This window comes from Helianthus annuus, chromosome 12 (genome assembly GCF_002127325.2).
Source record: "Helianthus annuus cultivar XRQ/B chromosome 12, HanXRQr2.0-SUNRISE, whole genome shotgun sequence".
In the NCBI taxonomy this organism is placed as follows: Eukaryota; Viridiplantae; Streptophyta; class Magnoliopsida; order Asterales; family Asteraceae; genus Helianthus; species Helianthus annuus.
The window spans coordinates 11,854,944-11,926,604 of NC_035444.2; the positions used below are offsets into that span (position 1 = coordinate 11,854,944).

The following is a 71,661-nucleotide window of genomic DNA, read 5'->3' on the forward strand; positions in this document are numbered from 1 at the left end:
ACCTCATCCTTCATGTGAGAATAATCTCTAATATTGTCAGGTAATGGTGAGAGGCGTTCTTCTATCTCTATCTTCAATTTTAAAGTATGACACTTAGAGACTAAGCAGCTGATTCGGTCTTCATTGGACAGGTTGGGTGTTGCTAAATATTGCTCGAGTTTGGACAAAGTTACTTCCAATACAGCAAGCTCTTTCTCCTCCTCGGTCTCATAAACATAAACACCCTCGGGCTCAGAACATTCTTCGGGATGATATTGTCGATATCCCTGATACGGTCTATAGATGCGCGCTTCCATCATCTTTTTATTCCAATACTTCGGGTTTTCCGAATACACCGGGCACACATCATAATCATAAGTGTGATCGCGACCGCAACAAAAACATAGACCATCCATCCTTGCCTCACAATAAACTTCCTTGTCCCGATCCTATCCATATGAATAATAGTCATCCTCCATTTCTGATTCATAATCATCAACGTATGATGGAGGTGGAAGCTGTGAAACATAAGACACCGGTTTTCCATGTGCCCTCCTGTAGTGAGCCTCGTTGCAACCAATACATGGATGTCGTGGACCCCCGCACAATCTACACGTAAATAAGCTGAAATTTGTGTAATGCCCTGTCATCCTGCACAACACAACTCAACTACCAAGTGTAAATCATGAACATAAAAGAAATCTTTTTGGTTTTTTTTTATTTTCTTTTTCAAACTAATACACAAGATAACACACGTTGCGCACTACTCCCCGGCAACGGCGCCAAAATTTGACGTGATTGTCGTGGGTCACGCAAATTTAATCCCAATAACAACTATATAGATAGCGGTAAGTGGGTATCGAACACAGGGAGTTTGTGGAACATGTGCTATCTCAATGTATGCCTAACTAACTAGATTAATCTAAATTGCAAGAAATGTAAATTTCAATGTTTGGGTTGAATGGTTTTAATTATCTAGAGTTACTAAATTAGAATACAAATCAAAAGTAAGTTTTGTAACAGGATAAGAGGGTAGTAATCATCCTGAGTTTTAGGTTTTAAGTGACAATCAAGGTTTATGTTCAACTGGAAAGAACTACATAGACATAGCTCATGCAAGATCAATTGTTTGTGATGAAAGGGAACTAAGTACTCGGATTCCTAGAACGCGAGGTATTTTACCCGAAGACCAATCAACATATATCCAACCCTAATCCCTCCCATGATATCTCGATTGCCAACGGCACCAAGAACGTATGGTTTAGAACTATGATCAAACACACATTAACAATTTACAATCAATCAAACACCATAATAAACTAACAACACATGCACAGTCTAATATTCCAGAAATTAAAGAACAAGCATAATTGTCACAAATAAAACCTTACATCCGAGACGATCACCAAACAAACCTAGCCGCTCATAGTGTTATGAACCATCATCACAATCGAACCTTTGTCAATTGGAATCCAAAACAAAGTCTTCATGTTTAGATCACTCAAGAACACCAGAGAGAGCCAAAAATCGCCCCTCTACTCCTTCCAAAACTGACAATCATGAGAATACTCGAAAAGACACAATAAATCCGTTTTTAATGAGCAGTTACAAAATTTCGCGTCGCCTCCACCGTAAATTACGCTGTCACCGTAATTTACGGTGGACATAATAATGTTACGGTGGAGACAGTCTGATTTACGGTGATGTAATTGTCTGCCCAAGATGTGCCGCCCAACAACATGAGAAGTCCACGCGTGATGGCTAGGGCTGTAAACGAGCCGAGTCGAGCCGAGCTAGACCTAGCTCGAACTTGGCTCGAACTCGATTCGAGCTGGCTCGGCTCGAGCTCGAATTTCAAATCGAGCTGAGATTTGAGGCTCGAGCTCGACTCAATTAGAATTTGAGCTAGCTCGGCTCGATCTAGCTCGAACTAAAAAAAAACTGCAAAATTTACTACTTGAAAATGAATTTCTTCATAGTCTAAGGGCCATACTTGCCATTTAATTTAACCATATGGCTAAATATGCAAGTATAAATAGTTAATTCACTTTGTACATTGTCTTTACCTTCTTTTATAGGAGAAATAATCCCTTAGTTTTTGTTTTCTAAGCGATGTGGGACAAAAAAAAATGAAGGATGTAAACCTTATCGAGCCAGCTCACGAGCTCACGAGTCGAGCCAGACCAAGCTCGAGCTCGGCTCGTTTACAAACCGAGCCGAGCCGAGCTGGCTCGTTAACAGCCGAGCCAATTTCGAGCCGAGCTTTCTTCGAGCTTTTTTCGAGCGAGTTTCGAGCGAGCTGCGAGCCACGAGTTTTTTGAACACCCCTAGTGATGGCCCTTCAAAGAAGTCACGTGAAGTCTGATATTGTTTGTAGCTCCCAAGAAAAAACCTCTGACGGCAGCGTAGCTGATTGATGATATTGGCGGCCCAATCGATAAATTCCACAAGACCCCTTAGATCGGCCCAAGTGCACCAAGACTTGTATCCACAAGTGTCAATGTTAAAACCCATCCAAATGTCGGCCCACATGTGATGATACTTGCCGCCCACTATTGAGATGATGATGATTGTAAACCCAAAGCCACGTGATGTTATGATTTTATTATATATTTGACTGTTTGTGCCGCCCAGAACAAACAACTTCAATGATGTGCTTGTTGACTTGTGACACGGCTCCCAAAAGAATTAATTCGATGGATGTTATGTGCCTCCTCTAAGCCAAGCCATGTGCATCTCACAGAAGCCCATGTGTTAGCGGCCCATAATTCGATATAGGGCTGCCAAAGCCCATGTGAATCCTTGTACCTCCAAAACAACTCCCCAAGGTCTGCATTTTAAGGATGATGATCGAAGATGTCTGATGATGTCGGCTCCTTTTCAATCACGTGAATCCGGCTCACTTTTCAATAGGGATTCAATTAAAAATACCTATTAACACCCTCAATAACTCCCGCCAATCCTTTGTGCCGTAGCCTACGCGTTCCAATTTAACCGAATTAAGCGATTTACCTGTAAAACACACGAACACTCGTAGTTACTAAGTTCAAGCAAATAACCAAGTAAAGCATGGAATTTTAATCTTTTTAAACCATTTAAAGGTTGTCCAACGGACCACCCGTCAGTGGTCGTGGTCATTTATTTTGCGAGAGGTTGAAGAGGGAGGTTCTTCGTGGGTTTCCCTCTATGCACACTGCTGAATCTCTTGTAAAACCACTTAAAGGTGTTCGAGATCCATATACTAACAAGCGAATGAAGGCGGTTCACTGGCCTGCTACTGACAAAGAGAAGGTGATTCCTTTGGTGAGAAAGATTCCAAAAGGTGCCTTGAAATCGTTGAATTTTTGGGCATATGATGAACGACTGGGGCAGGCGGTGATCGTTTGTGATGACGATGTGAATTTCCGCTTGGTGGATCAAGTTGATTTGTTGAATGTTGATTATGAAGATCTGCATGTATTTGCTCAGAATCAAATTAGAGCTACTGAGAAGTACGAAGAAATTGCTAAAGGCTGGACTGCCGCTGTTGCTTCAGCTATTCATATTCGTACGAAAGGTTTTGGTGGGCTCAAGGATCGTTTGGGTGGTGCTCATGAAGATTGATGTCTCAAGACTCTCTATGCATAAACCTAGGGGGAGATTGTTGGAACCTTAAGGTTTATACATAGAGAATTATGAAAGTACAGGGTTGATTTTGTTAGGTTTTAACTATTTCATTTGGGTCGAAATTGTAATGGGTTGGGGAGATCTCGAGTGGGCCTTGGACTGTTTTCGGTCCATTGTGGTTAGTATATAAGTTAACCTTAGTAATAGTTTAGAGGTTAATGTTTGTGTAGAAGCTGATAGAGGCCACTCGAGATCTCGGTTTTGGTAATCTTGTATCAGTCATCATTCAAGGTGAATGCAAGAGTATTTTGATTAGATTATCGTGTTTGTTTATTTAACTGTTTTCTTGAATCCACTCGTGTTTGGATTCCGCACTTACACAAGTTATTCTTGATATCATTAAGAGATCCTATCGGGTTTTACACTTGCCCATTATTTTATATGTAGCAATTAAAGCTACATGGCTGGGTCGGATGAAGTGAATAGCCATCCGGTGGAAAACCACGATAATGCTAAAATACAGTTAACTGGTGCGGAGCTGCAAGCACTAGTGGATAATGCTATCACCAAGGCCTTAGAGCGACAATATAATGAGTATAGCGAAACTCACAGTAGAACCTTGTCTACACCACATGCTAAGCCAAAGACACATTCTGAGGCTCACAACAAACCACCACCTACCCCACCTAAGTCTAAGAAGGATGAGTCTAAGAAGGATGATGACCGACATTCTTCAAATGAAAACAGTGTTCACTCCAAGAAGATTGTGTTTGATGATGCCCCACGTGCTAAGGGTTGCACGTATAAATATTTTGTGTCTTGTAAACCCCGGGATTTTACTGGGGAGAAAGGGGCAGTAGACTGCATAACTTGGCTGGATGAAATGGACACTGTTGTGGACATTAGTGGTTGTGCTGAGAGGGATATGGTTAAGTTTGCATCCCAGTCATTTAAGGGTGAAGCCCTAGCGTGGTGGAGGTCGTTGATCCAAGCCTCTGGAAAGGTTGCCTTGTACAACATGTCATGGGAGCAATTTGTTGCTCTTATCAAAGAAAATTACTGCCCTCAGCATGAGGTTGAGAAGATAGAATCCGATTTCCTATCGCTGGTCATGAAGAACCTAGATTGCCAGGCATACCTCACAAGTCTCAACACCCTGTCAAGATTGGTTCCGTACCTTGTGACCCCGGAACCCAAAAGGATCGCACGTTTCATTGGGGGTTTGGCCCCAGAAATCAAAGCTAGCTTGAAAGCCTCTCGGCCCACTACTTTCAGATCCGTAGCGGATATATCTCTGTCCCTCACGCTGGATGCAGTGAGGCAGAGAGCATTAAGAAATGCTGACTCAAAGAAGAGGAAACGTGAAGATGATAATTCACGTCGGTCAAGTAAGAAGCATAGAGGGAACCGTGACCACAAGAAAGGGTCTGAGACCAAGAAGGGTGATCAGCAGTCGGGCGATAGGCCCAAGTGCAAAGTTTGCAAGAAGCACCATTTCTGGAGGTGCAGGTATGAACAGAAATCCCAGCCGAAGGCGTGTGGGATTTGCAAGTCCACTGAACACAGGACTCTCGAGTGCAAAAATCTGAAAGATGCAACTTGTTATAGTTGTAATGAAAAAGGGCATATCAAGACCAACTGCCTAAAACTAGTGAAAAAGGCTGAAGATGGGAAGAAGACCAACGCCAGGGTCTTTCAGATGAATGTTCAGGGGGCCATCTAGAACGACAATGTCATAATCGGTACGTTTCTCATTAATGATGTTTTCGCAAGAGTATTATTTGATTCTGGAGCAGATAAATCCTTTGTGGATAATAAGTTTTGTGAATTGTTAAAACTGCCTGTTAAAGCCTTAAATGCGAATTATGAGGTAGAATTAGCTGATGGGGCTATGGAAACAGTCTCGACTGTGTTAGATGGATATGTCATATCCATTAGGAACCACTCTTTTCCTTTATCCCTGTTACCCTTTAAGCTAGCCTGTTTCGATATAGTGTTGGGTATGGATTGGTTATCGCATAACCAAGCCCAGATCGTGTGCAACAAGAAGCAACTGGTGATCAAGACTCCGTCCGGAGAACCACTTACCATTCAGGGAGATACCCATCACGGATTTCCAGAGCAAGTGGATATGCTAAAGGCATCCAGATGTTTGAAGAAAGGTTGTGTCATTTATATGGCACAAGTAACCATTGGTGAGGAAAGACCCAAGATTGAAGATATTCCAGTTATCTCTGACTACCCTGAAGTTTTTCCTGAAGAACTACCTGGTTTGCCACCAGATAGACAAGTGGAGTTCAGAATCGACATCATTCCAGGAGCTGCACATATTGCAAGAGCACCATATAGATTGGCTCCAACAGAAATGAAGGAATTGAGGACGCAACTAGATGATCTGCTAGCCAAAGGTTTTATTAGACCTAGTTCGTCTCCATGGGGAGCGCCAATCTTGTTTGTCAAGAAGAAAGATGGTTCGATGCGTCTGTGCATCGATTACCATGAGCTTATTAAGGTCACTATAAAGAATAGGTATCCTCTGCCCAGGATCGACGATCTGTTCGATCAGCTTCAAGGAGCGAGCTACTTTTCAAAGATCGATCTAAGGTCAGGCTACCATCAATTGAAGGTCAAGGATGAAGATGTACACAAAACTGCGTTTAGGACTCGTTATGGTCATTACGAGTTCCTAGTGATGCCTTTTGGGCTCACTAACGCACCTGCCGTATTCATGGATCTCATGAATCGCGTCTGCAAGCCTTATTTAGATAAATTTGTCATCGTCTTTATCGACGACATCCTCATCTACTCGAAGAGTCAAGCTGACCATGAGAAGCATCTTCGATGTATTCTGAAGTTGCTACACCAAGAAAAGCTCTATGCCAAATTTTCTAAACGCGAGTTTTGGCTTCGAGAAGTCCAATTTCTTGGACACGTCATGAGTGAGCTTGGTATCCAAGTGGATCCCGCTAAAGCTGAAGCTGTCATGAATTGGCAGGAGCCAAAGACGCCTACGGAGATTCGCAGTTTCCAAGGATTGGCAGGATATTACAGACGCTTTATCGAGAATTTCTCAAGAATTGCAGCACCCCTGACTCTTCTAACTCGCAAGAATAGCAAGTTCAATTGGGGGCCTAAGCAGCAAGAGTCATTCGATATTTTGAAGCAGAAGTTGAGCAATGCTCCTGTGTTGACATTGCCTGATGGGATTGAGGAGTTTGTAGTATATTGTGATGCATCACACACCGGGATGGGTTGTGTGTTAATGCAGAAAGTCAAAGTCATTGCCTATGCTTCACGACAGCTAAAGGTGCACGAAAGGAATTACACCACTTATGATTTGGAGTTGGGTGCCGTTGTATTTGCACTAAAGCTTTGGAGGCACTATCTGTATGGAACCAAGTGTGTGATCTATTCTGATCACAAGAGCCTTCAGCATCTGTTCAATCAGAAGGATTTGAACATGAGGCAGCGACGCTGGATGGAAACTCTGAATGACTATGATTGTAAAATAAGATACCATCCAGGCAAGGCCAACGTAGTCGCAGATGCCTTGAGCAGAAAAGAAAGGGTGAAACCAATAAGAATCAATGCCAAGAGCATTGAAATCAAGAATAATCTGAATGAAAGATTGTTAGCTGCCCAGAAAGAAGCTGTGTCAGAAGCTAACTATCCTAATGAAAAGCTGGGAATAACTGAAGAACAGTTATCCTATGGCAAGGACGGAATCCTGAGATTAAATGGAAGAATATGGGTTCCTGTTTATGGAGAACTCCGAGACGTCATCCTACAGGAAGCCCACAGTTCCAGATATTCCGTACATCCTGGAGTGGATAAGATGTACCAGGATGTGAAGGCAAATTATTGGTGGATAGGCTTGAAAAAGTCTATAGCTACCCATGTGGCTAAATGTCTGACATGTGCTCAAGTCAAGGCTGAGCATCAGAAGCCGTCAGGTTTGCTACAACAGCCTGAAATTCCCACTTGGAAATGGGAAATGGTGACGATGGATTTCATCACCAAGTTGCCTAAAACGCAGAAGGGAAACGATACTATATGGGTCATAGTTGACAGACTGACCAAGTCAGCTCATTTCCTACCCATTAAGGAAACTTACACTTCGGACATGTTGGCCCAACTGTATGTTGATAAAATCGTATCCCTGCATGGGGTACCAGTGTCTATTATCTCTGATAGGGATACTAGATACACTTCGCATTTTTGGAAGAGTTTCCAACAGTCTCTGGGGACGCAATTGAACTTTAGTACAGCTTACCATCCTCAGAAGGATGGGCAGAGTGAGCGTACCATCCAGACTCTGGAAGACATGCTTCGTGCATGTGTGATTGATTTAGGAGGTAGCTGGGATAGGCACCTACCTTTGGTCGAGTTCTCCTATAACAATAGCTATCATACCAGCATCCAGGTTGCGCCTTTTGAGGCATTATATGGTAGAAAGTGCAGAACGCCCATTTGATGGGCAGAAGTAGGAGACACTCAATTGTCAGGTCCAGATCTAGTTTTTGAAACGACGGACAAGATTGTCCATATTCGTGACCGCCTGAAAGCTGCCCGAGATAGGCAGAAGAGCTATGCTGATAAAAGGCGAAAACCCCTCAAGTTCGAGGTTGGTGATAAAGTTTTGCTCAAAGTATCACCCTGGAAAGGGGTGATGCGGTTTGGTAAGAAAGGTAAGTTAAGCCCGAGATATATAGGACCATTCGAGATCATCGAATGTGTTGGGTCAGTGGCTTATAAGTTGAACTTACCTGAAGAGCTCAGTGGTATTCACAATGTGTTCCACATCTGCAATCTGAAGAAATGTCTAGCTGATGATTCACTAGTCATACCACACACAGATGTGCATATATATGAAAGCTTGAAATTTGTGGAAAAACCTGTGTCGATTGAGGATCGACAGGTAAAGAAGCTTCGGAGGAAGTATGTGCCTATTGTCAAGGTCAAATGGGATGGTCGTAGAGGTCCCGATTATACGTGGGAGTTAGAGTCCACAATGAAAGAAAAATACCCTCAATTATTTCAGTAAATCTCGAGGTCGAGATTTCTTTTAAGGGGGTGAGGATGTAACACCTCGAAAATTCATGTCCAATAAAATAAAGACACGTGTCATGTGGGACAAACGTGTCAGGAACCCGGATCAAATATAAGGATGTATGGTAGGATTTTTAAGAGGGTGTCATGTTATTAAAAATACCTCTGAACAACCCAAGGGCGACATGTTATTAAAACACCTCTGAGCGACCCAAATTTATAAATCCCAAGATCCTTAAATCGTTTGATAAACATCCTACATATTAACCGGTTGTTTCTAAATAAATGAAATTCCATCTTTTATATGGAAATTTGATTATTAAGAATGTTACTACAAGAAGAATCCTGAATTAAATCCTTGTAAAAGAAGTTGTAAAATAATCTAATTAAGCAAGGTCATGAATTATTAGAGTCCAAGACTTGTTCTTGGTATTTCCGTAAATTCTATCTTCCCACAAGAATCCAAAGTGAAGTGAAAACATGTAAGGGGTAAACAAGCATGCAATGGCTGAGCAAGAGGGTCCCCACAACTGAAAAAGATGGCATGGATTCGGACTTATATGATTGCATGGTCAAGGCTTGAAAGTTTGAAAATTTTTGTCCTCTGACCATCGGTTACGGACGGTAAGGGTCATGGCTTACGGTCCGTAATGTGCATACCTGGGCGATTTCAGCAAAGGCGGTTACGGACCACAACCATTCAAACATACGGTCCGCAAGAGGAGCATACGGACCGCAAGAGCTTAGGCTTACGGTCCGTAAGCCTGTCGCTGGCAGCAGAAAATGGACAGCTGCCTGTTCAGCCTGTTGCACCGCCTTATTGTTAAGGTTTTCGAAACCAGGGACTTGCTAGGCAGTATGTAGCCTATTAGGGACACATGGGATGATCTTGTAACCATCCTAGACTTGCATGTCTTGATCTTGAGCACATTTGTTCACTATATAAGAGCATGAAGTGGTAACCATTTCACTTGCTCACTTGGGACTTTTGTTCAAGACATTTTGGAGCTCCTGGACAGCAACCATCTTCTCTTAGGCTCCATAAGCATCATTAGGACTCTTGTAAGTGTCCTTAACCTTCCTTAATCCATTTTAGCTTAGTTAATTAGCTAAAAGTCAAACCGTCGTAATTAAGGTTTGACTTCGAGATTAGTCCATAATTACTCAGTTAAATCTCGAATTAAAAATACCTATAAGTAGGTAATTATGTGGGTAACAAACCCTTAAAGGGGTATTAACAGATTCCCACTCTAACCATGTTAATTGTCGAGTCAAAGTATACTTTAAAAAGTCAACAGAATGCTTAAATCCAAATTAACACATAATTAGCAATGTAGGATACATGCAACCTGTTTGATCATTAATATAACTTGGTAACTAATGTAAGAACATGTTCCAACATGTTCAACTCGACAATTTTCTGTTTAGACCTGGTTTGGAACCGAAAGTCGCATAGTTTGACTTTCGCTTTGACTTTCAGTTCTGACCCGTTTTAGTCAAGTTTAAGATTGCCTTAGAGCTTCTTTTGGACCTAGTAACATGTTAGTATAACCCTCTGTAGTTATACGGCTTAGTTCACTAGTTGTCTAATTATTATGCAAATTTCCGTTAAATGCCCATATGTTGACCATTATGCCCAAATGCCCATAAAATATGATTTTTGAAAATGTAAAAGGGTAGACATTTTAGTTACTGAATTATAGACTTGTAACCGAAATTTGAGTTCAGTTTGAGGTCCAGAATCAAAGTTATGCTCGTTAGCGTAATTAAGAGCTTCTTTAGTAATTAAATAGCATAAATCTCATATAGCCTATCTAAACCCGAATTTTTATACAAAACTTTATACCTACTGTTATAAAATAATATTTTTGGGATTTTTAAAGATTTTTATTCAATTTTAGGCTGAGCATAACTTAGTGTTCTAAGCTTAACTCGGCTAATGCCGGTTTTGCCCTTTTAGGCTATAAAATGAGTTTTATAAATCCTTTTGACCTCAAACCTTTTTCTACTGATTTATTATGTTAAATATATTATTTTGAGCCTTCTGGAATTATAAAAATATCAGCTTTCCTTTTAAAACCCGGAAATGGCTCTAAATCGCCTTTTTAGGCATTTTTACGACATAGTCTATGTCAAAACTAATTTATATGTATAAGAGTCAATACCTACTGATATATTTAGTAAAATTCTATATTATAACAGTAAACTAAAGTTTGAAACTCAGATTTCCAGTTTTGACCTTTTAGGCCTATGTGAAATTACCAAAATGCCCTTTCGGTGCATAAGATGGTTATAATTAATAAAATTCACATATATATGATACCCCACTGTTATAACATGATAAACTAAGTACAATTACTGATTTATTCAGATATATAACTCAGATTGCTAGTCTAACTCTTTTATACCCTTTTAAATGACCAAAATGCCCTTGTGAGGCGTAATTTGAGTTTAAAATCATTTGGGGCATAATAGGACATATCTTACTGATATCACAACATATTTGGTGCATATAATCTCAGGAAACTTGTATATGATTTGTATGGTTATCCGTTACGCATTTTTGCGTTCGGATCGACTTATGTAACTAGTTTACGCATAATAGCCGAAACGGGTCAAACCATATCATCTTTGTCTCAAAATCCAGAATGTGATCAATTTACCCATATTATACAAGTCTCCAAACTTGTTGGGCCTAAATCACATTCCTTCCCGGTTTTCGCCTTCCATGCGATTAAACCATATTTATTCTTTGAAACTAACCGGTCTAAGCTTAGGCTATATTAAAGACCCGTTAGGATTCTAATAGGTTATTATAAACCTTCGTTCCAGAATAGGAGACCAGTAAAAGACACTTGCATTTGCTTATTGTGGTTTTATACTTACTCAGGTAAATATTTTTAACGTATTTTCCCTTATACGGGCTTGGGGTACAGTATATAAAATACCGCTTGGTCGGGAAATTGACCCTAACTCATTAGTAGTTGGATATTATCAACGTGACCCGTTTAAAAATTAAGTTTTGTTTGTTTTACGCCTTTGGGAGATTAATGACCATGTCCCGGATATCCTTGGCATCATTTTACGAAATGGCCACGACCTTGACACGCGGGTGTAGGCGTACACCCGACAACGTGTCCATATTTATTAAGGTATAACCGTTGGTTTCCCGCCGCGGATTTATACTATGTGGTGTGTCTATTAACCTTAAACCCGGCACGAACCGGGTGACTGAACGCATAACAAACATGTAATTCTTTTACAAGATTAGATTTAATTAATTATCCCAAGTTATAAAAAGTTTTGTGCCATGTGCATTTAAATCAATTTTTACAACATTTTCAAAATGAGTCAGTTAAATTGTATTTACCAGTGTAAACTGACGTATTTTCCCCAAAAAGATTAAGTGCAGGTTCTACACGTAATAGGCTGGCTACTCCTTAGCATCGTTAGAGTCTCGCAAGCTTGGGATGCCATTCATCTGTTGAACAATTTTCCTTTTTATATTGATCCGCCTGTGGATCTATTTCAGCTACTATGTGATACTGGATATTACATTTTATATGGTTGAAATAAATCTATTTTATTGCTTCCGCTGTGCATTATAATTTGTGTTGTTCGACTATGATGATATCAACTACGTCACGATACTCCCCCACCAGGCCCACCGGTGACACGTGGAAATTAGGGGTGTGAAAGAAATCTGGCAACTATGGCGAAGTCGGTGGTTGGGACTTTCCAGCGACCCTTTTTTGGCGAAGTGCACCTATTCCCTACTAATGTCGACGTCCTGAAAACCGTGGTGAGGTCCATTTTTCTAGTTTTTTTTTCATGCATATCAAGATCGAGGGTTTGGGAATCTTGCACACAAGTTTTTGGGAAAAACTAAGTTCCAACGATGTTTCGGGTCGTTTTGTGTGACGGCTAGGAAAAAAGGGTAGCATTGGAGAGGTATTTGAGCCAAGGGGTGGCGGTAGAGGTAGAACCGCACCACCACGGTGGCGGCAACTTAAACATTTGCAGACACATGTTTAGCATGTTACTTACATTGGATTTTGATGTATCGTAGTAGAATCCGAATAACTTGAATTAGATATAAAAGAAGCTAAAATTTGAATTTAGTTTATATTCTATAGTCACATGCCTACCGCTATGGATTAATTTATGAAAATTATTATCACCTTTTACCAAAAAGGTCATGCAACATAGAAAAATACTATCAGTTTTCGCCAAAAAGAACAAGTGATATTGACTAATCACCAGAGCCACCTGAATCCCAGCAAGGCAGCTGAGTTTCCTACTCACTTTCCCGAGGGATATAAAACCATGTAGCTTTCCTGAAAGGTCTTAGTCTCACTCTTTGCCACTACTTTTATACAACCAACTGCTGGAAAGTTAACCAGCACCAAAGCAGATGCTACACCGAAGACAATTAATATCCACCTCATCGGTACCTTAGGAATTGATACCACAACAAAGGGTATACAAAGTCCTATAGTGGCAGACACATAGCTTGAAATCGCAAAAACTCTGAACAAAAAAATACTCAAGTGGGTTTGTCTTCACTCGCATGTAAACTTTGTTCAATGCAAGCGCAGTAAAAACAGCATATAGCCAAATCCCAACAACAGTGTATTGATAAACCTTGTGACCTTGTTTTGAGCTTAACCTGAGAGAGGACAGAAGCAAAAGAGTAGCGCCCCAACAAGTTCTAATACCCTTGTAAGTTTCTTTAAATTGTACATAAAATGATGAATCTGTCGATTTGGAACTTTCATAAAAAACAAACAAAGAGTTATTTAATCAGTCGTGTTTAGTCAAAACCGATGCCAGAAAAACTGTAACATACCTTAGAGGAGGGAGTGTTCTCATCCACGACATTAACCACGGATTCAGCACCACCTACGATAAGAATAAGAAAGGTTTTAATTGGTTTAATGTTCTAGAATCTAACAATTATTACACATATCATAGTCCAAATATTACCTATACGATGTAAGCGCTACTGCCATTGAATTTGATAATAATTTAAGCAGCCTAACCGATGAGCAGCGTTTAGTGTTTGATGAGATAATTGAAGCAGTTAATAGAAATGCTGGTGGTTTGTTCTTCGTATATGGCTACGGAGGTACTGGTAAGACATTTCTTTGGAAGACATTATCTGCATCCATTAAATGTAAAGGCGATATTGTACTAAATGTTGCATCAAGTGGAATCGCATCTCTGTTGTTACCTGGTGGGCGTACTGCACATTCAAGGTTTCATATACCTCTAAATTTAATAGAAACCTCGATGTGTTTTATTAAACCCAATGATGACGTTGCTGATTTACTGAAGAAAACGAAATTGATCATTTGGGATGAAGCACCGATGAATCATAAACATGCGTTTGAAGCACTTGACCGAACAATGAAAGATATCTTCAAATGTGAGACGACATTTGGTGGAAAAGTTATGGTCTTCGGTGGTGACTTTAGACAAATACTTCCAGTTGTACCAAATGGCAGCAGACGAGATATCGTTAATGCTTCAATCACGTCGTCGTATATTTGGAGTAGTTGCAAGGTCCTTACGTTAACCAAAAACATGAGGTTAACTGTAGGAGCGAACGCATCTGATATAGAGAAGATTAGAGGTTTTGCGGATTGGTTGCTTGACTTGGGCGAGGGAAAGATCGGTGACAGTGATGATTGTGAGGTGGTTATAGATATTCCTGAAGATTTGTTAATCAAGTGTTCCGAGGATCCTATGTCAGATCTGATCGAATTTGTATATCCTTCACTTCTTCAACTATACAAAGATAAAGATTATTTTGCTAAAAGAGCTATTCTGGCACCAACAAACGAGGTTGTTCAAGAAATAAATGAAAAATTGCTTGATTCGTTTCTTGGCGATGAAGTGGAGTATCTGAGTTCTGATAGTATTTGTCAAACCGATCAAGGAAAGAATGAAGCAAATGCGAGACTATATTCTCCCGATGTTCTAAATGGTTTAAAAATTTCCGGTCTGCCTAATCATCGATTAGTCCTTAAAGTTGGTATACATGTAATGTTGCTTCGTAATATCGATCAACAAAATGGTTTGTGCAACGGTACGAGACTACGGATTACTAAACTTTATAAACATGTTATAGAGGCGGAGATTATATCCGGAGGAAACATAGGGACCAGAACATTTATTCCACGAATTAGTTTAACACCGTCGGATAAAAGAATTCCTATCAAGTTTCAACGACGACAATTCCCTATAAATGTATGTTTTGCAATGACTATAAATAAAAGTCAAGGACAATCTCTATCGCCTGTTGGATTGTATTTGAAATATCCAATTTTCTCTCATGGTCAGCTTTATGTTGCGTTATCAAGAGTTAAAAGCAGAGGCGGTGTGAAGTTGCTTATACTAGACAAAGATGGGAATGTAACGAGTAAAACAACAAATGTAGTCTACAAGGAAGTTTTTTCCGAAATTTGAATTGTTTTTTGTTTTTTTCTTCCAATGTATGCGTATGTACAAAGTATTATATTTCAAAGGAAATAATATGGTTTTGGATGAAGCCGCGCATCGCGCGGGCATTAACCTAGTTACCTATATGTTTATTACTAACCCTCCTTAGGAAACATTTAAAATTGTGTAGCCCTAACACAATATGTTTAAACCATTTATCAAAATGTTGTATTAATTGGTTAAACATATCGTAAACAGCTTGACAACTAGACTTGCTTTATTACACAAGTTAAACACATCTACCCAACATAACCTACTAAATTAACATGTTAATCCAAATGCAACCTTTTTAATAAATGTGTTAGATTTAACGATCCAAGTCAAACTCACACCTTTGTCCTGCTTTTATGATAAAGTTAAATTTTAGATTTGACAAATCGGGCCAGTTCAACTTTTTTTTTTCAGATCAGCTAATCAGGTGGGCTTTAATATTTCCAGTGGATCAAACTCACATAGTTATTTCATCCTTTTGTAGGACTCATCAAGAGCTCATACTAGGTTACATGGAGGAAGCGAAGCAGAGGTCATGTGAGGTTCACATCTCTCACAAAGACAACGATCCTACAAAAAGTGGAACCTTCTAACGCTAGGAAGCAACCCGGGCTTCGCAGCTCGGGCTTGACAATTGCCAAAAAGACGGAATTTCCATTTTGGAAATTTCCTCTTTACAAAAACAAACGAGGTGTAGGGAAAAAACCCGATGACACTTTTCACTTAAAGACACCACACTCTTTATTGTCGTTTCGGTCGGTCTGATGATCTCTCTTCAAGTAGTAAACAATAATAAATACATAGATTTGACTTTTGAAAGTCAAATAACTAAAATTGAGATTGTGTACCTATGATGTTTTTAATTGACCTTCTTTTACATGTGATGATAATAAAATATTAGAACTAAAAAACTGTGTGTATGAGGTGTGTAAATTCAAAACAAATTACGATCATGAACAGATAAATTAATATTAATCAATGTCTACAATAATAAAAGAGCCTTACTCAGTGATTTATCGGTAAATGCTTTTATATATAAAAATTCTATTACTGATCAAAATTTTTGAACCCTAAACTTCTGGTTACAAACTAGATGTTCTGTTCTGGCAAAGAAAATAAACTTCTGGTTTATACCAGCAGTTTGCCAAAAAGACTTATCCAGTAGTTTTCTAAACTCTTAAAAACAACTAGTTTTTAATCCAACAGTTGCATCTCCAAGGGATTATTAAATGTGTCAAAATACCATCACCTATGCCCTAAAGAGGTACCTCCTAAGATTGTTATCAATTCTCTTAAATAGATTAGATTAGCATAATCATATTAGTAGACGAATTAGTTTATAGAATTCAAAAAAAAAAAAAAGATTGTTATAGTCTTAATATTATTACGCATATGGTTATTTGTTACATGATAAAAGAAATAATCAAGATCAATCATTCAAGATTATTTAACATTAGTTTTTAAATAATAAAGAAAACATAGGGACCTTGTAGACAAAAAGGAGGGAATTAGTTTGAATAACGAAAAGCGGTTAATAACAAACCTAATAGTGTAAAACCAAACTTATGAACATAGATGAACCACATGCTTACTTCATGCACTATTTACCATTAACCTTGTCTAAGGACACAAATTATATTGGTAGATCTATTGGGGTTGACACTCCACTCTCGAGACCGGTCGCTCTGGTTTACATGGACGAGAGAATGTACTTTTAATGGGAACACGAGGGAACTTGGTGTTTTGGTTTGATTATGGGATCATGGTTTAGAATCATGTCATAGGCGGTAACATAAATTTGCTATTTTGGCTATCGCACGGTTGGAATAGGTGGAACCTTAGTTCAAAGGTGTTTAGATCCAGAAAACTCTTAGACAAATATTTCCGCTGAGTTGCATTGGTACCAATAAATTATAACAGACCCGTGTCATCAGGATATTGCGTGAACTAACAAACACAAGGTTATTTGTACGTTTATAAGGATTTAATAAACTCACTTTCAATATGGTATCCATTACTTAAAATCATAAACACACACACATCCTTTGTTAATCCATAACTTGTTTTGGTTAACTCTCCACCAAGGGGTTTGTTTCCCCCAAACACCCACAAGAACCATAGCCACTTATGGCTTCAAAGATAGTTTTTACCAAACTTGGAAAGATTATATTAATCATCACAAGATTGATATTTACTTAATGATGCTCTTACAATTTCTTAATGATTACAATGAATAAAGAAAGTGAGTAGAAGAAAAGTGTGTTGTGGGAGAGAAAGACAAAATTGAGCAAATGATTGGGGAAGATAAAGTGTCCTTTTATAGATGTTGGCAGCAAGGCAGGGAGCGTGCTTGGACAAAGGTGATCGGCTCTTCGCTATTAGCAAGACACGGGCGTGTCTCCGAGACACGACCTGTGGTCAGCTCTTGTGGACCCCACCGGGTCTCCAAAAAATCTTTCGGGTTTGTCGTTTAGTGGTTGAGGCACAACCTGTGCCTTCAAGGAAGGGAAGTGTGTCTCGCCTTCTCGTTGGCTGGCTGATTTAATCAATCTTGAACCCTCTGTGGGTGAAAAGTCGTTTTTACCCCTGGCTACTACGACTACGACGACGACTACTAATGCTACTGCTACTACGACCACCACCACCACGACCACCACCACCACTACCACCACGACCACCACCACCACTACTACTACTATAACAACAACATTAACTAGCTGTTGGTTAATCCGATCGGGTTGATGAACATGTTGTTGATATCCTAATGTATCTTGGTTCCCTCTTTCTAAAAACCCATACCACGTATTATACCTTTCGAAACTTCCCGTATTCACCACTTGTCTGTTGCCCTGATTACCCACATAACTATCGTATTCGTCATACCCATCTCCAAATTCCCCCTGAGCCATCTCTTTGATCGAACATTGAAGCTTTGAAAGAGAACTGTTGTGGCTGAGACGACTGATAATGTGAAGTTGGGTTGGAAGAGGAAAGGTGGTTGATGAGTTAGTAGGTCGAGCTTGGTCGGGTGGGATTACATCTTCATCAGGAACAATCCTCACATATGATGAAGAGTGTTGAACATTAGATGTCTGAGTGAGTGACGGGTAGTGAGAAGATGATGACTGGTTGGGGAATGGTGGAAGGTTGTCTAAATTAGGAAACAGTGGCGATGGCATTGGTGGAACTTGAGTGGTAGTAGGTTGAGTGGATTGTGGTGGTGGTTCAGGCGGTATAGAAGTATTCGGTGAAGGTTGAGTAGGAGTTGGTAAGAATTGGGTTTGTGGAAGCGGGTTTGCGGTTTGCTTATCCGGATTTCCTGAACTCTCCATCGACTTGAGTGTCGGTGTTGGTGATTGTAAAATTTTGTTTTCTCGGTGCAGAACTCGGGTCTGTCGAACTATCCTCTCGATTTCTGGATCACATACTAGTGGTGAAGACTTTCCGGATTTCCTAGTATGATGCATACACGGAAAAAATCACATGCACAAACACAGACAAGAAACCACGCATAATTCTGAACAAACTGAAATAAACACTATTTTTGGATCTTTACTATTTTTCTAAAAACACTTAAAACAAAACACTTTGCGCACGACTCCCCGGCAACACCGCCATTTTGCCCCGACAACGACGCCATTTTGATGACTGTCATGAGTGTCATGCAAAAACCTAAATAAACTAGCTAGCTAGAGTAAGTAGGGTATCGAATCCAGAGGAGTATGGTGGAAAGTGTTTATTGATTAAGTATTTGTAACCTAGCAAAAACGTAAAGACGGTTGTTTGATTGTTTGATTAAACTAAGAATTACGAAAAAACGAGTTTGTAAATAGTTGGAGAAACCAATGGTTCTTCCGGATTTTGGATTCAAAGTAAACTTCAATTACGGGTTTGATTGCTAGAATCACATAGACATAATTGCATAATTTGATTAATTGGTTGTGATTATTCAAAGACTACTTACTTCAATTGCAAAACCATGAAAGGTTATTGTATGAATGATCAATTGAAATTACCAACCCTAACCCCTTGTCAAATGTATCCCAATTACTAGAATTCTCGGGAATTGAATGAATTAGAATTAGGAATTAAAGCAAAACCAATCGTTACAATCCAATCAATCAAATCAAATGGTAAAAAGCATCGAATGCTTAGATTACCACGTTCAATTACATGTTCAAACACATAAAATCAGTCTACTTACAAGAATCCTTCACCCAGAGGAAACCACAAAGGAATTAGCCGCTCATCTTGATGTATTGATCTTCAAACACTTGAACAACGGTTGAATTCATCTTCGGTATGGTTGATTCGGTAAGAATTATGACGATGAGAGGTGAAAAGTACCCAAAGTTGTGTACTTTAATCCCCAAAATCGTCCCAAGAGCTCAATCATTGATTAGGGTTTCAAAAATATCTTTTATACCTTTCAAAGGCAATACACACGTTTTCTCTCGGACCTCATCGTAGCCTACGGCTATCTGGCTGTAGGTTACGGTCTTCAGTTTCTGTCTCTTTTGTTCCACTTAACCGTAAGTTACGGTCTTCCACAGTAAGTTAAGGTCAAGTCCTGTTGCTGCCATTGTGATCAATCTACCTAGTCGTAGGTTACGGTCACCCAACCGTAGCCTACGATAGGATTCCACTTCCCTTGTTCTTCAATATTTCAACTTTCATAGAATGACCAAATGGACCCCAGACTTCATTCCTTCGCGTATCTCGTGCCTCCAAGGTATTTTCTAACCTGAAACAACTCCCAAATAATACCATTTGCTATGTTTATCATCCACGGGTGTTCCGCATCATCTTTACACCCTTTAACTTCATCGGATTAAGCGATTAACCTGCAAAACCACAATCTCTCGTAGTTGTCACATTCAAAGCATATAATCACTTAAAACGCACAAAACACATAAGATATAAACATTAACGTTCGGGTTTCACCCTTTCCATCAGAAGTCACGAAAAAAAAAAGATTTATTTTTGAAAGACTATTTTTTTTTATTACAAACGGGTATAAAAATAAAAGGTTTAAGTATTTAGGCTTAGTGGGATTTTATAGTATTTGGTTATCCCTTCTTTAAAACCTTCTTTGTCTACTTATGAGAGGAGAAATGGTTCTTCATTAGGATTGAAAATATTATTACAAGGTTGGGGGTATTGCATACTTTTCTTTATTTCCATTGTGGTTTTAGCGTCCCAAAGTTATAATGAAATTTGTTGTTATCTTTTTTGTAACAAGGCATGAACACTATTTATGAAAGATTGGCTAAGAATGAGGAGTGTTTCATCAAGAATAGCGAAGTCAGTTGGGATAGCAACACTATTGACTTGTACCCCTTTGTATAATGGATGGTGCGATCGGAGAGGTAAATGGGAAGTTGAAGAGGAACGTAATCATAGGCTCCGGTTTGTTTAAAAATTGCATATGACGTTAAACTTATGCGAAAACTATCATATATAGGGTGGAGATACAATAGGAAGTTTATTTGGCTAAAAAAGCTAGGAAGTGATCTTGACCATTCATTTAGTTAATCAAGGGCTAAGATTAAATGATGGAAATTGAAGGGGAAAAAAGAGGCGCGTTAGTTTGTTTAGGGACATTCTAGTCAATCCAAGGCAATAGTTTCTCTCTCCTCCAATTCCCCCCATTTTTTAAACGTTAATAACTCTTTCATACGACATTATTTTTTTTATAAAAATTGCACCAAAAAAACGAGCGTTTTTTTATCTTTAAAACGAGTATACTATTGCTATATTTAAAAAAAAAAAATTAAAAACCCAGTTGGGTAAAACGCAATAGAAAAATCCCGAGTTATGTAAAACGCAATAAAAAAAACCTAAAAAATGACATTTTTCTAAAACGCAATACACAAAAAACACAAAGAAATGTCTTATTTGTAAAACGCAATGGCCAGAAAACACAAAGAAATGTCTTATTTCTAAAACGCAATAGCCTAAAAACTCAAAAGAAATTGTACTTTCTAAAACGCAAAGGACTGAAAACACATAAAAATGTGTTTTACCTAAAACGCAATGCACCAAAAACACAAACAAATGTCTTATTTCTAAAACGCAATGGTCAAAAAAGACTTAAAATGTTTGTTTCCTAAAACGCAATGGACTAAAAGACACATAAAAATGTGTTTTACCTAAAACGCAATGCACAAAAAACACAAAGAAATGTCTTATTTATAAAACACAATGGTCAGAAAACACTTAAAAATTGTCTCATTTTTAAAACGCAATGGCCTAAAAAACAAAAGAAAGTATTCTCTCTAAAACGCAATGGACTGAAAACACATAAAAATGTGTTTTACCTAAAACGCAATGGACTAAAAACATGAAAATGTGTTTTACCTAAAACGCAATGAACTAAAACACAATAAAATATAACGTAATGGATAAAAATAGTGTTTATCACCGTATCAACTACTTACAAGTTTTTTAAAAAAAAGTTTTAAAACCCAAATAACATTATTCGTAAAACACAGATAACGATTCTGCATGTTATGTTGTAAAACGCAATAGAACAATTTTGTAAAACACAATATAATACTTCTTATGTTTTAGAAATATAAATAAGAATAACTTAAGTTCTCAAAAGCAATTGGAGATGGATACTTATGTGTGGCCAATCTAATCTGAAAAAACATTATATAATTAATACAATAGTTATTGACATTCTCAAAAAACGCAATTGTTAGTAATCTTGGAGAGTACTCATATTTGGGAAAATCTCATATATGAAAAACAATTATAAAATTAACACAACTGACATTTTCCAAAAACGCAACAAATACACTTTACTGCGTTTTATGCTATTTTATTTATCTGAATCACCTCTGACGTCATTTATATAAATATCATATCTTTATTCTGTAAAACACCTCTCCTTCATGGTTGGCGCTTACTTACAAGTTATACGCGATCAATCGTTTTCTTCCAATCTTTATTATCACCACATCTGGATGAGTAAAACTAGTAGCGTGCCGGTGGCCGGAGTTATGTTGAAGGTTGTGGTCGCGTCGTATGAGGCGGTGATGGAGAAGATGAAGTTGGAGAAGTTGAACACGGTTACGGTGGTTAGTGACGGAAGTGTGGCCGGAAAAGTAGATCTTAGTTCCGGCGAGGATGGTGCTTTGTTACCTGTTTTCTGGCGACGGCAACTGTGGTGGAGGAGATATGATAGAGATGAAATTTAAAGTTGTAAGTTGCAGGTTTTTGGATTGTTTGTGATGACGAAGTTGCAGGTTTTTGGAATTAGATCTAGGGCTTTTTGAGATAAAAAAAGTAAATGGACCAAAATGCCCCTCCACCTTAAATTTAAAAAAGACACATGTTGCTTCCTATCCTTCCTAGCCAAAATAAACTTCCTATTTAATCCTCACCCATCATATATATTTGACATATATTTCTTCAATGTAGCACGGAACAAAATCAATCATATTATTATCAAGACATTTGCCAAGAATAGAAGAATGTTCTTTGTCTAAGATTAAGTATGGAATCTCTTTAATTTTTAGGTTGGTAATTTAAAAAAAAAAAAAAAAACTAGCGTGAAACAGAATAGTTTTTAAGTTTTCAAGAGAATTAGAAGTGATACATACCTCTTTAATTAACGAGAATTAGAAGTGATATGTACCTTTTTTTAGATATTTACCTTCATTTTTCTTTTTAACTTATGGGGAATTGTTTTTCTTTTTCAACTTGGTGACTTTACTTCAGAGCATACGTAGTGGGGCGCCATCAAGGTCGGTTTTGGGCCTGTGCGAGAGGTGCCAACGCACAGGGCCCAAAACATCTAAGGACCCAAAGTTATTTAAAAATAAGTATTATATATTTTATATATAAACTTCTTGAAGCGTTAAGCATACAAACTCAACTTTAGCTCAATGGATGCAAAAGTTGCCTGAGAATTGGCATTCCAAGGTTCGAGTCCCACTGTGGTCTTTTCGGCTTCTTTATATTATGTTTTTGTTTGGGGCTTTGGGCCTCAATGGGCTAATTTCAATTTGATATGTGTGTTGTTGTGATTTTGGCTTCTCCACTCACACCAATTGTAACTTTTGTAAGCTTATTTTTTAGTTTTAGTTATGATTTTAAAATCTGAATTTTTGCGTCCATAAATTCGCAAGTTCTTTCATTTTTTCTTCTCATTTAACTATTTACATAACAAACTTTACATGTTTTCTTGTTTAAATTTTTAGGTTTTTTATTTCTCATTTAACTATTTACAGTATAAACTTAGTAGAACTCAATATTTAGCTCTATTAATTTTATTTGTATGAAAAGGTTCGTATTTTCATACTAATTTGGATATCTTTACACATACTACACTTCTTTTTGCTACACTACTTTTATTTTGTTTATTTTTCTTTAACAATTATCGTCGTATTCTGTTTTTTTATATATGAATGATGAGTTTATATTATAGGGGAGGGCCCAATTTTTTTGTCTAGCACGAGGCCCAAATTTTTTTTATCATTTTCGGGGACGGCCCTGGGCGCCATATCATGTCAAAAGTGGGCATAGCACCCCCATAGCGCCGCCAACACCACTACGACGGGCGCTATGGGGGAGAAAGTTGGAGGTCGCGCGATGCATTTCACGGCGTGATGAATCTTTCCCCTCTCACACACATATACATACATGCATACATATATAACCCCACTACACACTCAAGTTATATAAAACCTCTCTCTTACACAATCCGCCACTTGTCGCATAACGCCCCACAAGGGGCTTTATGACTATACATGACCTCACAAGTGCTAGATGCTGGATGTGGACACAAGTTGCTATCGTTTCCTTCTATTTTTAATATAGTAAACAATAATAATAAATAATTGGATTCGGACGTAGATTTATAAATATTTTTTATTATCAATTTTGTAAATTTGGAAAATCGGTTACATATTTAGTTTTAATCCATGCACAAAACACATTTTGATTTTTTTTATAAATTCGAATTACCGACTCCATATCCGAAACGGATATTAATATTTAATATCCGAAAATTTCGAATATTCAAAAATCGTATAATCTGATCTTAAACACCCGCTTATATTGTAGTAATGAGTTACACTGATGTTTTGTAAAACAATAATAAGATTTAGCCAAATGTGTTATTTGGAATACATACATCTTTTGTATGGTTTTTCTAACGGTAAGAAAAGACGTGCCAATCACCGTGATACCAGGCGCTGTGGTTAAGGTCGACTACTCGACCGCTGCCAGCCCCTTGGCTCTCCCAGATGCGCGGAAACCCGACCTCCACCCGGCCGAAGATACGACAGTGGAATAATCGGTAAAACCTCCCTCCCATCCAAAGACGAATCGGCGCCACTCATATTCGCCCTTCACCTGGATACTACATAAAATAATAAGAAGAGTGGGAGTCGAACCTAGGTCCAGTGGCGAAGCTTGAAAAAAAAAAGTTCGGGGGGTCGGAAGGTAACAGACCTAAAAAAAATTCTATCGCGTAGTTTCGAGGTGTATGTTCGGGGCGAACGTCGGTGATTCGATTCGGTTCGGGTCGGGTCAAACATTAATATCAAATAAAAAACGTTCTCAAACATTAAAACGTAAACATTGTTTAATAAACAAACGAACAAAGACACCAAAACATTAAAAAGGAGAGAGGAAGGTGGGCACCCGGTTCTCCTGGATGAGAATTATAGTTCTGCCCATCTTTTCCATAGCATAATCTAATAACAAAACAAGTTAACAAATCACCCTAAATTTCAAACTCTAATTTCTATCTAAATCAAATCACAATAAGATTAAACAAATAAAATTAGACATAGTTACAGAAAGATTCAACAAGTTTAGGGCAAACGAATGTAAATGAATTTGGTTTACTTTTTTTTTTTTTTCGATTGGGTAGACTTTTAAGTTGGGCTATATAATGATTTGATTTGGGTATATATAATATACATTCTAGTATTCTACCAAATATAATGATTTGGGCTATAATATCTGGGCTAATTAAATATTTTATTTGGGCTATATAAATAAAAAATTAAAACTGAGGGGTCGAAAACGTGTATACCTAAATTTTTTTTTTATAAAACTAGGGGGTCGAAAACGTATATATCTACAAAATCCTATACCAAACGTACATATATAATACTACAGGCCGAAAAATTCGGGGGGTCGGACGCCCCTCCCGCCCCTTAAATCCTGCGCCCCTGCCTAGGTCACAAGTAACCCCAAATTTTCCCCAACCACTTCACCACTGCATGGTTGGCATATGTTTTATATGGTGTCTTATTGAAACAAAATTGAGACTTTAGAATACCAAACAAGGTGCCATATGTAGCAAAAGGATAAAAAAACATTTTAGCCAGCAAGACATGGTGGTAGACAGACAGAGAATACATTTTGGTCTTCGATCTGGGAAAAGAAAACCTTGTTACACAAAACACAAACTGGGAGACCGACCACAACGTTGACAACAATTACACCACCACCCCAAAATTCCCCTTTTTTCCCAATCAAAAAGACTTCAATTTTTCTTGAAATTTGCAAAAAAAAATTGCAAATTTCAAACACTTGTTTACAACTTGAACAACAAGAAGAAGAACCCACATCATAATCATCTTAGGATCTTGAAATTCATCCAAAGATCTGTGCTTTTTGAATCTTTATGGAACAACTTATCAACTTCATCATTCGTCCTCCAAGGTCATTTACCTTAATCTTTACTTTACATCTGTGTTATGTTATGTTAGATACATGATGTGTATATGCTTTTACCTCAATTTTGGATCTGGGTTTTGCTGGTTGGATTCAGTAGTTGTTAATTTGTTGATGGTTTTGTGAATTTTGGTTTTTAGGGTTATGTTTGTTGGTGATTTGAACCTTGGTGTTGTGTAGTTTTTGTTTAAAGATTGTAAAAAGAGGAACTTTAGTTGCAGTGATCAGAATTATGATGTTTGTATTAATAGGTTTTTCTAGGGTTTGTGATAATTAAGTGGATAATTGGTTGAATAATTAGCACTTAGGGAAATTTTTGTTGGATTTTCAATATAGGGTTTTGTTAAGATTATGTTGATGATTTGATGTATTCATTTCGTTTTGGCCCCGATTGATGTTTCTTGAAATGAAGGCAGTCTATGCAGTGTGTTTATGCTAAGGGGGTGTTTGGTGTTGCGTTTTCAAAATAGATTATGCGTTTTCAAAATAGATTTTGCGTTTTCAAAACTACGTTTTGAAAAAGCATGTAGGTACATGCTTTTCCAAAACTGCGTTTTGGAGGCAGATAATCACTTTTTCATCCAAACGCTTTTTTAGGTTATTTATGTTTTACAAACGCAATAATCAAATAATCACTTCAAAACATAATCCCAAACACCCTCTAAATATATATTGTTTTGAACTGCTTTCGTTGACTATCGACTCGTTTTATCAACGTGTATGACGAAAAATCTCTTCTTTGATGGCAGAGCCGAGTATGATCCGAATAATGATTTACTAGATCAAGAATTCATGCTTAAAAGAAAGTGGTTTCAAAGGAAAGATATAGAGGTATGATTTGTTTATACTTTATACTGCTGTATTAAAGGTTTTTATGGTGGGAAGGGAAGTTTTTTATTTGAGATGTAAAACTGTTTTTTTTTTTAATTCGCGCCCTAAAAATTATAATGTAAATGTTTATCGTTAATGAATCCTAGTGATTCTGTTTGTGTTTTGAGGGTTTATTATATTTTCAGATTAAAAATAGCCGAGGAGATGTTCTTAAGTGTAGTCATTACGTGCCTATTGTGAGTCCTGAAGGAAAGCCTCTGCCATGTGTAATATACTGTCATGGAAACAGGTTAGTGAGATACGTCATACGTGTTACGTTTAAATAACTCAATTGTTAGTTTGCAAGAATTCAGTATAAACATCAGTAGGAAACTTTTTTTTTTTTTTTTTTTTTTTTTTTTTAACTCAAAAGGTTTTAAGCAAGAAGTTGTCTTGCCTGTCTGTATCACTAGGATTATGTTTCACCGTAAAATAGCCAATCTGTGTACTTACGAGGTGCATAATGTGATGATGTGGTAGTGGGTGCCGAGCAGACGCTAGTGAAGCAGCTATAATATTATTGCCGTCAAATATTACCGTATTTACTCTTGATTTCTCTGGGTCTGGACTATCCGGTGGAGAGCATGTCAGTCTCGGGTGGTATGAAGTAAGTGCATCCGTAATTTTATCTTTCCAATAGCATCATAATGTTCATTATTAAACACAGTGGTGAAGTATAGAAGAGGCGGGGAGGGGCGCCCGACCCCCCGAACTTTTCGCTCAGTAGTGTTATATATGTAGTTTTCATATAGAAATTTTTGGGTATATACGTTTTCGACCCCCTGGTTCTATAGAAATTTTTTGGTATATACGTTTTCGACCCCCCCGTCATTCGGGTCAAGCTTCGTCACTGATTAAACACATGACTACTTCCATTTATATCTTGTTTTCTTGATTGCTAGTTACACATACATTATTATTATTATTATTATTATTATTATTATTATTATTATTATTTTTGTTGGATTAATTTCACTCGGTAAGTTGATAAGGATTGTTTTATTCCCAGAAAGATGATTTGAAATCCGTGGTAGATTATTTGCGGGCTGATGGAAATGTTTCACTAATCGCCCTTTGGGGACGATCAATGGGTGCCGTAACAAGGTAATTTGCAAGTCAAGGTAATCAATATTTATACTTTATATTATTCAATATTTAACTTAAAATATTGATGATATCAGCCTGATGTATGGAGCCGAGGATCCGTCAATTGCGGGAATGGTTCTCGACAGTCCTTTTTCGGATTTGGTTGATTTAATGATGGAACTCGTGGATACGTACAAAATACGTCTGCCCAAGTTTACTGTCAGTTGATTATTAATATCTCTAATTTTTAAAAAAGAGTTAATTACTGTTTTTGTCCCTGTGGTTTGTCAAAAATCACTATTTCAGTCCACTAGTTTAAAAATTGCGATTTCAGTCCCTGTGGTTTCACTTTCGTAACCATTTCAGTCCTTGTGGTTTCACTTTTGTAACCATTTCAGTCCATTTATTCTGTTAGTGCAGGGACTGAAATGGTTACGAGGTGGACTGAAATGGTTACGAAAGTGAAACCACAGGGACTGAAATCGCAAATTTAAACTAATGGACTGAAATAGTGATTTTTGACAAACCACAGGGACGAAAACAGTAATTAACTCTTTAAAAAATCATAGTGATTTATCTCAGAAAGTAACGATGTCAAATACTTTCAGGTTAAATTTGCGATTCAGTACATGCGAAGAGCCATTCTTAAAAAGGCAAAATTCGATATTGTCGAGCTGAATACCGTAAAGGTTGCAAAATCTTCTTTTGTTCCAGTTCTGTTTGGCCATGCTACTGATGATGATTTTATACAACCGCATCACTCTGATCGTATCTATGAAGCTTACATGGTACTTTAGTAGCTTTCTGCATGCGACTTATTTCATTGTGTTTAAAGTTTTATTTAATAATATTATATCTTCACAGGGTGACAAAAATATCATCAAATTTGAGGGCGATCATAACTCTCCACGTCCTCAATTTTATTTCGATTCTATAAATATCTTTTTTCACAATGTCTTGCATCCTCCGGAAGATGAAGTCATGGAGAGCTTCCTTGATTCGTCTCTTGATTACATTGGCCATGTATATTTTTCTCTCTCTCTCTCTCCGTTTTTGTTACACACACATATTGCTTTTAGGGTAAAATGCCATTTTCGTCCCTGAGGTTTGGCCAGTTTTGCGACTTTCGTCCAAAGGTTTTTTTTTCGCATCTGGATCCAAAAGATTTGAAATCTTGCTATTTTCATCCAGCTTGTTAACTCCATCCGTTTTTCTTCGTTAAGTCAGGGGTATTTCCGTCTTTTTGTGAACTTAAAGGGTAATTCGGTCTTTTGAATATGTGTACATTATGCTAAATGTTGTACACAAAGTGAAAAAGATCGGATTGCCCTTTAAGTCAACAAAAAAAGACGAAAATACCCCTGACTTAACGGAGAAAAATAAATGGAGTTAACAAGCCGGGATGAAAATGGCAAGATTTCAAACCTTTTGGATCCAGATGCGGAAAAACAAACCTTTGGACGAAAGTCGTAAAACTGGCCAAACCTCAGGGACGAAAATGGCATTTTACTCTTCCTTGTATTATATACAGTTTCCATATTAAGCGTTAAAATGACTGTTAAGACTTGCATTATGTAGTGTTACTTGATATAGTAGGTATTGATGGTATTTCCGTAACTAAATTTGCAATAATTTAATCTTTTAACTGATTGTATCATTTTAGGAAATCCATGGGGTTGGATATGAAGACGATCTTTTAGTTACACCACAAGGTATTCTGTTTATAACATTTTTATCTTGAGTTCGTTTGACGTCATATATATTATTAAACGTTTTGGTGCTTTTTTATTTCTGTTGAATTGAAATTCAGCATCAAGTAGTACCGAGGATGCGATCAGTCAACTCCGCTCTAAAAGGCCAATGAGTAGGACTGAGGTTGGTAATTGGTTTTATGCATTTCCATATTTTTTTTTCTTTTTCTGTATTTTTGTTAATTTTTTTACATTTGTGGTAATGGAACTTTATTATTTTCTATCGACGTTTAGGTCCCTTCTGATATCCCGTCAACGGATAAACAATGTAATTCCGAGGTATATTTCTTTATAGTAGTAATACGTCATGAGGATTTAATCTAATAATCATTTTCTGATATTCGATTCGTATTAACTTTTGAAACAAGAAATTTGTTTTTTCAAGACTTCTGCTTTGGTTTTGTAGAACTAAAGAAAAAATAGGTTGACTTAAATAATAGAGTTAAATGCCATTTTAGTCCCTGTGGTTTGGGCCATTTTGCCAGTTTAGTCCAAATGTTTCATTTTTAACCTGTGGGTCCAATAAGGGTTTCACAGTTGCCATTTTGTCCACTGGGTTAACTTCATCCATTTTTTCTGTTAACGAGAAGGCCAATACGGTCATTTTATATGGCTGAATTGCCCTTTTAGTTAACAGAATTACATACAAAATGACCAAATTAGCCTTCTCGTTAACAGAAAAAATGGATGAAGTTAACCAAGTGGACTAAAATGGCAACTGTGAAACCTTTTTGGACCCACAGGTTAAAAATGAAACATTTGGACTAAACTGGCAAAATGGCCCAAACAACAGGGACTAAAATGGCATTTAACTCTAAATAATATTATTGTTGCTTCAGGATGAAGGAACTACAACCGAACCTATTCCGTCATCTTCTAAAACGATCAACTTTGAGTTTTCGAACGGTCATTCTTACAAACCGTCATCACCAGATGATCATGAATACGTCGAGTACCCACTTCAAAACATCGAAGGTTTGCCAAGCGATATCGAGGAAGAAGAAAGGGTAAGCTTTTCGTTGAATGGGTGGGTCGAGTCATGTTGGATTTGACCCGTAAACATTTTAGGGTACGTAAATCTGATTATACTTTACTTTCTGTTGGTAAATTGTTTCAGATGTTCATGGAAGCTGTACTTCTGTCGTTACAAGATTTCGAACCGAAACAACCTGCTGATAACGGCAAGTCTTCAGTGACCAATGCCAGTCAGAGTCCGCCAATAAAAGCCGATCCTATACGGGCTTCAACAGAAAGCAGCAGTGATTCACCTTCTCAGTTTGTTTCTCCGTGTAATAGCACATCATCAGCTGAGCAACAACCGTCGAATATGACCCCGTCTGTTGTTGGTTCGTCTGATGCTGACGTGGCAGACCGGACCAAAGCGACGGTAACGGTTGAAAGAAGCCTGTCTAGTAACATAATGGACGGGTTGTTAAAAAGATGGGATCTTAACTTTTTTAAGAGTAGATGATGGTTTCAAGAGCTCTTGGTTATAGGAAGTCTTCTATATTGATGGTTATAAATTTTTTTTTTTTTTGGTTTTGGAGGTGGGGTGGTGATTTATTGATTTGATACTGAAAAATGAAAATGGAATTGGGCATGTGATAGAAATATGGGAGATTGGTGTAATTTGTTGTACATAAGGTTCAATCCATGTTTTTATTTTTACATATAAGTGCTTATGCAGTCGCCTTTTATTTTGTATTTTAAATAAAGACCATGTGTAGCGTGCGGTACCTCACTGTCACATCACACCTTTGGGCGTGAAATGCCGCTACACGAGCGCCGTTGGGGGCGCTAATGTAAGAGGCGTTGCTTGGATGATGATTGTGAACAATGGTTAGTCACGTAACACTCACTTTTTCACTCACCGAGCATGGACACCATACATAGTCTTTTTTTTTTTTTTTTTTTTTTTTTTTTTTTTTTTTTTTTTTTTTGTAGGGGCACCCACTGGACCAAACGAAGTACTGCGAGAGTAACCCGAGTCCACACCAATTCTGGGGAAAACCCGGTAACCCGTAAGAACGACCCAAAATTACCGGTAAAATCTGTTTGGCTCAAGGATCAAACCCAGACCCAGCTTTCCTTGGATCTCCTATCATTGTCCACCAGTGCCTCACTCTGCACCAAGTAGGAGTTGAACCTACATCTTTCAAAAAATACAAGTCTTCCACCACTTGATCTAGAGATCATTGGCCCACCATACATGGTCTAACCCTAAAATTTAACTTTTTTGAAATTTTCATTTAACATACAACTTAGTTTAAGTTTTAATGTTCGATATTTAAAAGAGAGTTACATTTTAGTCCATGTGGTTTGGGCCATTTTGTCAGTTTAGTCCAAAGGTTTCATTTTTCGAATGTGGCTCCAAAAAAAGTTTCATCGTTGCTATTTTAGTCCACCGGGTTAATTTCATCCATTTTTTCTGTTAACGAGAAGGGCAATTCGGTCATTTTATAAATAATTCTGCTAACTAGAAGGGCAATTTGGCTATATAAAATGACCAAATTGCCCTTTCGTTAACAGAAAAAATGAATGAAGTTAACTCAGTGGACTAAATTGGCAACGGTGAAATCTTTTTGGACCCACAAGTGAAAAATGAAACTTTTGGAGTAAACTGGCAAAATGGTCCAAACCAAAGGAAGTAAAATGGCATTTAACTCTTTAAAAGAGTAGGTAAACATTTTTCATAGAAATTTTTTTATCGAAAACCAGACTGTAACTTTGTTGTTTTAAACTAATCTGATTATACATTAAAAAAAATGTAATATTCCGTAGTGTTCTCTACTAGGTTGCCCCTAAAGAAACAGCAGCATTACACCTTAATCACAGTTGCACAAGTAACATCTTTGTGTTAATTTGTTTAAACATTCATACAAGTTACACGAGAAAGAAAAAAAACAATCAAAATCAACCGTTAGGCAAGTTGTAACAAAAACGAATTTCATAGGGGAAACATACCGAAACAATCAAAATCAACCGTTAGGCAAGTTGTAACAAAAACGAATTTCATAGGGGAAACATACCGAAACAAGTACAATGTATTAAGTATAAGATCCTTATGCAAGAAAAAAGATAGTCCGAGCGAACAACAAGACAATAGCTCCGGTAACCATTATACACCAAACACGCCAAAAATCATGTTTTCTGTGCAGGCCTCACTAACCCTAATCCGGAACCACTTCCCAAATGCTTAAAATCTTTCGCTTCAAGATTATCCCCATGACCCGCGAACCCAGTTCCACCTTTCACCAAATTAATCAAATGCCTCTCCTTACACCCCTTATTACACACTAAACAAACCTTATCAACCGCCACAAACTTATCCGCACACTTCTTACAGAACACATGCCCACACGAACTTAAACCCACAAGCGACAACGTATTCGTTAACGTCACCTTGCAGCTAGGGCAGATATATGTTTTATCCAAAGCCGAACCTTTCTTTTCCTCGTTTGTGTCTTCGGTAAAGTGAATAGAGAAAAGGGATTTCATTTTAAGGTTTTCTTTACCTTCGGGGCAGGTTGTGGAGGTGGATGGGGCGTTGACTTTGACCGGAGCGTCGGGTGTAGCGGATGGTAGCCAGAATGCTTTCATGGTTCTTAGTGCTTCTTCTTCGTAAGATGTGGTTTTGACACTGTTTGCTCCGTGAAAGCCGTTTCGGTCGTGGTTGATGTTTTTGTCACTGTATTGTGGGAGGGCGCCGTGGTTTTGTTGATCGAATGCGTCGAGTTCTCTGGCTTTTTGTAGGGCTAACTTCTCGGCTTCTTCATCTTGTTCTTGTTTTAGTTGAGAAGTGTGGGCCGCTAGTTTCCTGTTAACGAAGATATGACATATACTCTTAAGATAACAATCAAGAAACAGCTACTATGCTTTCTAAGTTATATCACGCACACCAGGTGTTCGATGAAATGCATCAATGAAGTATCGCATAAATCACTTCAAACCCAAACCAAACGAGCCCTTATTCTCATCTCACATCTCTAATTCACCCTCCCAAACAATACCCATAACACAAATTAACCAATTAAGCACACTATTACCTTTAGATATCTTTCTTTTGTGACAATAAGCACTCAAGGATACATTCTTTACAAAAGATGTGCCCTTTATGACAGCACAATGGATCGATAACATGTGTATTTAGTTTAAGTGTTTAACTGATTCTATTATTATAGAACTGAAAATGATTTAAAATGACAAAATTATAAGCTATGTGTTCTAAGTTATGTCTCGCACACCAGATGTTCGATGAAATGCGTTAACGAATAAACTTACAAATCAATTCAAATAAACCCTTATTCTCATCCCACATCTCTTATTCAACCTCCCAAACACTACCCTTAACATGATTCAACCAAAGGTTTATCATGAACACCAGGTGTTCGATGAAATGCGTCAATGAATAAATTTACAAACCAGTACAAACTTTTTAACAAAACAAACTCTTATTCTCATCCCACATCCCTAATTCAATCTCCCAAACAAAACCCCTAACACAATTCAACCAATTAACAGCATAATTAGTTAATTACCTTTGTATATCTTTCTTTTGGGACAACAAGCACTCGAGGATGCATTCTTTACAAAAGATGTGACCTTTTTGACAGCACAGCGGATCGATGAAGGGTTTCAAGCAGAGAGAGCAAGCATCGAAGGGTTTTATGGAGTCTTTACCTAGCCTCTCCTTTTGGGTGCCGTAACCTAGCTTTTTCTTCTCGTCGTACGTGAAGTATGCTAGATCGTTGTTGTTCTTTGAGTGTCTCTGAGGCATGTTTTCAGACGAATTCGAAGATCAAAGGATTTGAAAGTCGGAACGATTCGAGATCTTGAAAACCCTAGAATTTTGTCTTCTGAGTTTAATCCCTTGTTATCCGTTGAGTACTTGTGTGTAAGGCTGTTCACGAGTCGAGTCGAGCCGAATCGAGCGGATCTTTGCTTGTGTTTGGCTCGTTTACAAATCGAACCGAGCGGAGCGGCTCATTTAAAATCAAGCCTCAAATCAAGCAAACATTTCCGAACAGTAAATATTCCGAGCGAGCGTCGAGCGAAGTTCGAGCGATTTGGACAATCGTGTCGCCCGATTTAAATTTGTTGGGAGAGATAGTGACAATGTTGTGTCTCAAGTTTTTATGTCTTAAAAATAGGCACATTTTATAACATAATATTTTTCTTATAGATAATAATATTGTGCCGACATGGAGATGATCATATTGCACAAATAATGACGTTGAGAGCAGGAAACGATCGACTTAGGTTAACGGCATGAAACACTGAGACGATGAGCAAACTATCATTTATCAATTTTAAGGTTTAACTTTTAGATTTAATATTAATTTTTTTATTGGCGTGATTGAGCTAATACATATATATATAGTTGTAAATTTGTATATAGTTGACAAAATCTAATAGAGTGGTATATATAAAACTATAAATTTAATTTATATTTAAGTATATATGTATCTATGTATATATAGGTGTGTGTGTGTGTGTGTGTGTAAAATTTATATTTGTGTATATATATGTGAATATACAAGTCTGTATATGTATATGTATATGTAAGGGAAGGTTCTATGCAGAACACTAAATATTGCGAGAACACGCAGAACAAAATGAATCACTCATTTTTTAAATCCTAAAAACTTAAAAAGTAGATGAAAATGTTATAAATGTAAGATTTATTGTTTCTCACACTAGAATTTAAAACACAATATGAAAATCTTCAGTTTTTAAATAACCTACACACATGTAGGTTATTAGTAGGCTAAATTACCTACATGTATGTAGACTATGTGTAGGGAAAAATATGATTTTTTATGTATATATAATACACATATGAATGTAAGAAACATAAAATTTAAGAAATATGAACCTTAAATCCTAAAATTTTGTGATTTATAGTTGTTATTTTTGTTCTCGTAATAATTAGTGTTATGTAATGATCCTTATCCTGTATATGTATACTAACTATAAATAATAATTCGAGTTGAACCGAGCCGAGCGGACCTTTGCGCATGTTTCCCTCGTTTACAAACCGAATCGAGCAGAGCTGCTCGTTTACAACCGAGTGTCAAATTGAATGAGCATTTTCTGAGCAATTTCTGAACGAGCGTCGAGCGGTTTGAACGACCCTACTTGTGTGCAATCATTTAGCTATATAAGGATAAAATTAAATAATATTAATGATATTAAATGATCAGCAAAGATTAAATACAAATAACTTTAACGTACAAAACGTACGAACTCAAAATTTTGCTGAAAAAACACGGTGGCATTTTCGTAATTATTAGTAACTTTCAAAATTACTCTACAAATGATCTTTTCTAGTAATTTTGTAAACTGTTCTTGTAGAGTAATTTTGATCTTGTAGGGTAATTATCAAAATTACTCTACAAGTGTATCTTGTAAAGTAATTTTGATCTTGTATGGTAATTATCCAAATTACTCTACAAGTGTATCAAAATTACTCTACAAGTGTATCAAAATTACTCTGCAAGTTTATCAAACAACATACAATTCAAAATTACTCTACAAAATCATTTGTAGAGTAATTATGATACTCTACAAAATTACCTTACAAGATGAAAATTACCATACAAAATCATTTGTAGAGTAATTATCTGCAAGTTTATCAAACAACATACAATTCAAAATTACTCTACAAAATCATTTGTAGAGTAATTATGATACTCTACAAAAATTACCCTACAAGAACAATTCTACAAAATTACTCTACAAGATCAAAATTACTCTAATGAATCATTTGTAGAGTAGTTTTGATAATTACTCTGCGAGTAAATAATTACGAAAATGCCACTGTGTTCAGGGCCGTCTTCGAGAACAATAAAAAAAATTTGGGCCTTGGGCGAAACAAAAAAATTGGGCCCGCTTATTATAATATAAACTCATCAGTTATATATTAAGAAACCATAATACGACGATAATTGTTACAGAATAAAGAAAACAAACCAAAAGTGGTGTAGTTTGATAAAAGATGTTTATACACCCATGTATATAAATATGTGATTCAAATTAGTGATGTTTTTAGGCATAACATGTCGCGTAATCTCAGTTTATAAAACGTTAATATTTTTTTTTAGAAAATGAATCGTTACAAAATCATTAACTAAAAATAAAAGTTAATCTTGGGGTTTGAACTCATGACCATAAGACTATAACCCTAAACATTAACCAAAACTAGATCAAACTGTTAATTAGTTAAGTGGATTGATAAATAAAAACGCAGAAGACTAATAGTTGAAAATTGTTTAAATAAAAATGCACCTAAGGGGATTAGAACTCATGACCTTTGTTTTCAAATTTGAGTGTCTTAACCATTGAACTAGCTTCATTTTTTGTTATTGAACTCATTTATTAAACATTTAACATAACGGTGCTCATTTAAAAATCTAGGTTTTGAAATTTTGTCAGGCCCTATAAACCCTTTGGGCCTTGGCGTCTGCCCGGGCTGCCTAGCCCTAAAACCGGGCCTGACTGTGTTTTTTGGCTTTTTCATGCCTTTCGTACGTTTTATACGATAAGATACTTTGTACGTTAAATGATTGTATTTTTTTTCATTTCTTTTAAAGGAGAAACTTCCGTAAAATATAGAATTTAGCTCTATTTTTCTCAACTTCCAACAGAATCAATACTGAGCACTTTCGGGGCATTCACTGGACCCAATGTAGTACTCTGAGAGTAATCCGAGTCGACCACCGATTCCAGGGAAAACCCGGTAACCCATCCGCCCATAGACACGACGACCCATCCGCCCATAGACACGACGGTGAAATTACCAGTAAAACCTGTTTGGCTCAAGGATCGAACACAGGTTTCCCTGGGTCTCCTAGTGTGTCACTCTCCACCAAGTGGGAGTTGAATCTGCATCTCTCAAGAGAAATGCAAGTCTTCCACTATTTGATCTAGAGATCATTGACTCACTAATGAAAAGAATAGAGTTTTCTTTTATGATATCCGCCATGCTCTTAAAATTGAGGTCCCTGTCAATAAAAATCTTTTCATGTCTCGCCTTCCAAATTTCCCAAATCGCTACTTGTTATATCGCCCCGATAGTTTTCTTCAATAACCTTGAGCCGTTCATCTCCGAGGCCGCTCCTAAAATCTGATATAACGTTGACGCTTGGTCCGGGAATGGAATCTTTAACCAAACGAAAAATGGTCCACCAAACCGATTTAGCGAATAAGCATGCCCACAAGATATGGAAAACGGTTTTGTCCCTTATGCCACATCTCGAGCATAAAACATCATCTAGAGCAACTCCTCTATTTAACAACCCCATTTTTAAGGGTATCCGGTTCCTTGTAGCCCTCCAACAAAAAATATTAATTTTAGGAGTCACCAAACTGTTCCATAAAAGCCTCTAGTTGTTGGTGGAGTAGATTGAATCGTGAATCTTTGCTCTTAAAAATGCCACAAACAAGGATTCTCGCCCAGCAAGGGCAACCCTTCCCACCAAAGAAAGGTATTTGAAAGAGAAAAGTAGTAGTTAGGAAACATTTCAAGGACCGCTTTAGCAAGGGTAACCCTTCCCCGCCAAAGAAAGGTATTTAGCCTTCCACCCAGAAAGTTTGGCATTGAACTTATCCACGATCGGTTTCCAATATTTAACCCTGTTCATATTCGCCCCTAGAGGAAGACAAGGTGTGTGTAAGGGAACGGACCGGCTTTACAATGGATTAAATTTGCCATATAATCCACCTCCTCCTCCTCACCCACGCCCGACCCAAAACACAACTTTTTCTAAGGTTCACCTTAAGGCCCAAACAAAGAAAAAACATCTTAAAATCCGGTTTAGATTCAAGATGTTCTCTTCCGACCACTCTCCAGTAAATACGACATCGTCGGCATAGCAAAGATGAGTAAAATTAGGCCTCCATTGGGTAGATTCACCCCTTTATAGCATCCTATTTCCACCGCTTTCTTCATGATAACTTCCAAGGCTTCCAACATAAGAACAAAAAGAAAAGGGGAGATGGGGTCACCTTGTCTAAGGCCCCTAAGCTTAAATTCCGAGGTTTGGGAGCCGTTAACAAGGACTGATGATGTTTTAAGAATTAAATAGAATCATGTTAGATACAAGTCATCCAACACAAACACATGACCGATTAAGTATCCTATATATGTATGATCTCGATGGTTGTTTTAACCGCTTGCAACCATAGTGGAGGAAAGTAAAAGATGATTCAAGTCGATGCAAGAATTTGAGACTACTCGAACGATTAAACACTACAATGAAATTCTGGGCAGGAGCGGTGTGTTTAGATGAAACAGAAATGACCATCGAGGAAATGCCTTTTGAAGTTACAATAACATATTTTGTTTATGCTAAGGATATTAAAAAGCTGAGAGGATTTTAAGTATAACTTATGAAAAGGGATTTCAAAAAGATGGAAATTACATCTCACTGATGAAGTTTTATGCAACAAACCAAAAAAGGGTTGAATGGAGGCAATGTTCATTATGGTTATTTACTTGATTGTTTGGTTTGTTAATAAGAAATCATGCAATTGGTCCTCGGTTTTTGCAGGAAATAGATGCTTTTCATGAGCATGTTGATTATCAAACCAAGATGTAGTCGAGGTATATATACAAAATTCTCACTTATGCTTAGAAAAATTGCATGTGGTGGTTAGTTTTTGACAATCAAACTTATTCATCAAAATATTTTGTTCTTCAAGACTAAGCAGCAGCAGCATCATCGTACTCAGGAAATTCCACCCATAGCAAAGCTAAGGTAAGGTCTGAGAAGGGTAAGATGTAGAAAGCCTTACCTCTACCCCGTAGGAATAGAGAGACTGCTTCAAGTGAGACCCCCCAACTTGATATTAGTTTTGCATCAAGCCTTGGGCATAAGACACATAACACTCAGTAATCGGGACAAAGCCCGATTGCATGTACCCCATGTCTTTCGGCTATCAACGCCACCACATGATACATGATTAACTGTCCCCCGCTTTTAACGTTATTTTAACTTTCATGAGATTGAAAATAACATTAAAATTAATGCAATTTCACTTTTGCCCCCCGAGGGCCCACACATATATACATTATACGCGCACACTGCAAGCCGGGGGTTTAGGTTTTTTTTTTTTTTTTTTTTTTTTTTTTTTTTTTTTGTGTTCCCATTGGTTCTCGCAATAAAGGTGGTTCTCGCATGAACCCTACCTATATATATATATATATATATTATATGACACCTGTTTATGAAGTAAGGTAGAGATGGATTATGCAAATTTAAGTCAAGTAACTGAAAGGAAAACCACAATGCAGCAACACATAAGAGTTCTAATAGGAAATAAAAAAAGGAAACTAACAACCAAGTTTGTTATTTCATATATTGATTGGGCGATACCAAAGTCTCGAGGTATTTCCCCAGTGGAGTGATACCCAAATCCAAATATCGATACTTGTATCTCGTAGTGGTATATGTACACGCGCAGTTGTATACCTTCTCTGGATATGTTTTGTAAAGGCAATATTGGTAAAGCAGGAGCCAATTTCCATCAGCCATCAAATGCAGTGGCTGCTGATACAAAATATGTGCAAAATCAATAGTTCCCCAATAAGCTACCACTTTCGTCCAGTCACCATCCCCGTCCATCCTCCACAAGTCAATCTGAAGAAAATTGCGCATCCATATGTGAATACAGCCTCTTAGAATAGTGAAACCCAAACATGTTGTGTGTGAGTTTTTTAAGATAGGAGTAGCTACATCTATGAACTTTTCGGTCGTCTTTAGATCCAGACTTACAATTGAATATACATCATCTGCCTTGTCTTCTTTTAGGAAATAGAGTTTTTCGTTCAGCGATGCATTATGATTCGAAAAGGATAGACGATGGATGTCCTCAGTCTTTCTCCACAAGTCAAATTTCAACGAGTATATATAAATACTGCAAGAGTGGGTTACAAGTAAAAGCTTGTAGTCGTCTTCAGAAGAAATGTAATACAACACGGATGCTCTAGTGTTGGTCTGGTAGCATTCTTTACAAGAGTTTGTTTTAGACAAGGTTTTATAGTCGCATGTCAATGGATTCCATAAGATTAGATCAGAGTATTCGCTCTCCATACGGTTGTGGGGTATGCCTACGCACACCATTCCATTGAAAGATGTTATGACCGACATGTTTCGAGCTAATTTGAATGGCAGGCAACGAGGAGGGGTTAAACCGTCTTCAGGTGCTTCACAGTCTATGGTGCGGAAGGTACATGATAATGTTGTATAGGATTTGAAGAGTAGTTTGTGGCGGTTTTGATGATGGAGGTGCATGTTGGCAAAGATAGGGGTGGTTAAGAAGGAGTACCATTTGATAGGCAAAAGATTAGTAACTGGATCGAAAATTAACCCGAAAAATTGGAATCAACTGAACAACAATCCTTCGAGATACAGAATTCACCACCCGAGGATTCGCTGGGCTCGAACTAACCTGCCTTGTCGATACAGATTCACCACGATCAGGCAGAAATTAGCCTCCAAAGATCACCTCCTAATTGTAGCCACTAATTAGGATAGCAATGGAAAACTGAACTCTTGAGAGATCAAAATTTACGAACATCAAAAACTGACTTTCCATTCACAGTTTTGCAATACAAATAAGAAAAGGTGGTAACCACCCATGATGCTAAAATTCTGGAAAAACAAAAGTCTAACTAGAAAATAAAAGGAGACACTTGGAAAGTAAATTAACTAGGAAAATTAAACGTAAACTGTGAATGGGTAAATAAACTTTAGTGGGCCTTAGCCACTTTGCACCATGTTGATCCATTGGTGTTGTTGGGCCGGATCCTCGTCTGATTGGGCTTGATCATTCACGGGCATCGGGCCATCATTCTCCCCTTCGTCGGAAAAGTTTGTCCTCAAACTTGGTAGGCACTCATCTGGATCATAGTAAGGTTGAAGATCGGCGACGTTGAAGGTAGCAGACACGTTGTAATCCCCTGGAAGATCTACCCGATAAGCGTTGTCATTGACTTTGGAGAGGATGCGGAATGGTCCATCTGAGCGAGGGCTGAGCTTGGAACGGCGCTTGGATGGAAAACGTTCCTTGCGAAGATACACCCACACAAGATCACCCGGCTGGAACAAAATGTGCTTACGGTTCTTGTCGCGCCGATACTTTAGAAGGTCATTATTCTTGGTGATCTTGTCGTGAACTTGTTGATGAATACGTTTAATATCAGCAGCGAATGCACCTCCCTCTTTGCTGAATTTGGTGGACGTATCCAGAACCGCGAGATCCAAAGGGGTGTGGGGATTCAACCCATAAACCACCATGAAAGGGCTGTGACCCGTAGTTTTGCTTGGAGCTCGATTGTATGCGAATTCAGCCTGGGGCAAAAGCTCGTCCCACTTTTTGAGATTGGTTTTAATGAGGGCTCGAAGTAACGTGCCAAGAGTGCGGTTAGTCACCTCCGTTTGACCGTCCGTTTGAGGATGACTAGAGGTGCTAAATTTTAGAGCAGTACCCATTTTTCTCCATAAGGTTACCCAGAAGTGGCTGAGAAATTTGACGTCGCGATCGCTGACCATTGTTTTAGGAACACCATGAAGACGGACGATCTCTCGAAAATATAATGTAGCAACTAGGACAGCATCATACGTGGTATGACAAGCAACGAAATGTGCCATCGTGGAAAAACGGTCAACGACAACCATTATGGAATCCTTCTGGTGTTGTGTGCGAGGCAAACCGGTAATGAAGTCGAGGCTGACATCCTCCCATGGGGTAACGGGAACAGGTAACGGCGTGTAAAGACCATGCGTGTAATGATGGCCCGATGACAAGGGAGGCAACGATGAACGAAATGTTCAACATCGCGACGAAGCTTAGGCCAAAAGAAATGCAACTGTAACATTGAAATAGTCTTGTCGATACCGTAGTGACCCGCGAGACCCCCTTCATGAATTTCTCGAATTAAAAATACCCGGATGCTGTGACGAGGAATACAAAGCTGCTGGTGGCGAAATAAGAACCCATGGGACATGTGAAAAATACCAGTAGCATGTCGCTGACAATTGGAAAAGGTATCGCCAAAATCCGGATCGTCCTTATACTCGTTCTGTAAAAGCTCAAGGCCTAAAACTTGGGGCTGCAAGGAATTGAGCAGAGAATACTTACGAGACAAGGCATCAGCTCCTTTGTTAAGCTTACCCGACTTGTGTCGAATAGAAAAATTAAAGATTTGGAGAAATTCAACCCATTTGGCGTGTCGGGGTTGAAGCTTGTGTTGTCCCTGTATGTACTTGAGGGCCTCATGATCAGAATGAAGAATGAATTCCCTAGAAATTAGATAGTGTTGCCAATGTGTTAAAGCGCGAATAATGGCATAGAATTCTTTGTCATACGTCGAATACCGCCGTTTGGCATCGTTAAACTTCTCACTATAGAACGCCACCGGACGACCCAATTGAGTCAAAACAGCCCCGACGCCAACCCCTGAGGCATCACACTCTACTTCAAACACTTCATCAAAACAGGGGAGTGCCAAAACGGGTGTGGAGGACAGCAGCTGTTTAAGCGCATTGAAGGCGGCGTCTGCTTGGGGAGTCCAAATAAATTGTTTGCTCTTAGTTACCTCAGTCATCGGAGCCACTATGGTGCTGAAATTCTTGACAAAGCGGCGATAAAAGGACGCTAACCCATGAAAACTTCGCACCTGTTGAATGGACTGAGGAACGGGCCAGTCACGTATGGCTTGTACCTTCCGTTCGTCCACTTGGATCCCGTTCGCTGACACGATATAACCCAAAAATGTAACGTGATTGGCGAAGAACTCACACTTTTCCAGATTGCCATACAACTGTTCCTGATTGAGTACATCAAAAAGCTGCTGGAGATGTTGGTGATGAACCGTGGTGGAGGGGCTGTACACTAGTATATCGTCGAAATAGACAACAACAAACCTGCCCAAAAACGGTTTAAGAACCTGGTTCATCAGACGCATGAAGGTGCTAGGTGCATTAGATAAGCCGAATGGCATAACGAGCCATTCATACAAACCCTCTTTTGTCTTGAAAGCGGTCTTCCATTCGTCTCCTTCGTGTATGCGAACTTGATGATACCCACTTCTTAAATCAATTTTCGAAAATACTGTTGATCCATGAAGCTCATCCAATAAATCATCCAGTCGTGGAATCGGGAATCGATATTTGATGGTAATTCGGTTGATAGCCCGGCTGTCCATGCACATTCGCCACTCGCCACTCTTTTTAGGGACTAGTAAAGTGGGGACAGCACATGGACTAAGTGACTCACGGATAAAGCCCTTCTTTAAAAGCTCGTCGACTTGTCGCTTAATTTCACTGGCTTCTTGAGGATTAGTACGGTAGGCGGGTTTATTTGGGAGGACCGATCCCGGAATGAAATCGATCTTGTGTTGAATAGTGCGTAGTGGAGGTAACCCCAAAGGAATTTCAGCAGGGAATATGTGGGCATAGGATTGGAGTAAAGGTTGTACAAGGGCATGGTGTGGTACTGTTGTTTTGGATTCCTCTTCATCAAGGCCTAGCAGAATAAAATCTCTGAAGGCTGTGAATTCAAGTTGCTCTGCTTTCAAAAGAGTATTCAAGGTCAAAGGTGGTGTTGGGGTTTGACTAGGCTGGGTAAGGGGAGTCAAAGTTATTTTTTTATCTTTAAAGGTGAAAGAATAGGTATTGCGATAGCCATCATGCACAACGCGGCGATCGAATTGCCAAGGGCGGCCCAAGAGCAAGTGACAAGCATCCATAGGTAATACATCACACCAAATATTATCACAGTAGGACTTACCAATACTCAAAGAGATGAGAACCCGGTCAGCAACCTGAATCCCTTTTCCTTGATTGAGCCATTGAATGACGTAAGGAGACGGGTGTGGCTCGGTGGGCAATCTGAGCTTGGTGACAAGTGTTTGGGATGCAACATTGGTGCAGCTGCCGCCGTCGATGATCACCGTGCATACCTTGTGACCGATGGTGCAGCGCGTGTGAAAAATAGATTCCCTCTGTTGATTTTCTTCCCGACCAGGGGTGCTACTTAGGGCACGACGAACAACCAAACAGTCACCTTCATCCGGCCCTACCTCTTCGCCGTCTACATCAGCCGTTATCAGTGGATCTTCGGGTGAGTCACGACAAAAATTGAACCCGCTGGCTTGCTCGAAATCTGCCAAAGTAATGATTCTTTTGTTTGAGCATTCAGACGCTATATGCCCTAGGCCTTGGCATCTGAAACAACGTCTGGGAGCCCGGGGATTTTCGGTGGTACTGGACGATGATGGTGTTTTTGGATTGATAGCGGGTGGTGGTTTAGTGTCGGCATTGGGCCTCGGATAGGAGTTGGATCTAAAATTGGGCCTGGCGAGTTCCTGTTTTCCCTTGGATCGCTGTTGCACATCAACTTTATGGGCCAACACAGTGAGGTCGGCTAGAGTTTCATACGGTTGTAATTCCACCACATTCGCAACCCGGGGTTCCAGGCCACCCAAATACCGAACTAGGGTTTGAGGATCATCCTCTGGAACGTCACACTTCATTAATAAATATTCAAAGTCTCGTGAATAATCTTCCACGGACCCCGATCCCTGTTTCAAAGCATGTAACTGCCGAAAACTTGCCTGAAGATAATAGGTCGGTAGGAATTTTTGCTTCATCTTTGTCTTCATCTTAGGCCATGAACGAATCTTATCCTTCCCCGCTCGTTCTCGTTTGGAACAGACGTTGGACCACCAGGTTGAGGCGTATTTTCGAAGTTTAAGGGCTACGATTTTGACCTTATGCTCCTCGCTGGTCTGTTTGTAGTCAAAAACCCGCTCCACTGTATGGATCCATTCGACAAACTCATCGGGATCCAATTTACCGTCATACTCGGGGATGTCAACTTTGATGTCATTGGAGTGCCAACCGCCCCCACTATCACGATTTGTATGTATTTCGGTTCCTGCATCAGATCGTGCATCATCATGACTTCTCCGTTGCAAGACGACCAATTCTCGAACCTGGTCCTGTAGGGCCTTCATCTGATCAGCCATGTTCTTCTTATCAGCCTCAAAAGTCTCGAGAATTTTTTTCAATTCGGAGCTGCTTCGGGTATCCATAGCTCTGATACCAAATGATAGGCAAAAGATTAGTAACTGGATCGAAAATTAACCCGAAAAATTGGAATCAACTGAACAACAATCCTTCGAGATACAGAATTCACCACCCGAGGATTCGCTGGGCTCGAACTAACCTGCCTTGTCGATACAGATTCACCACGATCAGGCAGAAATTAGCCTCCAAAGATCACCTCCTAATTGTAGCCACTAATTAGGATAGCAATGGAAAACTGAACTCTTGAGAGATCAAAATTTACGAACATCAAAAACTGACTTTCCATTCACAGTTTTGCAATACAAATAAGAAAAGGTGGTAACCACCCATGATGCTAAAATTCTGGAAAAACAAAAGTCTAACTAGAAAATAAAAGGAGACACTTGGAAAGTAAATTAACTAGGAAAATTAAACGTAAACTGTGAATGGGTAAATAAACTTTAGTGGGCCTTAGCCACTTTGCACCATGTTGATCCATTGGTGTTGTTGGGCCGGATCCTCGTCTGATTGGGCTTGATCATTCACGGGCATCGGGCCATCACCATTCTTTGGAAACACACGTAAATCGGACCGCAGATTTGGCTGGAAGCCTTGGTAGTATGCGCAACAATACTATGTCCGGTAAAAGCTCGGTACCCATGGCTCCTCTAAGTCGTCAAGGATATATGATTGATGTTAATTTGGGAAGGATATGATTTACGTCGATGATAATGGTTTTCAAAATTTATCAAGTAATTTTTTTTTTATGTTTATCTTCTAGAATTTCTGGATTATTTAATTATTAAGCTTACCTTTTTTAGAGTACCATACCATGATTAGTATTTCATATTTTGTAGCCTAAGGCCACTGGGGGTGGCAGCGTTGGTTTTCCGTGATGGGCTTTTCAACGCGTGATGGGCCAAGAATTTTCACCGCCACCATAGTGTATAACGCGTGCAACATTCCACGCATGGATTTTTTTATGTTTATCTTCTAGAATTTCTGTATTATTTAATTTATTAAACTTATCTTTTTAGGGGTTGTTTGGCAGCTTTTCTGAATGGGTAAGTGTTGAGGTCTGAAACATTAAGGGTCAGTCAGTGGCGGACCCAGTAATTTTTTCATGGGAGTGCAGAATATTTTTAAAAATTTTAGGCCTCGAGGTATATAAGTAAAAAAGTTGGTTCGTATCGGGTCGGTTCGAGTCGGGTCGGGTCATGTAAAACAAAAGAACATCAAACTAAATGGTTGATATGGTCCTCTTAGTAGATATGCCCTTCTAATCTCATCTCGTTGATTCACGTTATATGATTCAATCGGCTTGCGATTATAAGCATCCGAAGGAAGAGTATCCACATCAACGAATTCGGAAGATGTATCAACTTTCCTCTTGAGAAATCGCGCCATAACGTCCCTACTCATGGTTCCTATCGGCTATCACAAACAAATTGATCTATAAGTTCATGGCTCCATAACATGTTACATAATGTATCAAATATTCAAACACTAGAAATCATAATGTAAATCACACTAAAAATCATCTAAACATCATATACACCATTAAAAGACAAAATATCACCATCATCACTAACAAAATATAAATATATAACTCACCACAAAATAAAATATCATCACTAACAAGAAGCACATGTCTCCTGCTATCAAAAAATCACTTTCGGTGGCTACCGGTTCCGTCCCACCCCACCAAAAAATCAACCAAAAATCATCAAAAATAACAAATAAAATTACCCGTGTTCGAATCGGCGGTGGTATGATGGCTGATTACTGTGGTATGCGGCTGCTGTTGTCGTTGATGTTCTGATCGCTGGCGTGCGTGCAGGGATGATAGAGAGCGGGAGAGAATATGTAAGGGTTTTGGGCTTGTTTATTTTATTTTAGTATGAAATATTGTTGATTTATTGGGTTTGTTTATTGGACTAAGACTTAGTAGTGGGCTAGTTAAAGGTATTGGGTATTTGAGTTTAGTTATTTAGGTATTAAAAGTTATATAATTTAGGTAGTGTTTTTAAAAAAAATAAGAGTTTACTTGGATAACACTTTTTACCTAAGGGGTGCGGACAAAAAAATTCCAAGGGGTGCGAACGGAAAATTTCAAGGGGTGCGGACGAAAAATTTCAAGGGGTGCGGACGGGATTTTCGACGGAACTTAACACTAAATTTTTTTTTCCCGGGGGTGCGCCCGCCCACCTTGGGCAACACTTCAGTCCGCCCCTGGGGTCAGTATAATGATTAACCGTGTTCTGAGGCAAATGTCTGACCAGTTCACATAAGAGGTCTTGATCATTCAGACTCAGTGTAATGTTTAACCATTCAGACGCATATGTCTGAACCATTCAGACATCTGCTTGGGAAACAAACAGTCTGAACCATTAAGTGTTCAACCAGTAAGATGTATGAACTATTAAGAGCTCGTTAAGAGCTAAAATAAACAGCCCTACCATACCCAGAATTAGTATTTCATAAATAGTATGAGCTATTTGTCAGTATGTTTGGTAAGTAGGTCGGGTAATATTGTGAATAATAAATTTATCACTTATGGGTGTAGTTCATACTTTGGCCAAGTTTATAAGTTATATGTGCGTGTATATATATGTTTGTTTGTATACATAATACATATATTAAAAAGAGTGAATTTCAAGAATTGTCCTTTATCTTCATACCCATTTTCAGGCGCTGTCCTTTATGTTCAAAATTGACGAGTTTTGTCCTTTATTTTTCATATCATACACATTTTGTCCTTTAGGCCTAACCCAGTTAGTTTTTTCAGTTAAATTTGGTCATGTGCTTTACACATGAGGGCATTTTTGTCAATTCAAAGGTTGCAGAAGCTTTGAGCTGTAAATCTGCCGTTGAACTTACCTTTGAATTGACAAAAATGCGCTCATGTGCAAAGCACATGACCAAATTTAACTGAAAAAACTAACTGGGTTAGGCCTAAAGGACAAAACGTGTATAATATGAAAACATAAATGACAAAACTCGTCAATTTTGAACATAAAAGACAGCGCCTGAAAATGGGTATAAAGATAAAGGACAATTCTTGAAATTCACTCTATTAAAAAATTATATATATATTGAATTCGAATCGAATTGAAAATCAAAAAGTCGTATTCAATTACTGGACTCGAATACGATTCAACTCGAATTCGAACCTTATTAATTGAATTCGAATCGAGTCGATTAAGTTGTTCAAATTTTGACTGGACTCGAATTCGAATTAAATCGAATTCGAGTTCTTGACAATCGAATCAAATTGAGGCGAATTTCGATTTTTTTGAACCTGGATCGAATTTTGAACACCACTAGGACACGCCATAAGTGAGATTTTCTAACATGTTTGTTTTCCGCTAACAAACATTTTATTTATTAACTTTTTGGCAAAACGACCCGTTTCCTTATGGCATCGTTTTACCCATGAAACCCTGTTAGAGATTAAACTAACCTATATTGTAGTAAGTTAATCAGAAGGTTGTTAAAAAGAAGTGAATCAGAAAGGGTCGGCGCGTCTATTGTTAATTATATCAGCTAAAGACTTGATCCAACTTAATATAAGAGTCAAATTATCATATAACAAGCTCAAGATCATGAACATAACTTTAGTTTTGTATTAACCTAATCCCCTTGATGTATACAGATTTAATGATGTCTGGCGATTTGGGTTTTACAGTGCTGAATGGGCCTTCTGAAGACACTTACCAAACCAATCCAAAAGATCCTGATGGGCCTCCTGAGCCCGTTTCCAAGATGTTATGTCTTCATCTCTATATCGAACGGTCCAACCATGTGATACACCAGGATATATCTTCACAAAGTGATCAACCTGCATACCCATAAACCAGTACATGAAAATGGGTGTTTCAGGTAACGGGTCAAAACAAGTTCCAGTTGAAACGGGTTGGGCCAGGCTGCGTTAGGTTGACTTGCAAACACGTACCTCGGGTTTGGCTTGCAATGCAGCCTCAAACTGTTTAACTAATTCCGGAGGAGATATTTTATCAAATTCAGCCGCTAGTATTGCAACCGGAACCTTAACCTCTGAAAACATCGTATCAACCATACAAAAAACACAAGATTGCTAAGAAATTTCTGATCCAAAACATTTGACTTTTTTTTTGTTTACGTTTGACTGTTGAAAAGTCAAACATGAACCTTTTCTTGAACAGAAACGTACCCTTGATATCATCTAAAGTGACAAATGTAGGATGCAAGAGTGCAGCAGCTTGTATATCTGCATCCTTTGCTAGCTCTACAACGACCTTGGCTATCAAAGATAATTGATGCAATTAAAGTAGTCTGTTATCATTCGAATATTCGAGTAATATCATTATAGACCAACAAAATTTAAGTTTTAATAAATTGTTTAGAAGCTAGTCTTACCACCCCAACAGAATCCTGCAGCCCCAATTTTAGTTACACCCCTTTCTTTGAGAGCGTGAATAAGCGGTTTAACAAATTCCACTGCTGGCTTCTATAGAAAAAAAGGTATAAATGGTATTGAATTTTAAATATCCAAATCAAATCAGTTACCTATTCATGGTATCTACAAGGACCAATTTTACGTAGAGAACTGCGGGGGACGGTATCAGCAGTTGTATGGGGTGACGGCCAGATATAGTGGGAGAGAGAAGAAGAGGTTGTTAGGCAGTTACATAAAGTTAAAAACTTAACGCGACATGCACACATGTTTATGCAGTTCCGTCGGATCTAAGCTTAAAACGGTTCTTGTAGTTTTTTACTTAAAATCGACTTGTTACACTTCTCTCTCTATGTAGGAATTTTGTATCGTACCACCGATATCGAATGGGCATTGTTATTGAGTATTTGTACCCTACCGTACCGATACTGACCAAACAAAATTGGTACTGGTATTCATTTTTAGGGTTTTTGATTTCGGTATTTTTGCACTGTTGGTACCAAATCAGTACTATACCGCCATAATCAGTACAGCATTCGGTTTGTGTTTTTAATCGTTTTTTATTTTCGCTATTAGTACTCAGGGGCAGCTGGGGAGTGGGCTGGGAGCACCACCGGCCAGGGAACGTGTTTCCCGAGAGGCACATGTAAAAAAAATGTGGGAAATTCCGTGAATGACAAGGCACCAGCCCACCATGCATCACCATTCTGATCGAAATTCCGGCAATTCGTTGGCTGCAAAGGCACGACACACGGCTCCGTCACCTGAGTTTTGTCTGATCGCAATTCGAAATTCGCAATCCACCCACTGTCATCTTCTTGCTCTCCACACAACTCCGACTCGGAGACTCGCAAGGCTATGTGGCACTGATAAGGTATGATTAGCTAGGTATTATTTGGCATATGATTGTCGATTATTTGGCGTTAACTGTCAATTATTTGAGGCACATTTTTCCGAGCGTGGACAGGGCACCTGAAATCTCAGGGCGGCCCTACTTTTCGATACAGTACCTATCTCATCCCACTTACATATATGTGAAGTTGAGAAAATTTAATCATAAAAGTCCTAATGCACCTCTTCATTCAAATACTAATGCAATAAAAAAAGTCAACTGAGAACAAGATATGAACTTGGAAGACAACAAACCGCTGGATGGATATCACCCCAGTCATGAAGATTAGTTTTAGGAATAAAGGGATCCCCAAAGAACATATCAGGAACAACCACATAATATCCAGCAGCTGCAACTTTATCTGCAATTTTCCTGCAACCTCAAAACAAAGAACCACAGTTGACCCACAAGTTGACTTTAATAAATCATTCTTACCACAACTCATACCTCAACTTTGGAGCTTCATAACCTGAAAAAGACACAAACTGGTGATGATCACGCCCATTTCACAGATAAATTGAACTGGGTATTGAAAAAGATTGCAAGTGGAGTTTACCATAAGCATCAGAAATTAGAAGAACTGCAAGTTTTGAATCAGGGTTGCCGGAAACATAAGAGTTGAGGGATGCTATTTTCTTGATTTGGCCGGATTCTTCGCCGGAGGAGATGCCCGGAGGGTTGTCGCAGCACGCCGGACCAAACATTGGGGGTGCCTTGGGTTTCTTGATTGTTGGTCATTGTGTACATATGTTGTTGAGACTTTGCATATTGGTACCCATAGAATTATGGTTTTTGTGAAAATGGTTGGGAATTTTATTAGGGGTAAGTAAAAGTAAGTTACTTTTTTCTAATATATTGATTAATATAAAACTAATTTATTTTGATTATTTATACAGGCTAGAGAGATATGATATCCGACCCGGTATGTTGGGTAATTTTTGGCATTTAGCCCATAGTATCCTATCAATGTCGGGTTCACCCACAATACAGAATATGTATGGAATGCATGTTAGATGATCACTAATCAAATCTTCGATTGTCACCATCAATATGGTTGCACTCGCATGAGGTCTGCTACCACTTGATAATAACGGGTAACTGTACATAGTATATATGTCGGTGACATAAGAGAATTCTTGTCATTCACTTTCTAATTTTCTCTCTCTCTCATACATACTTGTTTACTTTCTCTACTTCAATAAGTTTTCTTATGCTCGAAGGCGGTCACATGGAGATTTACGTTCTTATAGCGATGGTAATGACTGTATGTTTTGTATTATTGATCATTTAGTTCAAGCCATAATAGCATTCACATCTCATCCCCAATCTCATTCTTAAATTAAGGAAAATGGTAAAAATGAAAAACATAGAAAACACCTCTACGTCCGATCTCTCGTTTTTAAGGGAAAACAAACCAATCAACTATTCATCCCTCGTATCTTTTTTTTTATATTTTGTTTCAGCCTACTTCTCCGCCGCGTAGTTATTATTTAGGGCCTTAGATCTTGGTGTTTGTATACCAAGATATAGATTGTAACTTGTATCTTTAGTGATGAATCTATGCTAGTTCATTGTTCCTATCAATCGATATACACACTATACTAAAAGCAATATGAATTACTTCTAACATAAACTCACATTGTTTTGTCCCCCGTGATCAGCAATTCCAAAGTGACTGCAACTTCGGTGTAAAACTACAATAAACTACTACCAATCTCACCCTTTAAACCGAATCAAAGAAAACACATCACACTTGTACAAAGAATTAAAGATGTTTCGCGATTCGGGTTTTACAGGGCCGAATGGACCTTCTGAAGACGCTTACCAAACCAATCCAAAAGATCTTGATGGGCCTCCTGTGCACGTTTCCCAGCTGTTATGTCTTCATCTCTATATCGAACGGTCCAACCATGTGATACACCATGATATATCTTCACAAAGTGATCAACCTGCATACCCATAAACCAGTACATGAAAATGGGTAGTTTAGGTAACAGGTCAAAACAAGTTCTAGTTAAAACAGGTTGGGGCCGGGTTGGGTTAGGTTGACTTGTAAACACTTACCTCGGGTTTGGCTTGCAATGCAGCCTCAAACTGTTTAACTACTCCTGGAGGAGATTCTTTGTCAAATTCAGCCCCTAGTATTGCCACCGGAACCTTAACCTCTGAGAACATCATATCAACCATACAAAAAACACAAGATTGCTTAGAAATTTCTGATACAAAAAGTTTGACCTTTTTGTTTACATCTGACTGTTGAAAAGTCAAACATGAATCTTTTTCAAGAACAGAGGGATTATGATTAACATTTTTGAACGAAAACGTACCCTTTATATCATCTAAAGTGACAAACGTAGGATGCAAGAGTGCAGCAGCTTGTATACTTGCATCCTTTGCTAGCTCCACAACGACCTTGGCTATCAAAGATAATAGTATTATAGACTGAGAAATTTAAATTTTAATAAATTATCTAGAAGCTAGTCTTACCACCCCAACAGAATCCTGCAGCCCCAACTTTAGATATACCCTTTCCTTTGAGAGCGGCAATAACTGGTTTAGCAAATTCAACTGCTGGCTTCTATAGAAAGAAAGAAAGAATGGTAGTGAATTTTGAATATCCAAATCAAAACAATTACCTATTACCTATTACCTATTCATGCTATATACATGGACCGATTTTATGTATAGGACTGCGGGAACCGTATAAGCAGTTGTATGTGGTGATGGCCAGATATAGTGGTAACTGGTAAAGAGAAGAAGAGGCTGTTAGGCGGTTATATAACCACCTTATGTATCAAAGTTAAAGACTTAAAGCAACATGTAGAGATGTTTATGCAGTTCCGTCGGATATAAGCTTAAAAGGGTTGCAGTTTTCTACTTAAAAATTGACTTGGTAGACCTCTCTCTCTCTCTCTTTCTATATATATATGTGTGTATGTGTGTGTGTGCGCGCGCGCACGTGCAAATAAGTATGGATGGGGATTCTTTTATAGAGTAGTTCTGTCGGATCTAAGCTTAAAAAAAGTTCTTGTAGTTTTCTACTTAAAATTGACTTGGTACTTGGTAGCCCCCCTCCCCCTCTCTAAATATATGTGTGTCATGGGCATTTTTTACCGAGTACCGGTACCGTATCGACGTCATACCGGTACCGTAGTGATGCCATACTGGTAATGTACCGACGACCAAACAAAATCAGTATTGGTACCGGTATTCATTTTTTGGGTTTTTGGTTTCAGTAAGTTTGCACTGTTGGTACCGAACCTGTAACGTACCGCCGTAACCGGTACAGTATCCAGTTTGTATTTTTAGTCGTTTTCGGTTTTCGGTTTTCGCTATCGGTACTTTTCGATGCGGTACCTATCTCATCCCTCTTAATGTATGTTTGAAGTTGAGAATATCTAATCATAAAAGTCATTATGCAACTCTTCATTCAAATATCAATGCAATAACAAAAGTCAACTAATAACAAGATGTAAATACGGAAGACAACAAACCGCTGGATGGATCTTTATCCAATCTTGCAGATTAGTTTTAGGAATAAAGGGATCCCCAAAGAACATATCAGGAACCACCACATAATATCCAGCAGCTGCAACTTTATCTGCAATTTTCCTGCAATCTCAAAACAAAAAACCACAGTTGACCCACAAGTTGACTTCAATAAATCATTCTTCCCACAACACATACCTCAACTTTGGAGCTTCATAACCTGAAAAAGACACAAACTTTAGACCAAACTAATAATGATCACATCCATTTCACATGTAAATTGAACTGGGTATTGAAAAAGATTGCAACTTGAGTACCATAAATATCAGAAATTAGAAGAACTGCAAGTGTTGAATCAGGGTTGCCGGAAACATAAGAGTTAAGGGATGCTATTTTCTTGATTTGGCCGGATTCTTCGCCGGAGGAGACTCCCGGAGGGTTGTCGCAGCACGCCGGACCAGACATTTGGGGTGCAATACTGCAATGGTTGCTTGGGGTTGGGGAGCAGGTGTTGGTGTCAAAGACTCAACCCAACAGGGGCTTTATGGGCTTGGGTTTGTAAATGATTTGATTGATGTTATGTACACATGTTATTGAGACTTTGCATATTAATACCCATAGTTAGTTTATGGTTTTATTGAAAGTTGTTGGAACTTTATATTAGGATTAACTGATTAAGATAAACTTGTTTTCCTTAATCTTCTATTCTATACTATATATATAAGGGTCTGTTTGGTATAGGGTAATGGAATAGACGAAGGAATGGAATGGACGAGGTAATGGAATGGACAAGGGAATGCAATGGATCATTACCATTCCATGTTTTGTTTGGTTACCATGTGAATGGAATGAATTATTATTGTGTATTGTTAGATAGGCAAGAAAAACTAAGTAATAAAATTAGCGGTGAGTGGTGGTGGTGGTCGGTGGTAGTGATTGTGGGCGGTTATAGGTGGCGGTGGTGGGTGTCGGTGGCGGCGATGGGTGGTGGCGGTGGCGGCAAGTGGCGGCGACGACAGTGGTGGTGGCGACAATGTGGCCCTTGGTGGTGGGTGGCAGCAAAGGTGGTGGTTGGTGGCGGCGGTGGCGGTTGGTGGTGGAGGTGGTTGTGGCGTCGACGATGGTGGTGGGCGGCGGCGGCGAATGGCGTTGGCGGTTGGTCGTAGTTGTGGGTGATAACGGTGGCGAGTGGGTGGCGGCGGCGGCGGTGGCTGTCGGGGTGAGATGGTGGCGGGTAGCGGTGATGGCGTCGATGGTGGGTGGTGGTGGTGGGTTGTGGCGAAGGTCGTGGGTTGTGGTGTTGTTGATGAATGGTGCAAGAGGGGATGGAATGGAAAAAAAACATGGGGATGGAAGGAATGATTTTGAGGGAATGGAATGCCTTTTGGAATGGGTGATTCCATTCCGTTGACCAACCAAACACTTTTTTCTTCGTTCCCTCGTAATCACTTATTCCATTCCACCTCTCATTCCTACATACCAAACACTACCTAAAAGAAACCTATAAAAGGATACATGTCATTCATTGAAGACATCAGTTTTAGAGTTAATTAATATCAATTAAAAAATAATTATAAAATTAAATTTAATATAAATCTAAACAATTTGTATAGGAGATAATATAATATTTTATAATATTTATAACTTTGTTATAGTTTCTTTCTTACCTCAAAACTTTATCGAATTTTATTTTTACCCTTTCTTAGCCCTTAAGTTCAGGAAATGCAATTTTTAACCACTTAACTTTTTATATAAACTTTGTAAATGTCACTTTAATCCCCTCAAGAGTTTTTGCCTTGATGATATAAATTCAAGTTAGTCGGGTTGCGTATAATACGTTATGATTATACGATATAAATTCGATTTACGTTACGTTTTATTGGATGCATTGCAACTATAGGATATGTTGAGTTCAGCGGATACGTCAAAACATGCGTTTTCATATGGTTAACACATCACATAACGCTTGGACTAATCCCTTCGATATACAATAATATAATGTAAATGATTTATTTATTTTATTAAACTAAAGTAGTTAAGGATAGAACCTATTTCAAAAATATTTACAATGGGTAAACAAAAATATTAATCAATGTTTATTGGTTCTATACTTTTATTTCCGTGTTCAATTCTCAACTAAAATACGGTAATCACTATGGTTACTGTAACACCCCGAAAACGGGTTTGGTAATTAACCCATGTTAATACTAAAAGACGGGTAAAGTACCGTTAGTGGTAAAATAGCCCGGTGAATATTAGGATTTTAAATAAATAAACCTAATATTAAATAAATGTAGTATAAAGGCTTTTGGAGGAAATAAAGTTTATAGAAGGCCCGACCTAACGGGACCTAAAATAAACTTAGTCATAAATATTCCCGAACCCGCTAAGTTAACTAGGAACATTTAACCTAGTTAATAAGTGGGAAAATTGTTAAAAGAAATAAGTAGGTCGTGGCCTACTTAATAACAAACCAAACACGAGGGGTTAAAGCGGGATAACTAGAAAAGTTATTTAATAAAAACAAACACAAACACACACACAGTGTGTGTTCTGGATCGAGCTCAGGGGCGACCAAGAAGGGTCAAACCCTAATCAACACAATTCCATCAAATTGAAGGGGCAAATCAAGTCCAAATCAAAATCCGAGTATGAATTAGTGATCTCCATTGAAAAAGGAGTCATGAGGTATGTAAATTTCTTGAGAAACCTCTAGTTGAAATTCTGAGCAAACCTAGAGAACTCGAATCTGAACTTGCATGTTTGTTGTTTGGGTGAAATTAGTGATGAAACTATGTCTAGGAGTAAACCCTAGTCATGTACTTGTTGAATTGATGTTCATGGTTGTGAATCCATGATCATACACTCATGTGTCAAGTGGGTTTTGATTATGTAGTAAAGATGATGATGTACACATGTTTAAAAACATCATAGTTGCTAGTAGGAACAAGATACTTGAACAATTTGCAAGTTTGAGTAATTGATCATAAGTGATAGTGGTGAATTTTGATGTTAATCTTGGTAAAAATAACTAGTTAGGAACTAGTTAGTAAATATGTAAAATCATGCACATTAGGTGTTTGTTAAAATGCCTAAATGAGAACTAAGTGTTGATAATGTGCCTAATTGAGTCTTGTGAACTTGATAGTGCAATCATATGTGTTAATTGGTGATTTGACTTTTAAATAGTCAAACCGACCATTAATAAGATCGAATGGTAATTTTGATAGAAAATATGTAAGATGGAATAGTCATAATTAATGATGACTAATATAACCGTCTTACGAATTATGATGATAGTTTGACGCTTGACAAGCTAGGTGGAGGCTTGGAAAGGAAGCGGGTCAAACGAAGCAAGAATGGCGGAAAAAGCATAATTCGGATGCAAGGTAAGTATAGCTTACACTAGTCTTAAATTGTGGAATGTTTTCTTATCATATAAATTATGAATGAGATATCTAAACAATTGAAATATGATGTTCCGTCGTGTAGTCGAACGGAACAAGAAAATCAAAGATGATAGAAACCATAATAATGGTTAAAAAGAAGTAAATCGATAAATTGGTCATATTATGTCGAAAGAAATACACGGTTTATATTTAAAATTACCGTACGGTGTTAAACGGGAAGAGTCATGTAGAGGAGATGATAATAAATATCATTTCGCAAAGGTAAATGGTCAATTCGGCCAAACGGGTCAAAAGGTGTAGACAACACCTTTTGACTATATAGACTAATGATTCTTTTGTCGAGTCATATGCTTACAGGAATAGATATCCAATGGATATTCGCATCGTTCTAAATTAGCGAAATAAAGCAAGGTATTAAAATCGGGTCTATTTGTTGATCCGAGCCAGGTACGCTTATTTATGATGTATGTAAAAGTGCTAATTTGGTCGAATAATTGGTGGTAGCCCTTCATTGTAAAAGAAGGACCAAAATCGACCCAAACGCCCTTGTAGGCTAAATTGAACAAACAACTCTTAGAGGTTGTTTGGAAAGGAGTCTTATGATTAAACAAAAGTTTAGAACGAGTACGGGTAGTGAAAGATGTAATTCTTGGGCCAAAAGACTCCATATGAGTCTTTGCCGTAAAATGATATTTCAAGAGGTATAAATTCGGAACACATAGATATATACTTTAAATCCAACACACATTTAGTTGTGATGGAAGAGTACTAGATAAGAGATATAGGTTACAATGCTAGATTAGAATGAAAGCGAAATTGAGCTTAAAAGTGCTTAAAATATCCTTAACGGGTCAAAATAAGCATACTAGTGAAAACAGGTTTAATTTGTGAATAAACCTATGATTAGAACCTAATATGGTATATCACAATTATTTGAAGAAGTATATGAAATATAGGAATCAAATAAATACGTTTGTTTGATAAAATGCATAACCGGGTCAAAATTTGGTATAAAGGGTAATAAGCCGAAGACTTAGAAGTCTTAAATTTTGTTAAGCCGAATGTCGGATTTTAACTCCAAATGATGGAGAATCAAATTACAAACACGTAGGAAGAAACGGTAGGCCAAACGGACAAGCGGTTTGAAAGATACGGAAGATTTCGTGTCAGATTACGGCAATAATGGAAAACTGGATGCAGGGTCCACCGTAAATTACGGTGCCACCGTAATTTACGGTGGAGATGAAAAGCCTTACGGTGGCCCCCTACTGGTTTACGGTAGGGGCATGTAAAACCAGTGGCCACCGTAAATTACGGTGCCACCGTAATTTACGGTGGAGGTCAGGTTGAAATTTTTGTTTTTGTTATCAATTGTTTCTCGGACTCGTTTAGACACGTTTTAAGTCCTGTATGACTAAAGCATTTCATGTTATTGAAATGTAGGTACTTTTGGATGCCGGAAGACGATCAAGCTCAGTGAAGAACCGAACACGATAACGACACACGCTTCCGCACTTTGACACATAGTAAATTTTAAACAACGAATTTAATCACGTTATGTAGAATAACTTATGATTTGTAAAAGTTTTAATAAACCCGTATTTTTATAGCATGTGTAGTCTTAACTACACATCTAATCGTTGGTAATTACATACAAAATCGTTAATTAGTAACTAGGGTGTTACAAGTTGGTATCAGAGCCTTGGTTTAAGAGATCCGAGTATGGTGGGGAGGAACCATGCTTGGACTTAAACCTTATGCTCTTGACAAAGAATAGTGTTCGGTTCGAAGCTTGATCGCAAATCCAGTAAGTACAAGTATGTTAATAGTTTAGCATGCTAAAGTGTTGTAAACAACACATAGGGCTATCGTGTGATACACGTTACCCCAATTAAAATGATTGATATAGTTGACGAAAATACGCGCGTTGACGCGTATAGTAGAAAAAGCCTTGTATTATAATACGGGCGATTATTGAAGTTGACGTTACTAACTTTGTGAATGTTTTAATTGAAGGACACTCGCGTTTGAAGACGACGAGAGTCAAACGAATTGTGGATATGATGATGGAACGGTCCGAGGTATGATAGGAAGAGCATACTCATCAAGGACCAAAATCGCGTAACGGTCGCGAACAAGACTAATGACAAGAGAAGCCCGTTAGGGCAAGCATTACCAGGTGCACACTTTTAAATTTAATCGTACGAGTCGTTATATGCAACAAACACGTAAGTAATAACGGTTGCATACACATATGATAGAACTTGGAAAACCTGATTTCCAAGAGAAATTTAATAGGAAATGTGTTATTCACAATGATGAATAACAAATGAATAACAAGACTTGTTTATATAAAAACTTGGACAAGAGTGATCATCCAAGTAAATATTCTCAATATAAATCCTATTGAGAAAAGTAATGATCACATCAATGAATGTGAATAAACGTTTATAAAAAGGGACATTGTACATGTTCAAGGAATAAACGACTAAAACTAATAATTGTTAACTAACAATTAAATAAAGTTTTACCAAATGAAACCATAAACATGGAGATAATTTGAGGAGTTACTTACATGGGACGTGATGTGGTTATTATAATAAGGTCACGCGTACCACGTGTTGATCGCTTACTCTGGCCAAGTAAGTAGTGAACACATGATAGCATGAGCTTCTTATAATGAGCGCAGTTATGTCCGATGTAGTAAGGTCAAGAAGAATGAAATTTAAAGGATCCTTAGGGTCAAGAAATCTCATGGGCATACTCGTATAAATGGTTTTCGCGGGAACCATAAAAACGATGTATGGCGCACATAGAAATAAAAGACCCAAGGAAATTCGTGACATAAGTCATTTTTGATGAAACAACCATTGTAGACAAAAAAGGGCATTGTAAAACCAAAGTATAAATGACCCGCGGGGTCATAGAAACAAAGGTATTGCCCACATCGGAAAAAAAAAAACGATCGAAAACCATGGTAGACAAAAAGGGCATTGTAAAACCAAAGTATAAATGACCCGCGGGGTCATAGAAACAAAGGTATTACCCACACGAGAAAAAAACGATCAAAATCATTGACTTTGGTCGTAGTAAAGAAATGATGATGATGATAATCATCATTCATAGTTTAAAAGACTGTCAAGGATGGTCAAATAAAGAATAAAGGTTTGGTTGAATAAAAGCGAGGGCTTCCGCTAAGACAACCAAACAAATTAAAACGAAAACTTGATGTATACCGGAATGCTTGCACTAATAATGACTTCGGTAAAGTACCCGGTTAATGGGTAAGGATTTAAACACATGCGTAAATCGAGAAACGAGAACACGAATTTAAAGTCAAAAGACTCGGATTATGAGTTATGACTAAAAGACCATAAAATTTCGTAAACAGAAATTTTGATAATTATATTCAACTATTTCGAGATCGAACGGGTTGAATAAAGTATAATGCTTGAAGGCATAAGTAAGCGCAAGCCGGATAACGGTAAGCTTGAGACAAATGATTTTCAAACGTAAAAAGAGTGCTTTGACACCAAATATATATTTTAATAAGACACGAGTAAAAAGAGTGATCTACGGGATCAACATAACCCTTAGGGTTATAAACAAATGAGAGATCTACGGACTAAAACGACCCACGGGTCATGATTAGAAAGAAGTTATAGGGACTTCGTCCTAAAGAGGTGAATGTCGAATCAAAAATAGCCCGTAAGGCTAAGTGATAAAACCTACGGGTTAGATTGGATAAAGCGAGGAAATCAGTTAAGAATCCCCGCATAAAACTAAGACTGTAAAGGATTAAATTACGGACTGTCAATATCCGGGTATGGATGATTGACACAAGTTAAAGAAAAGATCCTAAAACTAAAACTTCGGTTTTAGTAGGAAATAATGTTTTTACAAACATAAATTCTGATAGGAATTTAAATAGTAAGCATGAAAGATACAAGTCTTGACACTGATAGGCGCAAGATGATATATTCGAAAAGTGATATTTTCAAAAATGAAAGGTTGATACAAATTAAACATGATGTGACACGATCACGGTTAGGAAATGTAATGTGAAGTAAAATCACATTATAACCAAGCGAGTGATAAAAGTGTAACGCTCCGCATTTTTCCGCACTTCTTGTTTTAGCAAGTCATGTTGTACTTTCCATATTTAGACACTTGTACTCTCTTTGTAATCTACTTTCGTTTCATTTGTAATTCAAGACTATTGATCATAATGAAAACGAAGATATTTTATTCATGTTTGTGTTAGACTTATGTGCAATGTTCACGTTTGAACGATATATTATCATAGACTCCCGATTCGTTATTACGCTTAATGCTCGTTAAACAAGTTGAAACTCGTAAAATAGTGAAACTCGAAAGTTTCGCTAAATGAATAATCATTTAAAGAATTTTATTCCTTATAATTATGGACATTATTCAATTATTTAAACTAATTAGATTAATTAAATTAAGTAATTTGTTATTTAAAGGCCATGTTTATTAATAAACTAGTTAACCTCGTTAGATATTACAGTTAGTAAACTAACTTAGTTAGTTTAAACTAAAGAAAAAGAAACAAAAAGTTAGTTTTCTTTTAATATGACTTGGTGATCTAATAATTCGGGGGTGTGTTATGCAATTAGCTGAAAGTTTAAACCTGCAGGGACCAATTGTGTAGCTTCTGAAACTATAAATAATCAAAACAAATAAAAAGGGGCAGCCAGGACTCGAACCCGGGTAACCCGTCTCGCACACACACAAACTAACCGCTGGGCTGCGGCCTTCTTATGGTTGTAAACCTGGCCCAAATATCATTTAAACACTCGCTTAAAAGGCCTGATCAGCGCGACCAGACCCTTTAGCTCGCTGTTTGAGCGGGATTTTGGGTTTGTTTTGAGTTTTAAACATGTTATAACATTAAATACTCAACCATAACCTAACCTAAACCCTCTCCTATAAATACACACCTCTTCCAAGCATTTTTACACTTTCACAACTCTCTACAACTCACAAATTCACTCTCAAATTAGTTGTAAATCTGCATTTTCGGATATATTCATACTCTTGCACAAAAGTGAGTATAACTTGCTCATTTCTTAACGAAATCACCCGATTCTTTTTCCTACTTGCTTGGTTAATCATGGGGTTTGATTCCTTGACTTCTCCTTGGAGAAATCAGACCTGGAATTGCCCCGAAATTGACCAAAAACTTTCTGTTTTGTTACAAACTTATGTAAACTTCATCCAATTTGTGTCTAACACATCTCATACCAATGTCCTAATGCTTACAACCTCTCCTATGGTTGGTTAAGCTTAAAAACATGGTTGAGACACTTAAATCAGAGGTTAAAACCTCACAAACTTTCTGTATTAATTAGGGTTTTACCCACAAGTAGTGTTCAAGTATGAAACTTGTTGAATGTGTGATGGTTGGACTAGCTTGGGCTATCCTTCATAAGAATCCACTCACTACTTGATGTTTTTCTATAAATTAGTTGTTGTTATTACCTTAATACTTGTATGTTCATGACCCTCCTTGTTGTTTATAACAACAAGTGTAGTGGTGAACAATAGAGGTGCCTAAATGGAAGCTTGTTCTTCCTACCTCATGTATGAACTCTATGTCACAAAGAGGTACCTAAATGGAGACATTAATCTCCTACCTCATGCTTGAATCATAAGACTTGTAATCTATATTATTATCTAAGTTATTCTATATATATACCTAAGTAACTAAACTTGATGATAACTTAATAGTTACTTGTTAAGAATATGTTACATCATCTATGACCATGCCCTTGTTACGACTCTAATGGATCTTTGAATCCATGAAATCATACCAACTCTTTTGAGTTTTAATAGTGTCAAGAACAAGAGTTATGTGTACAAGATGATTATTTTCACTTATGTTATTTTCTATACATTTTAGACACCGAATCTATAATCTTTCGATTTCCCCAAACTCACACACCTTTGCTTTCCTGTGTAGAAGTACAAGGTGCTCCAAACTAATTCATCCACCAAACTTGCTCTCGGAACTTCAAGTCAAGACTTGTAAACTGTGAGTATACTCGATCCCTTTTTTCCCCTTTACACTTTGGGATGCAACATGTATACCTATTCAAAACAACTTTTATGCTTAAACAAAACATACTCTATCTATGAACGTGACATGAAACTGTTATGAATATTTGCTATGCTTGTATGCTCTATGAACGATTTGGAACGTTATATGCTCATTAACTTTGCTAGCCCACCTTAACAATTATAGCGCTATAGGATTAACGCCCCGTCCGCTATTCTATTGGGTATTGTTAAGTTAAACATTACCACCCCGCTGAACGATTGGGATTAGGCTATTTTTATGCATTGTATTCATGGGTTTGATCATATTTTACGCCAAAAATTGCATTGCTAGTAAATTTATTCACTTAGTAACATGTTGGATATGAGTTTTATTCTATTATGCTATGTAGTCAAACTTGTATACTCTCCTTTGCTTTTGCATTGAACTCTATTTTAATACATGTTGCAGGTTAATTATTGAGATGATACTCAAGACGAAACAAGATTTAGGGTGGACTAGATACACACCTAGATTAATCTATCTTTTGTTGTTATGTTACAATTTGAAACTATGTTGTTATTTCTATTTGAATCTTGTATGACAATTTAGTATTGCAATGAAATTTGAATTTAATTAAATATTGTCACATAGTGTTATGACGTCTCTAGCAATCTATACACACTTCGTCTCATCCCGATGTTTCCGCCATCGGTTGGGGTGTGACAGATTGGTATCAGAGCCATAACTATAGGGAATTAAGAAAAAAATTGCCATGCTTTTGCCCTAATCTATAGTTCTAGGAATTTTGCCTCTTATTTGTTGTTTAAAACTTTTGTGCTCTACCATGCATGCTTCCTAGCTATACTTTCTATTAAAATTATGTGCCTTTCCTAAGGCAAACACTAATACACTTATGCTATTTTTATACTCTTGTAACACCAACGAGAAGAATTTACCAAAATAGGCGTGAAACCCACAATTTGGTAAACGACTCTCATTCTACCTTTAATCTATTTTGCACGAAATTTCACCATTAAGCTAGGAGTGACATCCACAACTTAATGATAATTTCCATTTCAACTCTAGTGGACCCTCATCAAAGTGTCAAAATTTTATTTTGATCGACGAGTACCAACCACATTTAGGGTACGAAATCGTCAAGTTAGGGGTGAAACCCGCATCTCGTCGATTAAGTCCCATTCCTCGATTTTTATTCTCGCCAAAGTCCCGAATGTTTCAATCATTTAGAGATGTGTAGTAACCGGAAGGGTAAGATACCGTTAATCGCTTCTCGACGAGAGTATCTTACTTATAGGCCAAAGCACAATATCTCTAATTCGAAAGAACTTTCGACCCACTTTGGAATAGTCGACGTTTCTCTACCCGAAACAATCCAATGTTTTATTGAGCCTCTCTTTTATGTATCTCAATTTACATGTGATTTTATACTTGAACGTTCATTCATTTCCAAATGTCGTTTTAATCATTTCGCACGTTATCGCAATCACAAACAATAATAATCCCTCGTGAACAAACTAAATTTACAATGCTTTCATTTATTCATGTTATGCTATTCATGACTATGCTATATGAAACGTTTAAACTTTTATGCTATGTAAATCAAGTTGAACTTTTATGCTATGTGAACCTTTATGCTATGTGAACCTCTATGCTATGTGATCAATTTCGTTTTCTTAAACAAACATTATGACCAAGTCTCACCTATTCGTTCTTTTGAATCTTAGATGTCTTCTCGTCACTCCAACGCGTCTAAGAAGTCAAAGTCTCGCTCCACCAAGAAGATGATGGCTTTCATGGCCGATCAATTTGCGCGTGTCGTCCCCAAAGTCATTTCCGAGATTCGAGCTTCCGAAACTCCTCACTCTTCCGTCGACTCTAAGGTCGAAGCACGCAAGCCCGTCTCGTTCAACTTCAAGCACTTTTCATCGTGCAATCCAAAGCCATTCACTGGCAATGATGGGGTGACCGCCATGCTTGAGTGGTTTGACAGCATAGAGGTCACATTCATCAATAGCGAGTGCCCCGATGAGCTCAAGACGCGCAGCACGACTGGGGTATTCCAAGCCCGAGCTCTCGAGTGGTGGACGAATGAAAGAAACATACGTTCGAATGAGCTGGCATATGCTTTGACATGGGAAGAGACTAAGGCCCTAATGATGGATGAGTTTTGTCCTCCGCATGAGCAACGAAAGTTGGAGGAAGAATTTTGGGTGTTAAAACAGATTGGTGATGACAACCTAGCCTACACCACCCGTTTCAAACAACTCTGTTTCATTGTCCCTCACCTTGTCTCGACCCCTGATCGCAAGAAAAGCAAGTATATCAATGGTTTACCCCCTAATATGCGTGACACAATCGAGGCAGCCAAACTCGATAGCATCGAAGACATTTACCGTTTGGCCGCGTCCTTGAACAACAACCGTATTCGCGATAAGCAAGCCGCAAACCTCGTTCCTTCGAAGCCAGCCAATCAAATCACCCAACAATCGAATAACAATAAGGGAAAGAAGCGAAAGCAATCCAACCCCGTTTGTAACGCGATTGTGCCACCTGTTAACCCAAACCCTGTTGCTCCTGATAATGCCCAAAGGTCGTACACTGGGATTCACCCCAAGTGTGCCACTTGTAACTATCATCATCCCGTCAATGCCAGGTGTCGCCGTTGTGGCATTTGTAACCGTTATGGACACGACACCGCCTTTTATCGATACCAACAACAACAAGCACCACAAGCTCAGCAAGCGCAACAAGCTCCACCTGCTCCTCAGAACGCAAGACCACCTAGGGCATGTTTCAAATGTGGGGATGTTAATCATCTTCGTCCCCAATGCCCTCAATGGATCCAAGAGCAGCAGCAACCTCCTCGTGGACGCGCCTTCAACCTAAACGCGAATCAAGCACGCAACGACAATGATGTCGTTAATGGTACGTTTCTTGTTAACCATCTTTATGCTTCGATACTATTTGATACTGGTGCGGACAAAAGCTTTGTGTCCTTAGAATTCGAATCATTGTTAAATTGCACACGCTCTAAGCTACCTAAGTCGTTTTCCGTTGAAGTCGCCAATGGCAAGTCCATCTTAGTCGATTCCATTCTCCTCGATTGTCGTCTTACTCTTAACGAGCATTCTTTCTCTATTGATCTCATACCCATGCAATTGGGTAGTTTCGATGTCATCATAGGCATGGATTGGCTTCAAAAGAATCATGCTGAAATCGCTTGTCACGAGAAATTCGTTCACTTACATCTTCCATCCGGAGACGTTTTGCACGTTTATGGAGACCGACCTTCAAAGGGACTAAAGTTGATGTCCTGCACACAAGCGAACAAGTACTTACGCAAACAGTACTTTGCCATTTTAGCCCACGTTGTGGAAGAAAAGGGCAAGGGAAAAAGTTTAAGTGATGTTCTAGTGGTGCGCGACTTCCCTGACGTCTTTCCTGAAGATCTACCCGGTCCTCCTCCTCCTCGATCTGTTGATTTTCGTATTGACCTCGTACCTGGTGCGACTCCTGTTGCCAAGGCTCCTTATCGTCTTGCACCTTCCGAGATGCAAGAATTGTCTTCTCAGCTTCAAGAACTCCTCGATAAGGGTTTCATCCGTCCAAGTACCTCTCCTTGGGGTGCTCCTGTGCTTTTCGTTAAAAAGAAAGATGGTTCTTTCCGCATGTGTATCGACTATCGTGAGCTCAACAAACTCACCGTTAAGAATCGCTATCCTCTCCCGCGTATCGACGACCTCTTTGATCAACTTCAAGGCGCTACCTGTTTCTCCAAAATCGATCTTCGTTCTGGTTATCATCAACTTCGAGTCCTCGAAGAGGACGTTCCCAAAACCGCTTTTCGCACTCGCTATGGACATTACGAGTTCGTGGTTATGCCCTTTGGCTTGACCAACGCACCCGCTGTGTTCATGGATCTCATGAATCGTATTTGTAAACCATACTTGGATCGCTTTGTGATCGTCTTCATTGATGATATTCTCATTTATTCTAAATCTCGAGCCGATCACGAGCGTCATCTTCGCCTTATACTTGAACTTTTGCGTGTTGAACGTTTATATGCTAAGTTTTCTAAATGCAAGTTTTGGATCAAAGAAGTTCAATTCCTTGGGCACGTTGTTAGTGAAAAAGGAATCCATGTCGACCCTTCAAAAATCGAAGCCGTGAAGAATTGGACCGCGCCTAAATCTCCTTCTGAAATCCGTTCTTTCTTAGGATTGGCGGGTTATTACCGTCGATTCATCTCGAACTTTTCAAAGATCGCCGTTCCTCTCACTTCGTTGACTCAAAAAAGAAACCTTTTACTTGGGGTCCTGAGCAAGAGGAATCTTTTCAAACTCTCAAGGACTTGCTTTGCAACGCTCCTATCCTCGCTCTTCCTGGTGGGAATGATGATTTCGTGGTGTATTGTGATGCCTCAAATCGTGGTCTTGGTTGTGTGCTCATGCAACGAGACAAAGTCATCGCTTACGCCTCTCGCCAACTCAAAATACATGAGAAAAATTATACTACCCACGACCTCGAGCTTGGCGCAGTTGTTTTTGCGTTAAAGATTTGGCGACACTACCTATATGGTACTAAGTGTGTGGTTTTCACTGACCATAAGAGCCTACAACACATCTTTGACCAAAAAGAACTCAATATGCGACAGCGACGTTGATCGGAGTGTCGCGCTCCGGTCAAAGATAATATTTATAAGCCCAAATTACCCTTAACAATGTGTTAGTGGTAGTAAGGGGTCGATCCACGAAGAGTATGTGGTTTGTGTATGGATTCGAATGAATTATAAACAATTGTCACAATTATGAAGCTTGCTAAAATATTTTTGGGTTTTTGTTTAATTGAAAGATGTGAAATTGGATTACTGAAATTGAATTACTTACTTGACAACTACTACTTAACGATTGCACGAATTTTGGATATTAGAACAATAATAATAAAAAGGAATCACACCCGGTTTCGGTAATTATTAACCTAGGATTTCTACAAGTTCTAGTTTCAACTCAATTGCATTTGATTAACGGATTTAGTGTACCGTGACTTAGGTGCTACTAACTATCAACGCCCCGAAGAACGGACAAAAAGACACTTTGTAATCAACACAAGTAAATCCTAACAATGATAATGCACAATTACATATCACCGTTTCGTGAAGTCATAACTTTTAACATCGCTCGACAATTCACGAATTCGCAACAAATGTAACACTATTATCAAGAGTTTCAAAAATCAAATACAAATTGTCACTAAGTTAAAACAAGAACAATTCGAAACCCTAGACTTAACAACTACCTACACCGGGGTGAAACCGAGATGATTAGCCGCTCATGGTTGAAGAAGCTTGATCACCGGATGTTTGGAACGCGGAAGGATTCATCTTGAAGCTTGCTTGAATGGAGAATGGTGAAGGTTAGTGATGGATGGTGATGGTGGAAAATGGTGAGTGATTCGATGAACTAGGGTTTGATGATTGGTGGTTGTATTGTGATGATGGTGATGATTCTCGGTTATAGAGATGATGATAGATGGAATGCTTGGTGAATGATGGTGAATAAGGCTCCAAGAACAAGGTTCAAACTCCTCCCAAAGTGTAACTCCCGAATTGAATAATCCCCAACCAATAAGAATCGATCCAACACTTCAAAACCCAAATTTTCGCGTTTCCGACTTTGACGAGCCGTCGCCGACGGTGGATGTGTCCGTCGGCGACGGTGTGTGGATGCTTGAGATTGGCCGACGGCCTAATTCGCTGTCTACGGAGAAAATCAGGCGACGGTTATTTGCACCAGCCGTCGGCGACGGCCCATATGGGCGTCGGCGACGGTGCCCAGGAATCATTCTTTCTGTTTTTCGCACTCCTTGCTCCCGGTTGACCCGTTTTGCTTCCCGGTGGTCCCGTTTTCACTCCGGTGACCCGTAAAGCTCCCGAAAAGCTCCTTAAACTCCAGTAAACCTGCAAAACACAAATCTAATCAAGAGTAGGCAATTCGAAACTAAAACTTGTGTAAAAACATCAAATTAAACAATTAAAAGCACCGGTTTTCAACCACGTATCAGACGTTGGGTGGAGTTGCTCAACGACTACAACTGCGAGATTCGCTACCACCCTGGTAAGGCGAATGTCGTGGCCGATGCACTTAGTCGTAAGGCTCATGTAGATGTCATTCGTTGTTTTCATATCTTGAGCGATCTTCACAATCGCATTCGTGAAGCGCAGTACTCCTCTATCAATGAAGGTTCCATGGCTGTAGAAATACGTGGAGCATCTGAAAGTCAACTCGTTTCAAAACCTGATGGTCTCCTCTATTGTTGCGATCGCGTTTGGATACCAGATCGTGACAATCTTCGTGACCTTATCATGAACGAAGCACACAAATCTAGGTACTCAATTCACCCTGGCGCTGACAAGATGTACCATAATCTACGTGCATCCTATTGGTGGCCTGGTATGAAGAGAGACATTGCTGTGTACGTTTCCAAATGTCTTACCTGTTCGAAAGTCAAAGCCGAGCATCAACGACCTTCTGGTCTACTCGAACAACCTGAAATCCCCGTTTGGAAATGGGATAGCATTGCAATGGACTTCATAACTAAACTCCCTCGTACACCTGCTGGTTACGATAGCATTTGGGTGATCATTGATCGCTTGACTAAGTCCGCTCAATTCATTCCTATTCGCGAAGATTTCAAGGTTGAACGACTTGCTCGCATCTATACCGATGAAGTCATACGTTATCATGGTGTTCCTCTCGACATCATTTCTGACCGTGATGGTCGATTTACTTCGCGTCTTTGGCAAACATTTCAGTCCGCTAGGGGTACTCACTTGAATCTCAGTACGGCCTTTCATCCTCAAACGGATGGACAGACTGAACGTACTATCCAAACCCTAGAAGACATGCTCCGTTCTTGTGTCATCGACTTTGGTGGTAGTTGGGATGTGCATTTACCTTTGATCGAGTTCTCGTACAACAATAGCTATCACTCCAGTATTCAAATGGCTCCTTTCGAGGCATTGTATGGTCGCAAATGCCGATCTCCTTTAAGCTGGCACGAGATTGGTGACAAACATTTTACTGGCCCTGAGATCATACAAGAAGCAACGGATAAGATTCTCCAAATCCGTGACAATTTACTCAAGGCTCGAAATCGTCAAAAGAGCTACGCAGACAAGGGACGCAAACCTATGGAATTCGACGTTGGGGACCATGTCCTACTCAAGGTGTCTCCTTGGAAAGGACTGGTTCGTTTTGGTAAAAAGGGAAAACTTGCCCCTCGCTATGTTGGTCCTTTCAAGATACTCGAAAGGATTGGTAAGGTGGCTTATCGACTTGACTTACCTCAAGAGCTCAGCAATGTTCATCCAACGTTCCACGTCTCGAACCTAAAGAAATGTCTCGCTGATGAAGGACTTCAAGTTCCTCTTGAAGATCTTCAAATCAACAAAACTATGCATTTCATGGAAAAACCTGTCGAAATCGTGGACCAAGAAGTCAAGTTATTAAGGCGCAGTAAAATCCCTATCGTCAAGGTTAGATGGGAAGGAAAACGTGGCGCCGAATTTACTTGGGAACTCAAAAAGGATATGAAGTCGAAGTATCCTCATCTTTTCCCTGCTTCTTCCTAAATTTCGGGACGAAATTCCCTAAAGGAGGGGAGACTGTAACGCTCCGCATTTTTCCGCACTTCTTGTTTTAGCAAGTCATGTTGTACTTTCCATATTTAGACACTTGTACT

At 38.4% G+C, this 71,661-nt stretch overlaps 6 protein-coding genes across 6 annotated transcripts; 2 read left to right on the forward strand and 4 right to left on the reverse strand.

Annotated features, from left to right (window-relative positions):
• Positions 1–12,346: 12,346 nt before the first annotated feature.
• On the forward strand, positions 12,347–15,105 carry LOC110892450 (ATP-dependent DNA helicase pif1-like). The gene is made up of 2 exons (XM_022139610.1): positions 12,347–12,436; positions 13,609–15,105. The coding sequence occupies exons 1-2, from the start codon at positions 12,347–12,349 to the stop codon at positions 15,103–15,105; spliced, it is 1,587 nt and encodes a 528-aa protein (XP_021995302.1).
• A 10,325-nt stretch (positions 15,106–25,430) lies between these two features.
• Positions 25,431–31,212, forward strand: LOC110894101. Its single transcript, XM_022141274.2, has 13 exons — positions 25,431–25,818; positions 26,580–26,661; positions 26,847–26,950; positions 27,181–27,307; positions 27,710–27,804; positions 27,882–28,005; positions 28,395–28,574; positions 28,651–28,809; positions 29,450–29,498; positions 29,597–29,661; positions 29,772–29,816; positions 30,377–30,544; positions 30,655–31,212. The coding sequence occupies exons 1-13, from the start codon at positions 25,781–25,783 to the stop codon at positions 31,006–31,008; spliced, it is 1,590 nt and encodes a 529-aa protein (XP_021996966.1). The 5' UTR covers positions 25,431–25,780; the 3' UTR covers positions 31,009–31,212.
• A 1,254-nt stretch (positions 31,213–32,466) lies between these two features.
• LOC110894099 (E3 ubiquitin-protein ligase CSU1) lies at positions 32,467–34,404 on the reverse strand. Its single transcript, XM_022141273.2, has 2 exons — positions 34,076–34,404; positions 32,467–33,354 (listed from the first exon to the last, which is right to left on the reverse strand). The coding sequence occupies exons 1-2, from the start codon at positions 34,312–34,314 to the stop codon at positions 32,679–32,681; spliced, it is 915 nt and encodes a 304-aa protein (XP_021996965.1). The 5' UTR covers positions 34,315–34,404; the 3' UTR covers positions 32,467–32,678.
• A 7,036-nt stretch (positions 34,405–41,440) lies between these two features.
• Positions 41,441–46,182, reverse strand: LOC110892449. The gene is made up of 2 exons (XM_022139609.2): positions 42,567–46,182; positions 41,441–41,665 (listed from the first exon to the last, which is right to left on the reverse strand). Exons 1-2 carry the CDS (start codon positions 45,634–45,636, stop codon positions 41,655–41,657), a joined length of 3,081 nt encoding a protein of 1,026 aa, XP_021995301.2. The 5' UTR covers positions 45,637–46,182; the 3' UTR covers positions 41,441–41,654.
• A 2,965-nt stretch (positions 46,183–49,147) lies between these two features.
• LOC110894097 (endo-1,3;1,4-beta-D-glucanase-like) lies at positions 49,148–51,831 on the reverse strand. Its single transcript, XM_022141271.2, has 7 exons — positions 51,494–51,831; positions 51,385–51,406; positions 51,192–51,309; positions 50,009–50,099; positions 49,803–49,892; positions 49,566–49,666; positions 49,148–49,451 (listed from the first exon to the last, which is right to left on the reverse strand). The coding sequence occupies exons 1-7, from the start codon at positions 51,639–51,641 to the stop codon at positions 49,293–49,295; spliced, it is 729 nt and encodes a 242-aa protein (XP_021996963.1). The 5' UTR covers positions 51,642–51,831; the 3' UTR covers positions 49,148–49,292.
• A 705-nt stretch (positions 51,832–52,536) lies between these two features.
• On the reverse strand, positions 52,537–54,997 carry LOC110894098 (endo-1,3;1,4-beta-D-glucanase-like). The gene is made up of 7 exons (XM_022141272.2): positions 54,744–54,997; positions 54,625–54,646; positions 54,432–54,549; positions 53,425–53,515; positions 53,265–53,354; positions 53,002–53,102; positions 52,537–52,886 (listed from the first exon to the last, which is right to left on the reverse strand). Exons 1-7 carry the CDS (start codon positions 54,889–54,891, stop codon positions 52,728–52,730), a joined length of 729 nt encoding a protein of 242 aa, XP_021996964.1. The 5' UTR covers positions 54,892–54,997; the 3' UTR covers positions 52,537–52,727.
• Between the last annotated feature and the right edge of the window lie 16,664 nt (positions 54,998–71,661).

Excerpts from the sequence above, each read along its gene's own strand:
- LOC110892450 (XM_022139610.1), top strand. The coding sequence starts at position 12,347 with ATGGCGAAGTCGGTGGTTGGGACTTTCCAGCGACCCTTTTTTGGCGAA. Across the intron at positions 12,437-13,608 it reads TCGACGTCCTGAAAACCGTG|TCCAAATATTACCTATACGA; the intron begins GTGAGGTCCATT and ends CACATATCATAG.
- LOC110894101 (XM_022141274.2), top strand. The coding sequence starts at position 25,781 with ATGGAACAACTTATCAACTTCATCATTCGTCCTCCAAG. Across the intron at positions 26,951-27,180 it reads ATATACTGTCATGGAAACAG|TGGGTGCCGAGCAGACGCTA; the intron begins GTTAGTGAGATA and ends ATGATGTGGTAG. Across the intron at positions 29,499-29,596 it reads TCTTTTAGTTACACCACAAG|CATCAAGTAGTACCGAGGAT; the intron begins GTATTCTGTTTA and ends ATTGAAATTCAG.
- LOC110894099 (XM_022141273.2), bottom strand. The coding sequence starts at position 34,314 with ATGCCTCAGAGACACTCAAAGAACAACAACGATCTAGCATACTTCACG. Across the intron at positions 33,355-34,075 it reads CAAAAGAAAGATATACAAAG|GAAACTAGCGGCCCACACTT; the intron begins GTAATTAACTAA and ends CTTCGTTAACAG.
- LOC110892449 (XM_022139609.2), bottom strand. The coding sequence starts at position 45,636 with ATGGATACCCGAAGCAGCTCCGAATTGAAAAAAATTCTCGAGACTTTT.
- LOC110894097 (XM_022141271.2), bottom strand. The coding sequence starts at position 51,641 with ATGTTTGGTCCGGCGTGCTGCGACAACCCTCCGGGCATCTCCTCCGGC. Across the intron at positions 51,407-51,493 it reads TCTAATTTCTGATGCTTATG|GTTATGAAGCTCCAAAGTTG; the intron begins GTAAACTCCACT and ends TGTCTTTTTCAG. Across the intron at positions 49,667-49,802 it reads CACTTTAGATGATATCAAGG|AGGTTAAGGTTCCGGTTGCA; the intron begins GTACGTTTCTGT and ends CGATGTTTTCAG.
- LOC110894098 (XM_022141272.2), bottom strand. The coding sequence starts at position 54,891 with ATGTCTGGTCCGGCGTGCTGCGACAACCCTCCGGGAGTCTCCTCCGGC. Across the intron at positions 53,516-54,431 it reads GGATAAAGATCCATCCAGCG|AAGCCAGCAGTTGAATTTGC; the intron begins GTTTGTTGTCTT and ends TTCTTTCTATAG. Across the intron at positions 53,103-53,264 it reads CACTTTAGATGATATAAAGG|AGGTTAAGGTTCCGGTGGCA; the intron begins GTACGTTTTCGT and ends TGATGTTCTCAG.